Source organism: Scardinius erythrophthalmus, assembly GCF_964197995.2.
Source record: "Scardinius erythrophthalmus genome assembly, chromosome: 2".
NCBI lineage: Eukaryota > Metazoa > Chordata > Actinopteri > Cypriniformes > Leuciscidae > Scardinius > Scardinius erythrophthalmus.
In genome coordinates, this window is record NC_138222.1 from 62,971,084 (window position 1) to 63,043,172 (window position 72,089).

Here is a 72,089-nt window from a genome sequence, read left to right on the forward strand (position 1 = left end):
AGTTTATCAAGGATGTTCTGTAGCTGAGTCATTAATTTCCTCATTTCAACAATGAGTTTCCCAGCCGTTGATGTCATCTCACTTTCGTCTATTTGTTCATGTACAGCTGTTTCTGCAAGTTTGTTCATGTCATTGAGCACACTGCTATTTTTACAAACTGAGAACATGTCAAGCACAAGACTAGACCTGCCAAAAACTGCTGTTACTGATGCAATCAAATGTATAGTCTCAGACATCTGCCTAGTCCATTCAGCAATGTCTTCTATCTGTATGGCATCTTGCTCTTTCAGTATTTTCTCAGTATGCTTCTGAATGTCTGTCATCTTTTCAGCCATTGGGGTGATTTTATCCTGAAATTCATCCAGTTCTGCTTTAACATCTTGTGTTAATTGTGTCATCTGCTGCTTTTTCTCAGAGCTGCAGGTTAAACTAAAATATCCAGCACTCGCTAGATTTGTTGCTCCTATGACAGTAACAATCCCAGCGATAGCGAGAGCAAGAAAATTACCTAGAGTAAACAGAGCCAGTAATCCTACAACCATGGCAGCACCAGCAGCTATTCCACACCATCCTGCATCTCTGGATCCTTGAGTAGCACGTCTGTAACCCTTTTCAAATGTCTCAGTAATACTCTGCAGTCTCTCTGTGCACTGCTGGAGTTGAGGATAATCTCTCTCATAGAGTTCGATAAAATCATCTTTGAGACGAATAACTCCAGCTCTAGAGAAAAGAAATATCAAGAGTTTATAAGTATAGTACAATTTCGAATACAGATGTTTTTCTTAATGGTCACCACTTTAGTTAATATGCAGAAAATGTTATTGATAATTTATGGCGCTTTATTCTACATATATGAAATAATTTCAGTATATATTTTATTAATATTGCATCATCATATTTTTTTGGTTAAAACACCCAATTATGGCAATCTTCTGAATCATAACAATGTTTTCTCACATTATTTCAGGAGGTTCATCCAAGCTTTTGCGCCGGTGGTGATGAGTGGACGATGCCATTACTGCTGCAATCAAAAACACAAGTGAATACATTATCTCTTTGCATCAGATTGTTTCAAAACGTAACTATAGAAAGAGTTTCCCTTTCAGTTGGTCACATGCCCTTTCAGTTGGACGCCATCCTTCTTATGATGTAACAAGTACATCAGGATTTATGGGAAGTGTTCCCGGTTCCGGCGGACCTTATCTATGCAGCTAAATGTAGAATTGAAAATAATCCAAGATATTTGAAACGAACAAAGATATTTGCTTGACTACATAAATAAATGGGACTTGACCTGTATAAATGATAATACTGTGTCAGTTTCGTTGTCTTTTTTTTTTTTGCATTTTTAAAATTCCTAATAGGGATTCCTTATTGTCAGTGCCGTACTATGGGGTTTCAGTAACAATCTCCACTACCCCCACCCCACACACCGATTCATACAAAATATAATCATGCACTGTATGCACTACTGTGTAACACCAATGACGAGAGAGTTGATCTTCAACCAACAGCGCACACGCACACCACTGTGCATTATAACAGCTATAGGCATAATTTGCTGGTGGGACATGGCCACACCACTTTTTGAAACATCTTGTGGCACGGATGTACCTAATACAAATAAAAATAAAATAAATAAATATCCGGTTAACTAGCAGGGCATTAATTTAGTTTGTTAAATAAGAGGTGTTCTAGCGCTGAAATGTCATTAACATGGGAGGGGGGAAGTTGCTATACAATGCTAAATCATACCAAATTGATTATTTAAAAAGTTCAAATTAGAAATATCATATAATCAGTAATTTCATAACGGTAATTTTGTTATTGAATTATCATTTATGAAATTTTTACCAGTCACACAATTGTCTAATTGCATCCTTTTTTTTCCAGTGAAATCCACCACATGACGTAAAGCCCCCTTGTTTTTCTTCTCTTCTCCAGCTTTCCTCAGATCCTCCAGCTTCTTCATCCATTCATCTTTTCCCTCCTCCTTCAGTCTGGGAATCAGGAAATCCAGATGTTGAAGAATGAAAGCGCTGTCTGCTTTTAATGCGATCTTAGACAAACACATGATGATGGTATAAGCTTCATGCAGCAGAAGGGACTTTTCATTTTTAATCTTTTCAAGATCTCTGTTAAATTTTTCTTCTATTTTTGTGTTATTCTCAGATTCGTTAATTTTTCTGTCATGGTCCTTTTTAATATGTTCAAATATTTTTTTGTCAAAGCTAGTTTTAGGCTTTTCACCAGTGCGTTGATATTCCTTTTTGAGCTCATCAAATGTCACAATGACTGCCTTTGGCTTTGTTACATATTTTTTGTTCTCTCTGACATGTACGCTGTGATGACACTTCCCAGTACACACGGTGCAGTGATTGTTTTTCATGACTGAACACAATGAAGGTTTTTCATCCATCCAGCAGCTCTGATGACAGTTTTCCTCACAATCTGAGCAGCAGGTAGCGTTTCTCTTCCACCACCATTCATTTACAGTGGAGACTTTTTCTTTGACAGCTGTTTTGACTGTAAACTGAAAGTTTTCGCATTTTTGAATCTTGTCTCTGTTCTCTATGATAGCTTCTTGAATTTCAGTAAGTTCTTTCATTTTTGACTCTTCCTCAGAGATTTGCTTTCTCAGATTAGAGACACAGGCCTCAAGTCGTCGTCGCTCTTTTAGAACATCTAATGTCATCTCAACACTTTTTCTGTTCTGTTTCTGTTCCAGGAGTTTGAAGAAGTCGTTCATGCTTTCCTCCCCCATTTCCCATGATAATCTGAGTATTTCCTCATATTTTTTGTCTCTTTTTTCTTTCTGCTGGTTATTGAATAAGAAGTGAACAGTTAGTTTTTTCACATCTCTTCTGCAGGGAATCTGTGCTTTCTTAATGAGTTTGAGAGCATCTGTTGGAGGTCGTCCATCTGAATGTGTGAGTAGAAACACTATATTGTTCTCTATATCTCTACCAAACAGAGACAGAACTGAGTGAAATATGTACAGCTCTTTGTCAGAGATTCGATTATTCAGTGCCTTCATCACAAAACACACTGCATCAATATAATGAATCCCATCCTCATCTGAAAATAATCTAAACAGATCCTCAGCAATCTCTCTGTCTTTCTCGTATCCTTCAGTGTGTCCGTATCCTGGAGTGTCAATGATGGTCAGAGATGTTGGGTTTTCTTCAACAAACACCTCATAGACAGTGATCTCGCGTGTCTGGGATTGTGACTGATCTTGATGTTTTTCTTCTTCTGTGATTTCATACCACTCTTCATCCTCAAACTTCACTCCCAGTAAGTAGTTGATCATGGTGTTGATCATGGTGGTTTTCCCAGTGCCGGTTTCTCCCACCATCAGTATGACTTTGTTCTGCTTGTTTCTGTCTTTTTGTCCATATGTCCATCGTCTGACCTTTCTATTAGTCCCATGAATATATTTTCTTTCAGTTTTTAGTTGGTAAAACGCTGGAGGACCTGGGTTCATCAGTGTGGCATCATGACGTAATCTGAAAATAGAGAGAATTAACATGGCATCAACATGTGATGGTCTCAGTCTGTTATTTATTAGTCTAAATTGCCTGTGGACAGACTGATGATCTGCAGTGACAAGATTGTGATAGTTTATGACTGGCAGTGGTAATTTAGTCCTAAATACATTTGTTTGAATTATTATTTTAAGCAAAGATATAATTCTTGTTTATTTCTCTGTGATGAGGCGGTTGAGTTGCCCTTCAAAAAGGAGCTTCGATGCTGCGCTGTGACGTTGACTCCATGGGAACACTTCTGCATGAACCAGTGTCTGAAGCATGCGTCTAAACACACCAATTAAATTGGCCAAACACATGGACGTGGTGATGTAGTGTGGCACATTACAGAGAATATATATAGATGCCTGAAATGCATGTCATCAGCTTCCTTGTCTTCAGATGTGTGTTCAGCGTGTGTGTTGTGTGTGTGAAATCATTAGAAAGGAATCAGTCTGTGAAAAATGTCAGGAAATAAGTAGGAAATGTGTGAATCTGTGCCCCCGCTTCATTACAGTGGACCATTAGCACAAATAAGTAATGTGTATGGAAGAGGAGCATGCAAGGTTTGTCCTCGAGGGGCTGATTGTGCTCATTGCCCAGTCAGGCTAGTAAGCATCTGAGACTCAGGTTAAACCTCAAGAACCTCTTCCAAACAGAGAACCACTTTTCTAGGCGTACTTGACCAAGATGCAGGCACAGCTGTCTCCTGCACAGGCAGATTTGATGATAACCACTATGAGAGATATCGAGCTAGGCCAGGAGCTTTTAAAAATTCTGAGACTTTTAGGTCTCATGGCAGCAGCGGCCAACATTATACCATTGACCCTACTGCACAAGAGACTGTTTCATCTCTGGATCAAGAGCAGGGGTTTTCATCCTCTGAATCGTCCTTCCAGGGTCATAAGAGTCACGCATCGTGGGCTACATGTACTTCAGCTCTGGAAGAGGCCAATGAACGCATCTCTAATGGGGTGGTGTGCAGTTCTCGAAGGCTGACTAGCTTGTGATTCCAAGGTGAGGATGAGGGCAGTGTTTCTAGCTCTCTCTGAAACACTTCCCCTCACAGCTGAGATGCTATCTTGTGTTGGTCCTCACAGACAACACTATGGTAGTTTCTTACATCAATCACCAGGGTGGACTATGTTCACACCCCTTTTTCAGGCAGGCACAGCCAATCCATATTCTGGAGTTCTTGCGAGGGTTTGCCAGGAATGAGCCCTCCTCATTCTGGCCGGCCCGAGATGTATTGTCCCTCCTGGATGGCCTCCCCTGGGGGATCCCAATCCAGAGAAATCTTCTGAATGCAACTTTGTATATCGTTGTCTTAATGACATACATTTTTGTCATTCCTACCTCTTTGATAGACTTATTGGTCCAGTGCTGGAGTTCCTTCAAGAGTGTCTCTCAGCAGGGCTGGCTCCTGCTACCTTAAAGGTTAATGTGGCTGATATTTCTACTACCAACATACCCTAAACAGAGCTTCTGTTGGGAGGCACCCACTGGTGTCTCGGTTCTTGCATAGTGGAAGATGGTTGAGGCCTATCTGCCGGTTGTGAGTTCCCTCCTGTGACCTATCATTGGTCCTAGAAGCTTGAACAGAAGCCCTATGTGTGCCCTCAGTCTCAGAAAAAAAATGCTGACTCTCAAAGTGACTTTAGCATTGGTTTCACCCAGGTCCTGTGAGTAGCCTCATCTTGCTTAGACTTTGCTCCAGGTGATGTCAGAGTTATTTTGCACCGAAACATGATGTATGTATGTATGTACAGTGGAAGGCTGGTCTTCTCTGCACACATTTATCAGGTTCTACAGTTTGGACGTGGATTGGGTTGTCCCAAAGCTCAGTCTGTGCTCAACAATTGCTTAACAATTGTCTGTGCTTTTACATAGCCTTGTTGGGCAGGCTTCAGACACTGGCTCACACAGAAGCATTCCCACAGCATCAACACCATGATGCAGCATCTCGTTCCCCTCTTGAGGGACCGGGTTACATACATAACCTGAGACTATTTCTCTTGTGGTTTTCTCCTGCCTTCAAAGACTGACCAGTCAACACCAATATAGTGACAAATATATATATATATTTTTTTAGTGAGTAAATGAATAAGAACATTCTTACGTCATAGTGAGAGGTTCATCCATGCTGTTTCGCCGGTGGGGGTGCATTAATGATGACATTGTTGCTGTGAGAAAACACAAGTGAATAAATTATCTGTTTGTATGTTTATAGCATAATACAACTTTTTTTTTTTTTTTTTAACAATTAAAGCCCTGGCATTAGAGATTAGTATCAGTCTTGTCTGCCAGGTCTACAACAACTTCAAAACTGAAAAACTCTGTTGTGAAGTAATTTGTTTGCCGTTATTTTCTATTCTGAATTGTTCTTTTGTGTTTTGAGCAATTTTTATTATTATTATTATTATTATATTTATTATTATAGGGTTCAGTTCGGCTGGTTAGCACGATGAGCCCCTGCTGTGAAATACCTCAACACCATTCTGTGTCATAACTAGAGTTGCACTCGACTAAAGATTTTTCTAGTCGACTAGTAGTCGTTAATTTAAAGTCCCCCTGTGGTGAAATTCCAGCTTTTAATATTGTTTATATGTCTATGTGGTGTGTTTTTAATATGCTTTAAGACAAACCATGTTGAAATTCATGAGTCAGCATCATTGCTGAGTATATGCTGAGTAAACTGCAGTGAACCAAAGACAGTCTCAAAAACACGCTTTGAAATCGCTGGTGTTTCTGACGTCACAAACGACCTTGTAACCAATCAGATCAACATGTGATCATCAACCAGTGGATCTCTGAGCTGAGTGAGTGAGTGGAGGCGGGGCTCATTTGCATATTCACAGAACCGCATGGACTGAATGAGGCAAGAGTTTAACATTTACTTTCAAGCTATTTTAAGCTAATTTATAATGTGCCTTTAATAGCTTATATATAATACTGTCATGAAGAAACAGGAGGAAACTGTCTAAACATTTGAATAACATATTGATAATGTTTTCTGCTGTGAGTGGACTTGTAAAGTTACTACTTTGATAAGCGATAAGTGATAAGCCATATTTGAGGTTTATGGATGATAGGCGAATGTTTGGATTTCTTGCCGATAAAGATCTGTCCGTTACAGCCTGCGTGATTTAACCAACTAATAACATTTTGGTTGACCAAGCCTCTTCTAGTCAACTGGTATTGACATAAAACAAAAAAGATCAGTTTTTTATTGAATGATGGTAAAAAAAAAAGTGTATTAAATTACAAAAAAGTTTTTAGTGTAATCTTAATTGTAGTTTTTCTATTTTGCGACCTGCAGTTGTACTTTGCTGCTAATAGAGATATTCACGTTTTTTTTTCCGCAGTAAAGCACATTTCACAAACATTGCAGTCCTATACCTTTACTAGCGACATAACAGCAATTATAGAAAATGTATTCACAAGAACAACAAGCTAATAATCCACAAGAAACTAATTAACATAAGCTGAAACTGGCTGTCATAAAACACTGGGTGTTTCTCAATATGCGTTCTTCAGCGATCTTGCGTCCTTGTGTTCTTGTTTTACGTCATCATTAACCGTCGAAGTTCAGACCCAATTCTCAAGAACGTAAGTACAGAGGACGCATGAAAGAACCCGGATGTGTTCTTGATACCGAGGATGCATCGAATGCAGACTTGAGCTAGTACTCGCCTGGTGTCCCAGAAGTCATTGCGGCCGGTTCCGAGTTCGTTCTTCCAAGGAAGCTTGGCAAGACCGGTCTCCACGAGAACACAAGTCCGTTCTCTGCGTTCTTGGAATTGAGAAACAGCCTATGAACTGCGTGCACTGACGTCACGGCCCTTACACGATAGGCTGAGGCGCATCACATGATCAAAGTTAGCCGTTACGCTTTCTCCAATGGTAAGACATACAGTACAGAGCCTCTCATCTCCCTAATATAAGACCATCTCTGGCGAGGCTTCGTGAAACACTGAAACAGTTGTGCCGTATTGTGTTGAGGCTTTGAAACAATCCGACACACGTCTAGTGAAATTAAGTGAGAAATTAAGCTTTTCGAAAATTTGAATCATTTGAACCAGTTGCTTTGCAAAATGATTCACTGCTTTGAAGCCCTTAAAATGGCACAGGCTGGCGACCCCTGCTGGTCAGAACAGTGTAAATGCAGCGACAACTCAGTCCAGACATGCATACAATTTTCTGTTATGCTGCTATTTTTATCATTTCTATAATAAATACGATTGTACAGCACATTGGTCAGTGCTCTGCTGCTTTAACTGTGCTTTATAAATAAACAAACAGGAAACAAACCCATGACTTTCTTAAACTGAAAGGAAACTGATTTCCTTTAACTATTTAGAAATGCACTTCAGGGCTGGATCTCAGTTGGGTCTAACAGTAACACACACTGTCATGTTTTCAAAGCTATTATGAATTAACAGTATTTGTTTAATTATAAATTAAGCTGTTTCATAATGTAATTTGTTCTCGTTCATTTAATCCCGCTGCTCATAATGGTTTTTACATTTTTTTTGGATGTATAATGAGCATTATATTAATTATTAATAAAAATATTAACATGCACTTATTTTTTTAGTGTTTATTTGCAACGTCTTTTATTTTCACAGATGTGTTATCAAATTGTAATAAAGTTTGTTAATGTTGAATTCAGATGTTCATGCATTTGCAGCCACTGCATCTGTGTGGTTCAGGCAGCGTTGTGTGACTTACATGTTACAACAACGGTTTACTTGTACAATTTTGAGCCTAAATACTAATAGAAGTACTGAACATTTTAATTTTATAAATAAAATGGCTGACTCACTGCATGTTCATAAGCAGCACTTCACAGGTGAGAAGTGAAAGAGTGGTCCTTTTTTCTGGTCCTACATTTCTTTCTTTCTTTCGTTATTGTTTTAAACATAAATTGCACATAAAGGTCAGAAACTGCTATTACTCTTGAACTTCCCCTTCGCTTCTGAAATGTAGACCACGCCCCCTGTATGCGTGTCACTTACACTTACTTACACTTACACTCCATTTGAGAGCAGACTGTACATTAGCACACACACACACACACACACACACACACACACACACACACACACACACACACACACACACACACACACACACACACACACATATTCTCACCGCTAACACTAGACCAACCTTCAGTCCTGATGGAAGCTCTTGTGTGTTCTGCGTCCTAATAAACTTCCATGATGAAACTGGAGAAGCTCGATACACCAGCTCGAACTCCACGGGTCGACACAGAGAAACTCTGTGCTTTACAGTGACATGATGAAGACTAAATTACATTTAACACACACAGAAATAATCTATCCAGTTTAGTTTTAAAGCATTTACGTAACACAAATAAAATATAAACAAGGCCTATAAAACATAAGGCCGTTTAAAGTGAGCTAAAATGACGTTAGAAAAACAGCAGCACATTTTCAGCGCTCCTCCATTATTTCTCTCTCTCTCTCTCTCTCTCTCTCTCTCTCTCTCTCTCTCTCTCTCAGAGAGATGTATGTTAATATGCAGTTAAAGATACACATGTGTAACACTAATACCTAAAACTGATACGGATTTACTGGGTCCGGCTAATTTTAGGCCAATAAGTCTTATTAATGTGGACTCACAAAATGGCAAGTTACCAAACCTAAAAACAAAAGTAATGATAAAACAAACATATTAATTATTCATGAAATTATTCATATTCATTAAACACTATTAGAAAAGTTGAGTAGGTTTTACTTAATTTTATATCGTTGATATTTATGCTTTAATTTCTACAAGCTTGAATTGAGTACAAATATAGGATTTACTTTGATGTTTTGAATTCTTGCCTGAACTTTTTCATGTAGAATTTTTTTTTTTTTTCTGTAGCATTTACTTCACCACAGAATCATGTTTATTAGCAGCTGATAATATGAGAAGGCTAATTCATCTGATGTGGATAAATTCTTCAGAAAACACCCTGATCACGGCTATATCCTTAGATGCTGAAAAGGCTACAAATATAACTAAACCAGAAATTTGACGGACAAAAAGCCCAATCCACCCTGTCGAATTTGGGGTTTGGTCATATTTTTAGGTCCTGGGTTAGTTTATTATATAGAAATCTTAGAGCGGCAGTGACTAATGACACGTTTTCCTCATTTTTTACAGTATTAAGAGGAACTCATCAACATTAACCCTAACCCTAGACCCAAACATTATGGGACGACCTTGGATTACCCGATGTGAGGTGTATAATATCTCTTTTGGCCAAACTGGATAAGCATTGGGACGAGATTCTGAGTCGGACTGGATCAAAGACAGAAACTGGCCTCACCATTTCATCCCATTAGCATTATTTCTCAATGCCAGTCAAATCCAGTGACAATACATCCAAGACATGTTTGGAGCAAAATTCATAAAGTGTGCAGGACATCACATTATAGACAGTCATATGCATCATTGTGGAATTACCCTGAAATATGTACAGGTAAAGCAGGGTGTTTTGGAAACAATGGCAGATTAAAGGGGGAACTGTAATTGGGGATCTGGAAGAGAATGGACTATTTATGTCAAATGGTAAAAAGTATGTTTTATGTTTATGTTTATGTCACTCCGAATTGGTGAAAAAATATAATATTGGGGGTCAAGGAAACTTTTGGAAGTATCTGCAGATTAGACACTGTGTCAAGAACAAACTGAATGCAAGTGATAACCCTGTTTATGCCCATCTTCAGTTGCTATGTTAAGCTCAGACTGCTTATGTGTTACAGATCAATGCTCAGTGTGACTGCAGATACATGTAATAACCTGGGCCCGGTTTTTCAAAAGGTTTAATCCAGATAAAATTGATCCGGATTTAGTAATCCTTTTTTTTTTTGCGATCCGTGATCACGTAATCCATCTTACTTTTGAGCCAGTTTTTCAAAGCAACATCGGATTGGATCAATCTGAGCCGGATAGGAACTTTTCAGGATCACCAAATCTTGTTTACTAGAGCCTTAAATGGAACCAAATAAACAAATAACCATTTTTGCAAAATCGTACATATTTTACGAATTGCCCAATTCATAGGAATTCATACGAATGACCTACTCCTGACCCCGCCCCTAAACCTACCCATCACGTGGGTTTAGACAAATCGCACAAATTCGTACAAGTGAGGTCGTACGAATTCGTACGAATTAGCCAATTGGTCGTGAGATAGTGTTGGAATAACCACATCAGTGTCCAGAAACGGAGCAGTGCATTCTGGTGTATGACTGCAGTCAATGTTACCTTCGTCAAGATGGCAGTGTTTTCACTCTCACAATCATCTGAGGCTACGAATCTTTTCCCGAAACAATCAGAGAAAAGATTTAAGAGGCTTCAGTTCTCATCCCTACTCAATAGTTTTAGGCCTTTTTGCAAATGTTTCAAGTTTTAGAGAGCGTTTACTCTTGTTTTTGTAATTGTTTTTATTTAAAAAAATAGTTTTTAATTTATTATTATTATTTTATAATCTAGTTTAAATCTAGTTTATCTTAGACTATGGGTTTGTATTGATGTTTTATTGTAATCAGTAAATTCAGTGTCCTTCAGTGAACCTGCAATGATGCTGAAAATGTTAATAAAGTCTGTAAGTCTGTTCATTTTGAGCCTGCTTTAAAACATTAACTGTCTATCTGTAATGTCATTTTTCGTGTGCGGAAAAAAGCGCCAATTAAACTAAACTAAACTAGTAAATATACATCTTGAAACATCATTTCAATGTGTATTTTGTTCTGCCAGCTGTTTGATCTGTTCTTCCTCTTTTGAGGCGGGACTCGAAGAAGAAGAAGAAGAAGAAGACTGAAGAAGAAGAAGGGCGATCATTCTCTGTTTAATTGTTTATTCACAGAACACAACAAGTTGATATTTACAGATTTAAAGAAGATACCATTCTGTAAAAAAGGACTACCCAGAAGCCATACCGGCTTATAAATAGGGCCCTTCAAGACACATAATCAGCACTAATAACAACAAATAATAATCCACCCACCCAATACCCTTCCACACCAACAACAACACCATTCACCACAAAATATCCTCCCACCAGCCAGCATACATCACACACCTCATCCATCCCTCAAACAAAGCCAATAATAGGGGTATTCAACATCACAAAAAAGAAAGTCAGATAAGTTGAAAAAAAATATGAAACCTTCAGCCTTATGGTGTCTATCAAGCATAATGTTGTAACAATTTGTGTTTAAAATGCTTTTTAAACATATCAAGAGAAGGTAGTTCCTTTATAGAATTGTCAATCTCATTCCAGATCCCAGGACCCTTACAAGCTATACTAAAACTATACACTTCATCTCTCGTAATAGAGTTCTCCTTCTAGTGTTATGGTCATGAATAGACGAGGTTACTGGAATGAGATGGCAAAGTTTTGGGTGCAATTTATGAACTACGTTATACATAATACAAGCATTTTGAAAACTATTGCACTCAGCGAGCTTCAAAAGCTTATACCTATAAAAAAGCTGTAGAATCTGTAGAATCTGCAATTTTTCAAGATGGCTTGGATATGTGTTACACCATATAATATTACAATAATTTAGATGTGATTCAAAAAGTGACCGGTACAATGTTAGAAGAGCATCAAAAGGAAGATCATATCTTAATTTATAGAACAAACCAACATATTTTGACAATTCCTTTGTTAAAAACTCTATATGTTGTTTAAAGTTTAAGGACTCATCTAAATAAATTCCTAAGAATTTGATGTTCTCTACTCTTTCAATTACTTTATTATGTATTTTGATTTGTATACTTTCAATGTTTGTCCGACTTCTATTTGAACGAATTATAATAAATTTGGTATTAGATACATTTACAGATAATTTGTTGTATTTAAACCAACTATCTACTTTAACTAATTCCTCATTAACAAGCTTTTGTAAAATATCAAGATTTTTATGGGACAAAAAAAAGATTAGTGTCATCTGCAAAAACAATCTGATGAAAAATATTTGATGAGCTTTAATGTCATTTACATACAAAATAAAAAGTAGTGGACCTAATATAGAGCCCTGGGGGACTCCACAAACAATATCTGTGCATTCGGAATAACTACTGTTTATTTGGACAAATTGCTCCCTGTCAGTTACAGTAGGTAGCTTTTGAACCAGCTGAGTGCATTCCCTCTGACACCATAGTGTTGAAATTTCCCAATTAAAATTTCTAAATCAATGGTGTCGAAGGCTTTTGATAAATCTAAAAATACACCAATACACTGTAAAAAAATTGGAGTAAGATTTACTTGAAAAAAGCTTGCTCATTTTTTTCACTCAGAAAATGCTAGTAAATTTACAAAGTTTGCCAAGTAAAAACCTAAACATATTCATCAGTAGCTTTAATTAGAAATCTTTAAGTTAAATTTACTTGAAATATGGAATTAAGTAAACTTTACTTAACCTAGTTAAGTGAAAGTAACAAAGATTATAAGTCATTTTAACTTGGCTAGTAAATTGGCTAGTTGATTAATATCGATTTAATTGAAATTTCCTTTGCATTACATTTCACTCAAACAATAATATTGAATTATACCAATCATTTATAGTATGTGCTTTACTTAGATTATCTAAGTAATTTATACTACATCATGTCAGATGTTAAGTCTCATGTGAATGCAAATACAGTACCTCAATACTTTGTAGACAATACACAAAGACGGTAACATTTGATGGATCATTTTTGTGTTTGAATGTGTCATTTTGAGCAGAAAATTTACTCGAAATGTCACAAAATGGCAAGTTACAGTACTAATCCTGACAACAAAAGCAATGATAAAACAGTGTAAATACAGCTGGAAAACAGTGAAAAATGAACCTCATTAATTATTCATGGTCCAGTGCATGATGGGAACCCCAGTATCAGAAAAGTTGAGTAATTTTTACTTAATTTTATTGAGTTAATATTTACGTTTCCATTTCTACTCGCTTGAATTAAGTACTGATATGGAATTTACTTAGTTTTTTAAATTCTTGCCTGGACTAACTTTTTCATGTAAATTACATTGTTTTTTTTTTCAGTAGTATTTACTTCACCAAAAAATCATTTTTTACAGTGTACCAGTCTCACCATTATCTATAGCGTCATTGATTTTCTCAATGAGATCCAGAATTGCCAAACAAGTAGAGCTCTTTTTCCTAAAGCCATATTGAGATGGGATGAGTATATTCATTTTATCCAGGTAACCACTAAGTCTATTGTACACAACCCTTTTAAGCACCTTGGAAAAAGTAGGCAAAATGGATATAGGTCGATAATTTTGTAAGTTATTCTTATCACCAGATTTATAAATTGGTATAACTTTTGCAATTTTTGTCATTTTTGGTACTACACCATGAGATAAAGATAGGTTTATACAATAGACAAGTGGATCTAGAATTTCAATTGCAATAGATTTAACAATTTTGCTACATATATCATCCACACCAGCAGTATAAGAGCTTTTCATATTCATAAAAATTGTCAAAACTTCCATTTTGTCGGTAGGTGTTAAAAAAACCCGAATTCAAATAATTCCCTTTTAAATATTGTTGGTATGAAGCTCCCCCTGGATAATTTATGGATTTCGAAAGAGTTTCGCCTATAGAGATGAAATAGTTGTTAAAACATTTGGCAAGATCGTCATCATTGACATAGTGATTATCATTATGTTTGACATTAGTTTCTGGAAGGACAGTTGCTTTTTGATCCCGGCTGAGCAAAGTATTTAGTACTCTCCAGCATCGCTTTTGATCACCTCGAGAAGCCTTAATTAAATCAGTGTAGTAATTCAGCTTCCTTATTCGTATTAACTTTGTGAGTCTATTTCTAAATGTAGAATATTTTTCTTTATTGTCATTAGTTGGATTTTTAATGTAGCATTTGTAAAGCTTATTTTTTTCTTTTAATTGATTTTAGGATTCCCTTTGTAAGCCAAGTATTTTGATTGCTTGTATCTCCTTTAACAATTTTTTTTTCCGGTATAGTGATATTAATACTGTTGGTTAATTCATTGATAAAAGCACTATAGGCTCCTTCCAGAGTATTCCAGCTAAATACATAATCCCATGTTTTATGCCTAATATTACCAAGCAATTTATCTAAATATTTTCCTGTTAATACTTTTATGCTTTTTTTAAGAGGTAATGTCTTCTTTTGTTGTTGCCTGGTCAACAACAAAAAGTACAATTGGAAAATGATCTGTGAAGTCTGACATAATTACACCTGAGTCAAAATGTACATTGATATTTGTAATAATATTATCAGTGGTGGACTTAGTTGTTTCTGTTACTCTCGATATATGAGCTTATAGTTGGAAAACATTTTTGAAGAATACAAACAATTTAAGAAATAATTTTTCGCACCGTCATCTTTAGCTAAGTTGATGTTAAAATCGCCAAGAATAAAACAATGTTTATTCATGTAATTGATGCTACTTAATATTTCATCCAGTTTGGTCAAGAAACAATTTAAGTCAGAGTCAGGAGGTCGATAGACAGACGATTCCAACAATTATACTTTTCATATTTTCATTATGTATTTCAATAAATAAGAAATCTGATAACCCATCATCCAAAAGTAGGTCATCCCGAACAGTTACACTCTGCTGTATGTTGGCATATAAGCACACGCCCCCACCCGGTCTGCTTGTTCTATTTTTATTATACAGCACATACCTGTCCATGTTGAGTGTGCTCAGATATGACCGCTCATTTATCCAGGTTTCACTACATCCGATAATATTAAACTTATGATCTAGCTAAGAGAGATAGTAAGTCATTATGATGCTTTATTAGGCTTCTCGTGTTAAGATGTAATAAAGAAAAAGGAAGTTTATCAAACTCTACTAAATTTTCAGGCAAGACATTCAAGGCATTGAAAGTTTGCTTTTGTTCATTTTGATTAATTTTAAAAGATTTAAACCTTATTTGCCTTTTATTTATGTTACGAAAATGGTTTAAAACTAAATAGAATATATCAGTTCCGTATGTTAAGTATAATTTAGTTTCTATCGTCGTGCTTTAACACTCAAGAGTTTCTCCGTTTCAACTCGTGGACTTCAAGCTCGAGCTTCGTCGGTTTCATTTTTCATAAGGACGCAAAATACAGAAGAGCTTCGATCAAGACTGCAACCAGGTTAGTCTAGTGTAATGAGTTACTTGTGTACAGTTTGCAATAACTGTGTATTTGAGATTGAATTTGCGAGGTTTAAGTAATGACGCACCAAAAATGAAATCAAAACCATGTAGGCTACTCTTGATAATACTTTTTTTGTAATAGAAATAAGCGTTAGCTCGTGATCAGGCAATATGATTAGACTCTAAATATAATTTCTAGTCAAAATGAGCCCTTTAGAGAAACTTGACTAAAGGCACTGTTTTTTTTTTTTTTTTTTTTTTTTTTTTTTTTGCGTGTGCCTAGCTGTTTTGTGTTATAATACTTTCTAAAGACAGACACAAACGATGCCATTTTTATCATGAAACTCAAACAATGTTGTTTTGATGTGATTTAATATGGCGCGTGACAGATCGCTGTAGCAGATATTCCTGTTTATTGCTGATTACCGCAGAAGTCCTCGCTGCAGCCTGTAGCACGATGACGTAGTTGGATGGTCCAATACGTACTTGATGGGGAAGTTCGGATCATTTTGCTGACTCTCTTGTTCGATCTCGTTCATCAAAATGAATGAATCTTTTTACGAGTCATTTCGTTCATTTAAGGGGCTTTAATTGTTATACTTTTAACTGGCAAATTCCCCGAACACATCCACTATACGCAATCTTGATCATATTCTGAATTAAGAAATCATTATAAATGTACAAAAAATAATTTACAGGGAACATAAATAATTACGGTACTTTACCTTCCAAGTCTTTTGTTCATTTGTCACGTTCATGAACATAATTCGCATGCGCTGGTCTTAAGTGAGATGAATGTGATACTTTCCTAGTTTCTAGGCTACATGTAAAAGTTAATTTTACAACATTTTAAATCACATGATTTTAAACCTAAATGTGATGGATTTAATGCGTGTATACAGAACATTTTAAAATGAAGCCATTTTATTTTATTCAGGTCATATTTGCTGTTGAGTGAAAGCAAAAATGAGTCAAGTAATTGTCTCTGTAATTTTAATCATAGAGGTATAGGCCTGTAGGATATCAGATGTTAAATACCCAAAGTTCGTCAGAGTTGTAGAAACTTGATGGCGTGTCTGATTAAAACACGGGACAGATACCAGTCCTTTGCTCTCTTTTATTTTCAGTTCAAGATGATTAAGTCTTGGGTAATTCACATGGCATAAAGATCATGGATTGCAGATTCACATGATGTAAATAGACAGATGCCAACAGATGGACAGGATGGATTGGATGTACAAGATGGTTTTAAGTCACTACAAACAAAACAATAAAGGAAATCAAACTCATATAATTCATCAAACATAACATGTATATACTCAAACCAAACAATGGAAATAAATAAATTCAAACAATACAATTGGCAAAAACAACTTACTTAACACATCTTTAGGAAAGGACTCAAAGGACATGGTTGGGTCTCCATTCAAACACCCACACCTCACCAATGCAAAAAAGAAACAAAGGAAGGAAGTGAGGCCTACTTATAGACCTTAGCCAGGGGGTGTATGGGTAATGTAGTGTACTATATTTAGTAGTGTAATCTACTTGGGATTGTGGGATATGTAGTACATATGTATATGGGAAAAAAAAGAAAAACAAAACTAAAGAAAAGGGCCAAATTCACAACAAGGCCTACAATACAATACGGTCTGTAAACAACTTAAAATACCAGTAGGCTACACATTCAAGGGAAAATGCAAAAATAATAACAGCATCAAGAAACTAAATCTTGTCAGAAAAAAAGTGCTTAATGATATTTTGCCTGGTAAGAGTTCCTTCTTTAATACTAATTTTTCCACAGTGCTCTGTACATAAGGGTCCCTTAAAATACGAAATCGTCCCGTATTTACAAGTAAGATGATGCGTCCCGACTTCTATCAAATCAGGGACGGGAGTCCCGTATTTTTCATTAGGCCCACACATAGTTGAATAAAAACATAAGGATTTTACAGTATGGATAATACTAATAGCAAATATAAAAATATCAATTTCACAATGAGTAGTAGAGAAGCTCATTGTATGATTGAATTTTAGCGTCTTTGTTTCTATAGCGACGGAGTTTTATGTACGTAGCCTACATCATGCCATGATGATGTAGGCTACATACATATAAATAAAAAAAATAACCCCACCCCCTGAATTTAAGTTTAATATACAAACTGACCACAGCAGTCAGATCACGCAGTTGTCACTCAAGTCATTCATCATTTATATTTAACTTAAATTCAGGGTTTTTTTTTTTTTTTTTTTTGTACAGACCAAAACGCACCACCGCGCATGCGCATCCAGTACGTAATGGATCATCCAACTACGTCATCGTGCTACAGGCTGCAGCGAGGGGTGTCTCGATTACAGAGCTCTGCACCGATCAGACATTACTAAGTTTTACTAACCTGAGAATTTTTAACATGTGCTGAGGGGGTTTTAGATCATTGACAGGGGGAGCTCTATTTATATATACATACACACTATTAATAAATGAGCAAAACGTGGCCACTAAATATTTAATATTCAATTATTTTAATGATCACAATAAAGTTTTAATTTTATTAAATTGAACAAGTGCAACATTCAAAAGAAAGAAAGAAAGAAAGAAAGAAAGAAAGAAAGAAAGAAAGAAAGAAAGAAAGAAAGAAAGAAAAATAAACAAATGAACATGAGTCGATTGCTCATCAACTCTTTGGAATAGAAACACAATACTTATCATTAGAAAGCCCAGACTTTGAAAACTGTTTGGTTTTCGGTGATTCTTAATATTACAATCTGTTATTGGCCCAGATATTACTGACCCGTTTCAGTTGAGATCCAGGGGGGTGTTGAATCCAGATCTAACCCCTAATTTCCACCAACTGCGGAACGGCTGTGGATCCGCTCCGGAACGGCGGCGGAGTCAATAAGTTTCCATTAAAGTCAATGTGTGTATTTTCACTAAATGCGGAACGGCTGCGTTCCGACTCCGGCGATCCGCAGCCCTCCGGAGCAGATACACAGAGCTTCTATTTTTGCCGGATGCCGGAGAGCTCCGCAGCAATTCAGCACTTATATCGCGCGATCATACGTGAATTCGCGAGATCTCGTGGGTCCTCGTGCTTTCAGCTGTCAGTCATGGCCGCAGCCGTTCCGCAACAAATCCGGACCTGGTGGGTATTGAAGGACGACGGCGCACGGAGCCGACACGCAGCGGAGCCGATCCGCAGCCGCTCCGCAGTTGGTGGAAATCCGGGGTAAGGGGTGGAGATGGGTAGGTTTAGGGGTTTGTTTAGGGATCAGGGGGTGGCTAAAGTGTTGAGGCTAAAGTGTGTCTTTATATGGCCATGTGGAATTATGGGAGTTGTCCTTACCAGCAGGGACCTTCTGTCAAAATGATTAATGACTTTGACCTTTTGACAGGTTGAACTTCCTGTGACCTTTATGATTGATGGGTTGAACTTCCCGAACGAGGTCATGGGATTAACCTTTGCCCTATCGATCATGTAGTTTTGACAGTTAGTTTTGCCCTATGACCTATCTAGTCCTAAATCATAGTTTTGAAGGATAGTTTTTGACCTATTTAAATAGAACAGATGTTTTGACGGCCGGTGTCATGTTCTAGTTATGTGTGTGTGTGGTTATATGGTGTGTCACAGACGCCCCCCTCGCATTCCAGAGCGGGCACTGACAGCTGTCTGGTCACTGTGCTGAAACAACGTCACTCTGTTCTTTTTAAAACTGTATAATATAAAAGAATTATCTTACATAAAACATTCTATCCTTTATATAAATTATATAATCTAAAACAATCAAACTAAAGTTGAAAAATATTCTGTTCTTTTAAAAGTATATAAATGAAATATTTATAAAATAAATATCTTGCTAAACGTATATAATGAAATGCTTATAAAAATTTAAAAATCATCTTACATTTGAAGAAGAGTTGAAGAAGTGGCTCCTAACACATCATTGTCCATACAAATGGGTCACAAAAATAATTAAACTAAAGTTGAAAAAAATATTCGGTTCTTTTTAAAAGTATATAATGAAATACTTATAAAATCTACCGAACCAAGTATTTCAGTTTTAGATAAACAAAACTGTCTCAAAATGTATGTGCGCCTCTAATGTATGTGTGTCAAAAAGTAAAGGAGCCGCGTGTGTGTCTGTGTGTGTGTGTGTGTGTGTGTGTGTGTGTGTGTGTATGTGTGCCCTTGTTTATATTACATTGTGGGGACCAAATGTCCCCATAAGAATAGTAAAACCTGAGATCACCTACATTGTGGGGACCAGCCAGCGGTCCCCGCTTTTCAAAAGGCTTATAAATCACACAGGATGAGTTGTTTTGAGAAAGTAAAAATGCAGAATGTTTCCTGTGATGGGTAGGTTTAGGGACAGGGGCAGTGTAAGGGGATAGAATGTACAGTTTGTACGGTATAAAAACCATTACGTCTATGGAGAGTCCCCACAAAGATAGTGAACCAGACATGTGTGTGTGTGTGTGTGTGTGTGTGTGTGTGTGTGTGTGTGTGTGTGTGTCTGTTAGGGTTGTGCCGATAGATGATAGTATCAAATCTTGATCAAATCTTCTCTTGAAGAGTGACCTGTATCTAGACTAAGTAAAGCTGCCATGGAATCTGTACATATAACATTTCTCAATGTCTTAACCTCTTCAATCCACCTAAGGGCTGTTATTAACCCAGTCATTTCAATAGAATATAGGCTACAGATAAAAAATTATTTAGTCTATACCCCTCTCTTTTGTTAAATTCTGGGATATATATCCCAATACCACAGTGCCCATTTTTTGGATCTTTTGATCCATCAGTATATATTTGAACGTATCCATTGAATGATGTTTTTAAATATCCCTGGCAATATGTTGCAAAACTTTTTTCATTTGTATATTCATTCTTTTCTTTCAGTAATTCACTGTTAACCTCAGGTGATGGAAGAAACCATGGGGGAACCGCACTTAAAACCAGTGAAGGACTAAATTTAAATTCTTTAACTCTATATTGTTCTGCTATACTGTTAATGTTCCAGCCAAACCCTTTTGATTCTGTGTGATACTCCCAGCAATCATTAAGAACAGAAATTGCTGGATTATTGATACTTCCCATCGGCCTAACCCAATATGTTAGAGACAACTTAATATATCTTAGACTAAGTGGATATTCTTCAGATTCTACTAATAACGCACTCGTGGGGGTTGTTTTAATAGCTCCTAGAGCAATTCTTATAGCTTTGAATTGAATCCTCTCAAGTTTCCTTAAAGCAGTTTTACATGCTGAGCTATGAACTACACATCCATAGTCTATGGAAGATCTTATTAAGGCTGTATAAATGTACATCAAAGACTTTTTATCTGCTCCCCAATACTGTCCAGTGATCATCCTCATTAGATTTAGAACTTTCTTACATTTTGTTTCAACTGGGCACTGTTGTGGTCGCGCCGGCGTCGCTTATATGAGCGCCTACATTTGAAATAACGAAATTGTAATTGAAATCGGCATTGTTAGCATATGATTTTTTTTAAAAACTTAGAAAAAATATTTTTATATAAAATTATTAGTAGAAAATTTTATGCATCTTTATTCACCTCAAAGCATATCCCCCCCCATTTTACTGCTAATCTTCATATTGAACAAGCGCTGCTGCGCGCATGCGCGCCATATAGGAGCGCAATAATTCTAATATACATTTTGCTTGGAAAATTAATATGCGATATTTTATAACACTAGAAATATCTTCTAATTATAATAATTTATCTTTAGGATGTTGGATAAGTTGCAGTGAACTTCTAGCGAACAGAAGTATGTCAGTGAACAGAATAGCCTAATTCAGGGAAGATTTTTTTAAAGAAACTAAATATATAAAGATACAAAATATAGTTTTGGGTATAGGATCTATGCTACTTAATAAAGATGATGTATACTTATTTAGAATGCTGAGAATTACAACTTTTAATGCAATCATTTTTTTTGGAGAAAGCAAGAATCGTCTCGGTTACGTATGGTAACCCTCGTTCCCTGAGTCCAGGGAACGGAGACGCCTCGTCGGGGGAGTTCCCCTGACGAATTGGGATCACGCTAGGGAGACCAATTGCCTTCGAGTGAATTAAAACGAGCCAATGAACATTGGCATGCAACATTTGCATTCCGCAGCCCGCCTACTAGTGCGGGTATAAAGGCGGAAGCAAGCGCATACACAAATGCTTTTCGCTGAGGAGCCAGACGGTGTCCAGTCCTCCGCGAAGGTACAGCAGCATGGCGACGGGACGAGGCGTCTCCGTTCCCTGGACTCAGGGAACGAGGGTTACCATACGTAACCGAGACGTTCCCTTTCGTCAGCAGGGAACTCCGACGCCTCGTCGGGGGAGTTCCCCTGACGAATTGGGATCCCTACCAAAACGCCATGGTGCTGGCCCCTTCCAGCGCCCAGCTAAGCTACAGCCCTGCAGCAGTTTCAGAAATTTTGCGGGAGCTAGCTAGGGAATCACACTGCTGTTCCGCAAGACCCAATCAGTGGATATTGGATAACACTGGGAAAGCGTGCCCAACCCCAAGGAAATAATGGGGGGGGGGAACGCTGCGGAAGCTGAGGCAGCCTAGAGGAAGGCCGTCAAATACACACATGTACTAACCACGTAGGGTAGTGAAACATATGGCAGTCCATGAAGGTAGTCCCAGTCCGGAGGAGTGAGGAGCGTACTCAACAGGGACGACAGAGTGAGTCTGTCAAGGGGAAGACACGGCTGAACTGCACGTGGCAATCACGGGTCGCCGCAGGGACCACTGGAAAAAGCACCCAGTCTACTAGCAACTCCTTACTGAAGGTAGCAGACCTGGTGCCGGGCGGTCCGCAACGCCTGGCACCGGAGGGGGTGATGGAGGAACTCACGAGGTTAGCCGTTTGTTGGGTAACCAAACAGAGCAAAAAGACGCACGTATCCGCTCACGGAATGGCGTCGCAAGCCGACACACCTATTCCCTCTAAATACTAGCCGTAGCAAGTACTCGGGAGGAAACAGGTTCCACACGTAGGCTATAAAACCTAGCGAACGTGTTCAGTGTCGCCCAGCCCGCAGCTCTACAAATGTCTGTTAGCGAGGCGCCTTGTGCCAGAGCCCAGGAAGTGGCAACACTCCTAGTGGAGTGAGCCCGCAACCTGGGTGGGCAGGGCTCACCCTGGGACTCATAAGCCCTGGTGATAGCATCCACTAGCCTGTGGGCTAACCTCTGCTTGGAGACAGCCTTCCCCTTCTGCTGGCCTCCATAACAAACAAGGAGCTGGTCTGAGGTCCTGAAGCTTTGCGTTCTGTCTATATAAACCCGGAGGGCCCGGACGGGACAGAGAAAAGCTAGGGCTGGGTCTGCCTCCTCCTGGGGCAGCGCTTGCAGGTTCACTACCTGGTCCGCGAAGGGAGTGGTAGGAACCTTGGGCACATATCCGAGCCGGGGTCTCAATATAACATGAGAAAGGCCAGGCCCGAACTCTAGGCACGATTCGTCGACCGAAAAAGCCTGCAGATCCCCTACCCTCTTGAAGGAAGCCAATGCTAACAGGAGCGCTGTCTTAATGGACAGGATATTAAGCTCAACTGTCGTCAAAGGCTCAAAAGGAGGACTTTGGAGCGCTCTAAGCACTAAAGTTAAGTCCCAAGAGGGTACAGGGTGCAAATCGCGAGGTGGATTTAGCCTCCTAGCACCCTTGAGGAATCTGATGACCAGGTCGTGCTTCCCCACAGACTTACCGTCAACTACATCGTGATGTGCGGCTATTGCGGCAACATACACTTTTGAGAGTGGAGGGAGACAGCCTTCGCTCCAACCCCCACTTGTAGGAAAGAGAGCACGACTCTGACCGGGCAAGTTCGTGGGTTCTCCCCGTGGGAAGAACACCAGCCGACGAACAGGTTCCACTTCAGAGCGTAGAGGCGCCTTGTAGAGGGGGCTCTAGCTGAAGAGATGGTATCTACCACTGCCTGTGGCAGGCCATCTAGAACCTCCGCGTCCCATCCATTTCCAAAGGTCTGGACGCGGGTGCACTAGGGTGCCCCTTCTCTGAGAAAGTAGGTCCCTCATCAGAGGAATCGGCCAAGGAGGGGCTGTCGCGAGGAGCATGAGTTCTGGGAACCAAGTCCGGGTTGGCCAATACGGGGCCACCAAAAGGACCTGCTCCTCGTCCTCCCTGACCTTGCACAGGGTCTGTGCAAGAAGGCTCACTGGGGGAAACGCATATTTGCGTAAGTCCCGGGGCCAGCTGTGTGCCAGGGCATCCGTGCCGAGAGTTCCTTCGGTCAGGGAGCAATCCCACTGGCAATGGGTCGTGTCCGGAGAGGCAAACAGGTCTACCTGTGCGGCTCCGAAGATTCGCCAAATTAGCTGGACCACCTGGGGATGGAGTCGCCATTCTCCCGGAAGGGGAGGCTGACGTGAAAGCTCGTCGGCCACACAATTGAACTCCCCTGGGACATGAACGGCACGAAGCGACCTCAGATGCTTCTGACTCCATAGGAGGAGGTGGGAGGCGAGTCGCGACATACGACGGGAGCGCAGACCACCTTGTCGGTTGATGTACGCAATGGTCGCAGTGCTGTCCGTACGGACCAGTACGTGCTTGTGTTTGAGAAGCCCCTTGAGGCGACACAAGGCTAAGCGTACTGCTTGCAACTCTAGGCAGTTGATGTGCCAATGCAGCTGGGGCCCCGTCCACAGACCCGAGACTGCATGCCCTTTGTACGTGGCCCCCCAACCCTTGGCAGAAGCATCTGTGAACACCACAGCATGCCTGGAAACCTGGACTAGGGGCACTCCGGCCCGTAGAAACACAGGATCCGACCAAGGGGTGAAGGTTTGGCGACAGTGCGGGGTGACTTTGACCCGGAACGTGCCGCTCTGCCACGCCCACCTCGGGACTCGATCGCGAAGCCAGTGCTGTAGCGGTCTCATATGCAACAGACCGAGCGGCGTTACTGCGGCTGCCATATGCCCCAGAAGCCTCTGAAACTGTTTCAGTGGAACCGCTGACCTGCCTCGAAAAGACTTGAGGCAGTTGAGCACCGACTGGACGCGTTCCTCCGTGAGGCGCGCAGTCTGGGCGACCGAGTCCAGTTCCATACCGAGATAAGAGATCCTCTGCACGGGGCAGAGTTTGCTCTTCTCCCAGTTGACCTGAAGCCCCAACTGGCTGAGGTGCCGGAGCACCATGTCCCTGTGATCGCACAACACATCTCGCGAGTGTGCCAGAATGAGCCAGTCGTCAAGATAGTTGAGAATGCGAACGCCTTGTTCTCTCAAGGGAACAATGGCCGCCTCCGCGACTTTCGTGAAGACACGGGGCGACAGGGCCAGCCCAAAGGGTAGGACCTTGTACTGATATGACCGACCCTCGAAAGCAAACCGAAGAAAGGTCTGTGTCGAGGAAGAATCGAGACATGAAAGTACGCGTCCTTCAGGTCGATCGCTGCAAACCAATCCCGGGGACGAATGCATTCGAAAATGCCTTTCTGCGTGAGCATTTTGAACGGGAGCTTGTGCAGGGCCCGATTCAATACTCGCAGATCCAGGACGGGCCATAACCCACCGCCTTTCTTGGGTACAATGAAGTAAGGGCTGTAAAACCCTGACCTCATATCGGCTGGAGGGACCGGCTCGATCGCGTCCTTCGCCTGCAGGGCGTCGATCTCTTTCCGCAAGATAGGAGCATCCACTGGACGCACACGGGTGAAGTGGATGCCCTTGAACTTGGGAGGCCGGTGTGCAAACTGAATTGCATAGCCGAGCCGGATGGTGTGGATGAGCCAGTGCGACGGCCTCGGGAGCGCTAGCCAGGCTCTGAGAAACTGCCGCAACGAGCCCACCCGCACCGCCGGCGTACCCGCGGAGGGGCAGCGAGGCGGAAGACAGGGACATGGCTCCGGTGGCATTGTAGCGGCCGAGAGCGGGGCCTGGGTGTGTGCTTGGACAACACCTACCTGCTTCCACCCGGGGACAAACGGCAGAGAAGACCCTAGAGTGTTCTGCTGCGGGCTGTCGCCTGGCGAGAGAAGGGGAGGAGACGAGGAGCGAGGCCCAAGGGCGGCTGCTGGTCTCCGTACCTTCCCGCCCAGCGGCAGACAGGAGTGACGTGACCGGGGTGGCGCCACTGCTATCTGAGAGCTGGGGAGAGGGGAACGAGAGCGGCGCAGCTCGGGGGCGGCGCGCACTGCCATTCTGACCCTCTCGGACGGAGGAGACTGGTCTTATTTCACTGCCAGTCTCGACCGTGAGGGGAAACGAGGAGCGAGGCCCGGGGGCATCGAGTCCTGGTTTCCGCCTCACCCAGCGAGAGACGAGAGTGACGAGGCCGAAGCCCTCACTGCCATCTGAGCGCTGGGGCCCGTGAGCGACTTAGAGGAAGTGGACTGCTGAAACTGGGTACCGCTGGTAACAGAAACAAAATTCTCCACCCGGCCCTCCCCCGGGGGAAGGAGTGGTGATGACACGCACTCCCGAAGAGCAGAACGTCACATACTCTGGTCGCTTCTCTCAGAGTTATTTCCCTACCTTTTGCTAGGGGGAAACAACTCTGAGCGGGCTGGTTTTGAGGCGCTCCTGGACCACTAGTGTGGACATCGTCTGACCGAGGGCCAGCGTTGTGACTAATCACGGTCAGTCACTAAGCGCAGCTCCACCCCGAGTCAGAACTACCCACGTGCAGTGAAAGTGCAGGGGTAGTGAGAGAGGAAAAACTTCTGCAGATTTAGGCATGTTTGGCTTGCCATATTGGCACCAAAAAGCTTCCGTACTGCCAAAATTTTTCACACACATCCAGGCACTTAAGAATAGCCCAGGAAAGTGTGGCTGTCAAGTCTGAACCTTCAGCATGAGAACACACCATTATAGTAGGAACTCAGCATCATTTTTAGAGTATAACAGCCCTCTCTCCGATGTAGCAATCAACATCTGTCCTCCCTGGAGCCCCGAATGAAATGCTCGGCCCCTCATGAGAAGGACCAGAACCCCATCCGAAAGCCTCGACGGCACACGGCACGCTGAGCGGCTGAAGTCTTTACGAGAAAGACGAGACGAACAACGTGCCGACGTGGACATGCACTCATGAGAGAACATGAACCACCCACGAACGCAGTCTCAACACACTGATTAGGCATGTGAAACAGTGATCGTGGCCGTCAACCAGGCATGCAAGACAGTGAACGTGGCCATCGCCTCGATGACACACGGCACACTGAGCGCTCAAGCCTGCAGGCAAGGCGAACAACGTGCCGACGTGGTCATGCTCTCATAAGAAAGCATAAACCACCCACGAACACAGTCTCAGCATGTTTGCGATGCGCTAGAGGAGTAGGAAGCTCGTGAGGGTCTTTCACCTGGCGAGACGTTCCACACTGTAACCCTCAGACCACCAAATGCTCATTAACCAAAGTAGTCCTCTTTTTAGAACGGAACTAAATTGGGGAACAAGCAATTGGGACTCAACCTCGTAGAGGTACACGAGTCTCGGCCGCGCATCTAGAGCGCCGAATGACGCGCGCTGAGTTGCCGTGACAACCCGCGCTGTCAGCCGGCGCTCGACGGCACACGGCACGCTGAACGGCTCGATCCTTTAAAAAGGGGAGACGAACAACGTGCCGACGTGGTCATGCACTCATGAGAGAACATGAACCACCCACGAACGCAGCTTCAACACACTGATTAGGCATGTGAAACAGCGGTCGTGGCCGTCAATGAGGACAGGAAACGATCGCATCCAGAAACACACGAGTGAAACGTCATCCTGAAAAGGACGCGATCTTCACTCGTGTTGCTCTTTCAGGAAGAAAGTACTCTCTTTATTGTGCTGAAGCACACAGGGATCCAACGCGGCAACACAGCGGGGAAACTGCAAGCCCGCTGTGCGCACTCAACCGTTTACCAGCTGTGAAAACAGCTTTTGAATTAACAGTGTAGACAGGACAGACAGGACTGTTGAATTAACAGTGTAGACAGCCGGCAGACAGGAATCGCGTGGTCGCTGAAGCGCCATCTCACCAACACAGAGAGATCCCCTCCTGAAACAGCAGACTCGTAGAGCATAAGAAAGATACAGTCTTAAGCTCATTCACTCAGAGAGGACAAAACCGGTCGGCTCCGAAGCAAAAAGCATTTGTGTATGCGCTTGCTTCCGCCTTTATACCCGCACTAGTAGGCGGGCTGCGGAATGCAAATGTTGCATGCCAATGTTCATTGGCTCGTTTTAATTCACTCGAAGGCAATTGGTCTCCCTAGCGTGATCCCAATTCGTCAGGGGAACTCCCCCGACGAGGCGTCGGAGTTCCCTGCTGACGAAAGGGAACCCCAGTTTTAAATGAGTAGATTTAGTTTAGAAGTACATTATGGAGAAGATAACATTAAATTAAGAGCAAATGTATACATTTTGAAAAGATATGTGCAACTCTAAAATCAAAGAATATTCCATAAAATAAAGGAATATATATTAGCCTACATTAACTACATTTTTATATAACCCTCCCTCCCTTTTATTTCTAGTTATTTGTTATTTTATTTATTGACTTATTTAATATTGAATATTTGATATTCAAATAATATTACTTGAATAACTTTTATGAATTATGTCTCATTATAAGAGTTTGATATAAATATGTGAATGTTACATTTTTATTACTATTTATTTATTTATTTATTTATTTATTGTTTTTGTCTTTCCCCCCTTAAATCATATGTAAAAGTGTCTAACTATGTACTTTTTGGTTATTGTTCTAATCATGTGTGTGTTTTAGGCTGTGTGTTGGTGGGTATTATCACAAAAGAAAAAAATGTAGAAGGAAAAATAAGGAATATTTATTGGGGGAAAATATGATGTCTTTAAAGGAACTGTCAATTTGTATAATTGTGTTAAATGTGTTTGAATTGAAAGACATAATAAAGTACATTATATATACTAAAATATTTGTTATTTGGACATTAGATGTGCCTTATTTAGAATTTGAAACCTACAAGTGTATTTTAATGATAGCAATAACTGTAAAGGGACTATTGTAATGGGGTAAATCAAATGTAGGCTAATATACTGTCAATTACTAAGCTCAGATTAATACTCTGCTTTTGTAATTATTTCTTTTTAATTTTGTGATTTTAACTTCTGCTTTACAAAGCTTTTTTGGTCTGTTGAGACTAAAGTGTATAGTCTCATATACCTAACGATTTGTTGATAATTTTTTGTGTCTTTGTGCAAAATGGACATACTATTTTAAATACTATATATCAAATAATTAAAAAAAAAAAGTTTAAATAAGAGAATACAATTCAGTTCCATTCAGTGTAAAGGTAAAACACATCTTAAAGGGTTAGATCACCCAAAAATGAAAACAAACACAATCATTTTCAGCCAAACACAATCATAATGCTTACTAGGACTAGGACTGCTCTTCCGAGCTTTATAATGGGAGTAAATGGTACCTTAGATTTTGAAAGCCCAAAAAAAGCGGATCCATCATCATAAAAGTAATCCACACGGCTTCAATAAAATGAATGTAATGCTACGTGACATTGTTTACAAGCAGTTTTATTTCTGCGGATCACACTGATTGAGCGATTACAACAGATACTTCTCAGTAAGTTGTTCTGAATCTTTCAACATACTTTCTGATGTTCATTCATGTTTATCCTGTAAATGATAGTGAGGAGAACGAGATGCTAGCATTATCTCACGCTTGATTCACTGATCTCTGTGTTTAATCCCTCAGTGTTACATTATTAACAGACTTAAATTTGACTTTACCACCACTGTGAATCTACAGCAAGAGTTCCAACAACACTCCGTTATAATCAGGGTTGGGGAGTAACGGAATACATGTAACGGCGTTATGTAATCAGGATACAAAAATCCAGTAACTGTAATCCGTTACAGTTACGTCAAAAAACGTAGTAATCAGATTATAGTTACATTTTGAAAAAAGGGGGAATACTTTCAGGATAACAATGGTTTCATTTAAAACTAAATAAATAAGTATTTTGGCATAATAACACTAAGCGCTGCTTGATTACAGTAGTTCCTGGTTCCGTTGCTAGTAATTAGGGACTATTAGGACTTTAAGCAACAGCTGCGAATGGAACGGCTACGGCGACCGGAAGTATGCTGTCACACCGCCGTAGCCAAGAACTTAAAAATCACTAAGCAACCGTAAACAGGACAGCGCAACGCGGCATTAATTCATTTATTGAGATACAAAAAAATTAGCTTAAGTTTAAAACATTTTAACACATATTATATAAAAGACTAATGGTACAATCATAAACTGATGCAATTACAATGTCATATGCCATAAAACAAAACATTTATTTACCTAATCTCTCACGTTGTAGCGACTCCGGCAAATCAGCTGTTCTCCCGTAGTAGACCGTTACAGTAGAACGTCGCAAAGTAGCAGTTAAATTCGCGCATGCGCAATACAACGCCAGAATGCCGTTGCCGTTCCACCAGAGGCTGTTGCTTAAAGTCCCTAATGACTCACGTGTGCTACGCGCTGGTGCATGCGCAAATAACAGCTTTCTACAATGTCCTCAGACGCAGATTGAATCACTGCTGCTAGTAGAAATTGCTGCCTGCGGGTAAAATCGCTTTTCGTTCATGGAAATTCCGCTGCTTTTTTGTAGAAATTAGGAGAGTATCTTTTTTAGTACCCAAAATGTCCTTTCTTAATCTTTTCTCGCGTGACGGGATGTTTGCTGTCTAGGTAACGTAGGGGAACTCCCACTGCCAACGCCCCAAGTTCAGTCAGGCAAATTAAGAAAGATCACGGTCATTAGTCAACATGTAGGCCTATTTTAAAATAAACTAATATGTAGATTGTGTAAAAATTTTAAATGTTGTGTTTTTATGTTTTAGTTAAAAATTAGTTAAAAATAAAACAAAATAATCTGTAATACCATACATTAGCCACTAGATGTCTGTATAGCCCTTTACATAAATATATATTCAGGCCTGTGTGTATATTTAGCAAATATTGTACACTGGACCAAATTCTTAATAAATAATTTATTTTTTATTTTATTTTATTTATAATATTTCTTCTTGCTTGATTTTTTTATTTATATATGTGACCTTGAAGTAATCCAAAAGTAATCAGTTACATTACTTTCATATTATAGTACTTGGATTACGTTACTGAATACTTTTTTTATGAAGTAATTTGTAACTGTAACGGAATACATTTTTAAAGTAACCCTCCCAAGCCTGGTTATAATGATGCATTTTTAAGCATCATGCACAAAAAAATAAACAGCATCCTTTAGAGTCACACACAAACATAAAAAAATCAGCATATCAATCTCAAAAAAAAAAAAAACAGGCTACAGAAAAGTCATAGCAAAAACACAAGCAAATAAAGTACTGTAGAGCATTTTGCTAAAACTTTGTTTTACAATTGCTGAGTGTAAAGCGTATAATGTGCTTGTAGTTTTGCAGACTTGGTCTGAAGATTCGGTACATGTGTGAATGGTTTCGCTGAGTGAGCCTCAAGCTCCACTTTTACTGTGCAAGCAATTAAAAAAAACTGTAATGTTTCATGCTCAGAAATTCAGTAACAAGTTACCACAGATTTAAGATTCACAAGGAATATTTTGTTTTATTATATGTTGAGCTGAACACTAAAGGGGCTCATTCAACAATATTCAATATGTGAATTTCACAGATTCTTTATTAAGAGGACGTATTTTCCCCCCCAAAGATGCCTCACTATCGCAAACTCTCTGATGCCAGTGCTGCCAGTGGATCATCAATTAATAGCATTGGACTACCTCCTTCATTCAGTAAGTTAATTTCATGATGAATTTGAGCAACATCAGTTTTGTGTTAGCAGCTTTAAACATCAAATCACCCTCAGAAAATGACAATTTATTTTTTTTAAGTGTAAACATGTGTTGTACTAAATTTATTTGAAAACAATCATGTTTAAAGGTAAATGAATATTACATTTAGTCCTGTGTATGTGTATTTAATATCAATTGAGCCATTAATTTAATGAGCTAAAATTCAGTGCTAACATTCCTTAATGCATCGTGATTCTCTCTTCTGAGCTTAAATATTTTCTTCAAAATTATTTAAAGTGATTACAAAAAATGACAGCGCTACACACATATTTGAAGTTCATAGAGTCAATTCAGCAAAGTCAACCTTGAGAAAAAAAATACATACCTTAAAATCCCTGGCAATTTGGGCTGGGTATCGTTCAAAAATCAAACATATCGTAAAAAAAATAATTTTAATTATCGTTAAAAATCTTAAAATAAAGATTAAAAATAAAAATATTTAGGGACATTTTGTTTCTAATTCTAAACTTTGATTTTAGGACTTTTAGAAAAACATGGACACACTGTAATGGAAGAATATGGACAAGGGGTCTCGGGAAAAGTGTTTCTGACCAACAAAGAGGGAGAGTCCTATGCTGTCAAAGAGATCAACTGCAGAGATGTAAGTACAATCATTAATATGCCATAATAATTAGTTTATTAAAATGTAATTTTTCAATGTGTGTATGTAAGCTTTATTTTTAAATTTAAGTGATTCTTTTGCTAAAAATATAACGAAAATAAAAAATATTCCTCTCAGAAAAAGAGTCTTCTCACAGTCAGGAAGGAAATCGAGATCTTGAAGTCTCTGAATCATGGATATATTGTTTCCTATGTGGATTCATTTGAAGGTGTGTTTGTTTTAATTTTCTTAGAGATGGATGGTAATGTTCCTTTAATCTTTTACCGTTTGATAAAACTTTATAATAGCTGCATGCTAGATCAGTAGGACGTTTTTCTATTGTCTTTGACTCATTTGCACTCGGATTTGTCTCAGATTTCGTCATTGGCCTCGACCGAGTCCAGCAATGTATGTTTTTTCTCCTTTAAAACAAAACCAGTGATGGAGCGCGCTTGTTCAGAAAACGGGTAACGTTATTGGTTTAATTCACAATCCAGCTCCGCCCTATTCCCAGCTTTGCGTGTGCGCGCTGCACGGAGGCATAAATCATATTTATTTAGCTAACGGCAGGCATGTTCCAACCCGAATGTAAAAGTCACGCCCGTTTCACACATACTCCGTGTGCAGTGAGTGTGCGGTGCGTGTTGTGGTGCAGGAGTAGCACGCTATAGTGCTTTCACATATGCTGCGTTTGCAGTGCATAACTGATCCTGTACCACAAACACATACTTACTATTTTTATTTCAAATCCAGAAGTTATGTAGCAACTTTTATAAAAAAAATAAAAAAAAAAGTTTTGTCAGCATTGCTTCTCTTTGTACACATAAGTTACACTATTTAATGGACGTATGCACGTTTAAACACAATTTAAACAACATATATAGGGTTATTATTCTGCATTACTTCTACTTATATTAAGTTGCTCAAGCAAGTGGTCAAATATTTAACCATGTATACTTATATTAAAATTACATTTTAAATTAAAACTTTAAATTGACAAAAACAGCCGACTCTCATGCGTTTTCTTTTGCATTTAAATTTTAATACAATAAATCTTGCATGTCACAAAGAAATTGTTTTTCCACCTCCACGAATGAGACAAGTGTTGTTCATTATGTCCCTTGTTGAGGTAAATTGTACACTGTAAAAAAGCCAACTTACTGAAAGTTCTCCAAATAAACATAAAACAGTCAAATGAACTGAGATATTTTTATTGGAAGTGTTCATGCATCATACTAAGTTGATTCAACAAATTCGTTACTTAAATGATGAAAACGTACAATGTTTTGTTGTTCAAACTAAATCGTTTTAGTTTTCATTGAAGTCCGCGTTTTTTGTTAGCGCGTGCGCAGTTTGAGCCCTGAACGCATGCGCAGTTTGAGACTTCAGCTACTCGGCGGTTAGGACTCTGTCTGCAGCTGGTGAGAAGCATCAGGCGGGTGAAAAGTCGGTAGCGGTCGGAGTGCTGCCTTCAATTCAGCGTTTCTGCAGAATCACTGGTATGTATTAATCATTTTTATAATCGACTGTATGTTATTTGTCATGTATGTATTGTGCTCTTCCAAAACTGATAGCCTGATGTAATTCACCAGTAGGCCTACTGCCGATTTCGCACACTTTTGGGTGCTTTTGCCAATGCTGATGTTATCCTGCCTATTCAATCCAGCGTTTCTAAAGAGTCACAGGTATGTATTAACGACACACTGACGGGAATATTGCTCTTTGTGTTGTTTACTGTATCGCTTGTTTATACAAGGGGTTTGTTACCGCCGGCGCTCTCTGGAAGACTACATTACTAATAATCACTGCCTAGATTAGAACTACAGCAAACTACGGCAGCTCAAATAGCTCAAAATACACAGCACGTTTAGTTGGCATAATGTAATGGCATAATGTAATGTATTTTAAAAATAATATTTTTTTATTGTGAATACAATTTTTATTTTAAATTAATTCATTAATGATTTAAGTAATAATTGATGTGCTATATTAAACATTTTTGAAGTAGAAATCCGTTTTGAAAGTTTTAAACACTGTTAATTACAATTACTAGGTTAGCTGAAAGAAATATTGTTAAAAAAAGGTACAAACTAAGACTTGACTTGGCCTTTAGGGACTTGAACATGTCTGGTATTTATCATTTTTATAATCAACTGTATGTTTTGTCATATCAAATGAGATGTTTGCTCATTATGTATTTACACTAGTTGAGGAGTTCAGAGAGAGATGGCCTGCCACCTGCACTTTTTCTAAAGGATGAGGTAAACCATTTAATAGCAACTGTCAATATTCATTATTATTTTAATTATTATTTCTAAAGATTATTATTAATTATTATTTCTTCAGAACATTTTAGGAATACTTATAGTAGTAAAACTTTGTGGTGATTGCAACTGACTCGTTTTTTACAGATCTCCATGGAGTTTTCGTGTATCTGTAACGTCGACCATGAGAATCTACTTTGAATGAACACATATAGAGAGGAAAATAGTAAGTAAATAACTTTATAATATCAGTTATCAATATCATAAACTTAATTATGACATCAGTCTGTTTTTCATGCAGTTGTCAATTGGGAAACTGTGCATGTTTTGTTGATAAATTTGATGATTTTACATCTTTTTTGATTCCACTGTATGTAAAAGAGCAATCTGTACATTCTTTAAAAAAATCTTTGTTATGGACCATATCATATGGATTTGGAATTACACAAGGAAGAGTAAAAGATGACAGAATTATCATTTTTTGGGTGTGCTGTATACATTTAACTCCCAAAGCAGTAGAGATCCCTATGTTAAATTATTAAGAGTTGAGGTCATAGTGCATCTGCAGATTAAAAAAAAAAAATGTATTTTTTTTCCTTTCTTTTTAGGTGAGTGACATTACCACACGTCAGAAAACAACAGATCTTGAGGGATTGCCACTTTTCCAGCATGAAAACTCTACAAGTTTACCCAGGATGCGTCTGGTAAATTACCATTTTCATTTTCATTTCTTGGTCATTTTTTAATCTATTTATGTTTTACATGTATTCAGGTTATTTACACAACAACATAAATAATAATAATGTTGTTGTTGTTATTATTTTTAAATTTACACTTCAATTAATACCCCTATCTCATGAATTATTCTCCCAGGATACTGATCCTTTAGACCACGGCACCAGAGATGTAGAGATCGGAATCCTTACTGTGGCCGAAGATGCCGCTGTTACATCACTACCAACTCTGACCAACTAATACTGGAAGAGGTCATTGTTCTTGAGGACATTACAGATCTACCAGCAGTATACGCTTGTTCGGACTCATGAATGCACTGAATATGGATTAAAGAACTGAAGTATACTTTCAAAGTAATTCAGAAGATTTTCATGGATCTTGGAGGTACATTCTCTGCAAGACAAAGCCATTTTGCAAATGTCATGGGAAAATTTGTGTGACATTCCTCCACTGGACACTGGTACTTTTATAGTTAATGACTAAAAAAACAAAAAAACAATCCTGCTCTGTCAATGTATTGATTAATGTTAAGTATTAATTGGTTTTAACCTTAGCTTTAAAGGGATAGTTCATCCAAAGATGAAAATTCTGTCATCATGTACTCACCCTCATGTTGTTCGATCGAAACATGAATGAGTTTATTTCTTCTGCTGAACACAAAAGATGATATTGTGAAGAATGTTACTACCAAATATTTGATAGTAGCCATTGACTGCCGCAGTATTTTAAGGCTACCATCAACTGTTTAGTTACCAGCATTCTTCAGAATATCTTCTTTTTAATTTCAATTTCAATTTAAGGGTAAATCAGTGATGACTGACTTTTCATTTTTGGGTGAACTCAACCTTCAGGCTAATGTTCTTTAACATGCATTGGTAAGTACCATGCATTGAGTTAACAAATTCAAGACTTGCTACGATAATGGCATTGTTGTGCATCAGACACAAACTGTTTAAATAAAAAAATAAAAAAGTTATCTGACTCGTGTTATGGTCTTTCTCTTATTTAATTAAACTATTTAAATAATATATAAATAAATAAATATAGGCCTATAAGATAATAGGTCCATTTGTGTTCAGCCAACTAAAAATACTTTGTTCTGTTATTCATTAGCTAAACATGACTATTTATGTTGAAGCAACTTATGATTTTAATGTAATCTTTTGAGTTGCGTGGACTTCAGTCCCTGTTTGTGGAGTTTACTCAAAAAAGAGCTTGCGATAAGTTGCCTTATTTTTTTAAGTTGACCCAACTTTTTTTTTTTACAGTGTAGTTTTCCTTGACTTACCCCGGTCTTAAAGTAAAAAAGATGACTGTGAAAAATAGTAGAATTAAATTAAATACATTTAAGGATGAAATTACAATATTTTATTTAATTAATCGCATTTATGGTGAAATTACTACATTTTCAGGTCAATCTGTGTTCATTTTGACCACGAAACATGCGCTGTCACTTTAATTCAGCGCATGCTGTATACGCATCGCTCCTGGAACAGATCGACGGACCGCAACCGCGTGCAGTGTGAAAGCTCTGACCTGTTAACATGGGTACGGAAAAAAATACGCACCGCATACGCTTTTTTTTTTTTTTTTTTTTTTTTTTTCAGAAAGAAAAACAACAACAAGAAAAAATATATGATCATAATCTGACATAAATGCTACTATAAAATATTAGTGGATAATTCAGCAGTTAAATTTAGTCTAGAAAAAACACGAGTGCACAATAATTGTATAAAATCTGAACATTTTGTAAAAAAAAAAAAAAAAACATTTAGCCTAGTGGGGAATAAAATTAGAAACAATAAGTGTAACACTAAATCTGGTAAAACTTTGCACATTGTTCTTTGTATTGTTGTAAAATACATTCATGAAAAACAAGATAAAAATAAAAAATATCAATTATTTTATACATAGCCTAGGCTACTATATATATATTTTTTTTAAAATACATTTTTTTAAATGTATGGCACAGCTGTTTAATGAGGTAGCAACATGTGATAGATAGGACAGAACAAGAACGGCTATTAATAATATTTCATTGCACTGTATTATGATATGAAAGGCTCCAATACAGTGCGGCACACAGCGCTAATGCGCATCCCAAGCGCAGAATGATGCGCTTGAAGCAACATGAGTCACAGCGCGCAGCGTGTCGAGTCCGCATTGAAAAGTTTAAAGCACAAAGACAATACATATTGATGCGTAGTGTATTATACAGTATCTATGCAATAGTTTATTCAGCATTTTCTTTTAACAGTTTTAAATTTCAGTTACTGTGCGCGCGTGAAGAACTAATAGTGCTCTGACTTTACTCCAGTGTTGTGATCTAGCTAACAGACACCCGGTAGAAAGTAACATGATTAAGGTACAGCAATAAAGTCCAGCAAGATAAAGTTGTTTTATGCGAATCCATAGACCTTTATCTACAGATCAAGTATAATAATAGTAACATTGAATCATCTTGGAGAGAGTTTAATCGTGTTAACTGTCTAACCGAACGCTACGCGCTGTTTGAATGCTGAATGAAGAATGATTGACAGTCGAAGCGGAGGGAAACGTTTACGTGATCTTGAATTTAACGACTTAATTTCTATCTCACATTATACTAGCCTATATAATGGCTTCAGAACACTTACAATATTGTGCACGAAAACTTATGGTGCTTTATAATGTTTGTGTGCCTTTTGTGGGGCTTAATAATAACACAGAATAGTAGGCTATACGCACAATATCGGATTTGTATCGGCCTTGTCTGACCGATACCCGATCCGCAAAAATGACAGTATCGGAGCCGATACTGAGTATTGGATCGGTGTGTGCTCCTGCACCGCATATACACTGCAACACACACTGCATACACACTGCACACGGAGTATGTGTGAAGTGGGCGTTAGCCTTAATTTGCATTTGAGTCCTTTTATGAGGTTAGAAAGTAGGGCTGAAAGATGAATTGTAATTTCAGTGTCATTGCGATATGAACGTTATTTAGCAATGGGCACCAAAACGTGTTATTAAACGGGTCTGCAGCCTCTGCTCTCTGTCGCACACATCAGCACGGGCGTCAGACAGGGGGTAATAGTGGAACTGAGTAACAGGGGCCCTTGGCGAAGGGGGGGCCCCACACAGATATATTGATATATATTGGTGTTGTGAGGGGCCCGCCTCTTGGTTCTGTGACCGGGGCCCAACATTTGGTGCTACGCCCCAACACAGCAGTCGAGGTGTAGTGAAGAAGCGAGTTGACAAGAGGTAACGTTAGTTACATTTAGTTACATTTAGTTATATTCAAATTAGTGCTGTCAACGTATGCATGCTATTAATTTTTGTCCAATTTAACACGTTAAAACATTTAACGCAATTAACGCAGCATCCGTATTTTCTGCCATCCTTTGACTAGCGTTACATCACCCTCTTATTCATTTAAATGCTTTTAAACCATTAAAGCGCGGCAAGACAAAAGAGAACGGAGAATGCGCCCTCCTGTTTATGTGACACACACACGATGCACAGACAGCGCCAGAATCGAGTTCTCTTTCTCGCTTGAACGAACAATAACAATCCCAAAATGTCCGTTTTGTCGAGTATCCTCTTCAGAGCAGTCTTAAATGTGTAACCGTGGCGCTACCCAAAGGTCACACTTGATCCCGACTATGCCACTGGGGTTCCCTTTCGAGAGGTCTCTCGTATTGCGTAAGTAGCTTACACCAGAGGACGAAAGAGACGTGATTATACTCTGCCCTGTCAGGGCTCTCAGAGTCTATTTGGAGCGTTCTGCCCTGTTCAGGCAGTCAGAACAGCGCTTCGTATGTTTTGGCAGCTGCACCAAAGGGCTCGCGGTCACAAAGCAAACATTATTGCGCTGGATAGTGGACGTTATCTCTCTAACAATCTAACACGCACACACACACACACACACACACACACACACACACACACACACACACACACACACACACACACACACACACACACACACACACACATATACCTCTGCCGTAATCCAAGAGTGGAATAGACTGTGTGATACAGCTCGTTGCTCTAGGGCAGGGGTCGGCAAGTAGCCTAACTTTGGCCGCAAAATTTAGATCTCGTTTCCAGAATCTCACATTCAAATGTCTCTAACGGAAAGAAGGAGATTAAGTAGCCTATAATAATTATAAATGCTATACAAAAATTGTGTTCGTGTCAATATAAATATTAGGCTATTTTAACATTACTGTCAGCAGAGAAAAAAAATGCCGCAGAAAAGCTTTATGAAATATAAATAACATATATTAAATAGGACAAAGCCTATCACTCAAATTTCTAAGCAACATAAACGAAAATCATATTGCCCTACTGACAAATGAAGTAGGCTATTTTCTGCCGAACTATTTCAAACATTTAGGACTTCAAAAATAATCCAGCGGGCCAGTTTTGGCCCGCGGGCCGCCAGTTGTCGTTCCCTGCTCTAGGCCAGTGGTTCTCAACCTTTTTTGGGCCAGCGCCCCCTATTCAATATCCAGGTCCCTGAATGCCCCCCACCCCCAAACTAATGAGTAGAAGCTGCTTACATTAACCTTACTTTCGAAAAATAAATGAATACAATCATGATTTTTCATGAACAATTAGGTTAGAATTGTAGGCCTAAAATATCTTGATATCAGCTTGGTTTCATCAATGGTATAATTCATACAATCACAATTAATTTGGTTTGTCATGACTAATTTGTTCATAATCAGTAAAAAAAAAAAAAAAAAAAAAAAATCTTCTAACAAGAATAAACACATATGAACAATAAAATTATTATTGTATTATTAATTATTTTTATATCTTGAAACTAACCAAGCAGCGTTTTGCGCTCAGATGTGATAGCTGAATGAATACATTACCAAAATGGGATTGCAGAATATATTTAAATTATCCATCAAATTGTCATTTTCTCCTTACTGTCTTGCGAGTTAACAATAATGCCTGACCAGTAAATTTCTTGAACAAAGAAAACATTTTGGCATTAGGGATTGGAATTAGTTAATGCCTAAAAAAATTAAAGTTTTTCCTTATAAATATAATTTAGTTTAATTAATTTTAAAATTGTGAATAGGAACATGATTTATTGAAGATATATGAAAAAAATATAAGTGTTTCTTGAGTCAATAATTTTTAATGGCTTCATTCAGCGTGTGCGTGAATGCAACTTAATATAAGTAGAAGTGCGTGATTTAGCGCTGGATTCTCGGCACCACCGGATTGTTGTCTGCGCCAAACACATTTTTGAGCATGTGAATGCTGATTCTTGTCAGCGCTGGATTCTAGTCAGTGCTTGAGCACTGGTCTATGACTGGAAAAATAATAGTCGTTGCAAAAGTAATGATACATAGCTCAGGCTATAACTGCTTCCTTAACCTCACAAAGGAATTAGTTATAAATCTGATTTTTTATAGGGTGGGATTCACTAACTATATGTTGTTTTAATGTACACACGGGAAATGTTTATTACCAATCTTAACAAATCTGTGACATGCAGAAAACAATAAATAAATACTTTTCATTCATTCATTGCATCTTTTTATCTTTCCAAACCCTTTCATAGACACAAAAGATCTTACATGTTTTCTCACTCAAGAACCAGCAACATAGTCTTATCTGTTTTTGATTGATGATAACGACGAAGATGACAATGACCAGGATAATGATGTTAAAAGTTCATTGTCCACACTATAGAAATCAATGTCCATGAAAGCTCAGGTCCAAGAACACAACTCCAAATCTTCCCAGTGCCAACCTTAGTTTTGATATAAAATCACATATGTGGTATAATTCAGTTTCAGGATCCACAACAGTAAGGATGTAATCCAGTTTCAGGATCCGCAGCAATAAGCCACATGGCCTCTCAACTCACTTCATAGCGTTTCAGACAAGAGTCCAAACAGGCATGTGCGGCAGAAAGACAAATCCCACAGAATGTGAAGTCCTTCTACAAAAAATAATCACATTAAGAAAATAACTTTTCAAACATCAACCAGTCAACATAAGAAAATAAACAATGCTTACTTCCGATTGAGCATCAAACTCTCAGTTTCCCAATCAGGACTATTGCTTGTTTGGCTTCGTAAGGCATGCTTACTCCTCCATTACAAATCTACTAATTCTACCCTCTACACCCATTTTATACCTCAGAGTATTACTCCTTGTCGCCCCCTCAAGGTGTGTAGTATAATTACAATACCCCCCCAAAAAACATGTTAACAGGTTTGACTGTTACAAGGCTACATGTCGCATTAAACTGGAAGATTTTAGAATGTTAGCCATTCTAAACTTTTGAATAAGTTGCGCAGATATTAACATAAATAAATACATAATTTCTGTATTACATACATAGTGTCCAATGCCATCTCTCTCATGTTCGTCCATCCTCGGGATGCTGCTGTTCTTCTTCACGCAATTTCCCCCCCCCCCCAAACTACTTCAGCGGACCTTTAAGTAACCGGGGTTAAGTAACCTTAAACAATGAAATTAGCTGCAGGGCAGGATTTCTGCTTAACTGGTTTGCGCCCAGTGGGATTTAAAAAAAAAATATATATATATATAGAAAGATTAAAAATACGGGAGAAATACGGGAAAATATTTAAACGGGATGATAGCAGGATAGCAAGGTAAAATACGGGAGAATCCCGGGAAAAACGGGAGGGTTGACACTGGTATGGTCAGGAGTAGAGTGGCTGTGAACGAATGTTTTTTTTTTTTTATTCTTTGTGCACACACAATATGACATCACACTCTGCGCATGTTTTACAACATAATTTAAATACATAGTCCTAACACTTTTTAAATTGCCCACTTAAAGTTTTTATTTACACAAATAAATTACTATAAATGCTTAAAATGAATAAAAGTAAATGAACAAAAATTTGCGTTATAAATTTAAACTTGTGAACGCCCCCCATTAACACCTGAACGCCCCCCTTTCAAAAATCTTGCTTTCAACGTAAATAAACTAAACATCTTTGTACAAACTATTACAGCAAATGCCACACTCACACCCATAGACAGTATATGAACTGGACACAGCGACCCCATTGGATTCAACGGAGAAAAGTGAAGAAAATTAGAAGCTCTCACTTCCTGATGGTCGAGCGACTGCGCAGACTCACACTGAGCTTGATGACGTAGATGTGACGTGAGCAACCCGTCTGTCTTCTAGTAGCTGTGCCAAGAGAAATCTGAATCATTCCCTTCCAGAACTTGTAGAGACGGAGAGTGTGAGTAGGAGCTGTCCATGAGCAGGAGAAACTTTTGCTAGTTTTTCTGATGAATTGTTTTGTCATTTTGCCTCCACGTCCCCCCGATTGCCCGTGAGCTTCTCCTCCCGTCCATACGGTAATCTCTCTACTGTGCGACAGAGAGTCGCATGCAGGGGCGATTCTAGGATTTTCATTTTAGGGGGGCTCAGCCCCCAATGAGGGTATGATTTTAAAAAAAAAGTTAGTTTATGGTCTAATGCTCATTATTAACAATTTTCATTCATTGATCCAGTAACATGCATATGGCAGGGTTATATAATCACTGAGGTACTGAATGTGAGGTATTTAGGGGTGTTCGGGGGCATGCTCCCCCGAGAAAATTTTGATTTCTATGATCTACATATGTGCATTTTAAGATGTTTTGAAGGCCCAACAAATTGGATAACAATAGCTTTAAAACCATGTGCGGCAGCTGTTTTTTTCTCACCTCATCAGCATCACACTCTTTTTCTCTTTGTTTTTATCTTGCTCTGTCTTTTCCCCTCCTAAAGCTGAGCTTTGACTGATACAGGCTTTTCATTTTTGTCTGTCAGTGAAGAAAGTAAACATAGGGTCAACTGATAGGTTGATTTATGAATCATTTTCTCAGACAAAGCTACCAGGAAAGCTAGGTAACTAAGTTTATTAAATTCATTCACAATATGTACACATTAATTATTGATCTAGGCCTAATATATGGCCGTAGACAGGGCTTTATAATCAAATAGGTCATAAATTTGAAGTTGTTATGGGGTTAAACATTTTTATTTCTCTGATATTTGCATTTCAAGACGTTTGAAGGCCAAAAAAGGATAAGAAATAGATTTAAAACCCGCTCTCTCCTTTTCTTCATTACTCTGTCTTTTTCTCTCAGTCTCCTGATCTTGCCCTGTCTCTTCCCCTCCTAAAGCTGAACTTTTTTAATTTACTGAAGGCTACAAATTGTATTATATTAATTCTCAACATGTACACATGCATTATTAATCTTGTGCCTATGAAAACGGCTTTGTTAATGTTTCTTGTCCCCTCACAATGACATAATTACACGTTATTAGACAAAAGTTTATTAGTTTTCTAATTATTTTTGTCATTCGTTTAACATTCATGACCTAAAAAACTGTCAAATATAAAATGTTTAGTTTAGCTACTTATTCTTAACTCACACTTGACCGTAAACTGAAGCGTCAGTCGTGCTGCTAAAATTCGCGCTCGGATGAGAAACCGAAACGTCATGTGTTGCTCCCAATGCTCTAGTAATTACATTATGTAAACGGCAATGCATTTATGACAAAGAACTGCACCGATGCAGATGTAATATCATAGCAATCTATCAATAAATGCACTCACGACACACCTTGTACTCTCTGATGTTCGCTCTGCTCGGCGCCCCTGCAGATTGAAAAATGCTCTAAATCCAAGCAGACTCAGATAAGGGGAGGAGCAGAAACTTGACGCAGCTTTCCGCCGTTTCAAATGAGTTTTTTAAAAGGGGACTGAAGCGATCAAAAATGTATTAATCAAATATGTTTTAGGGGGGCTGGGCAGAAGTTTAGGGGGGCTGAAGCCCCCCTAAAAAGGGCCTAGTGACGCCCCTGGTCGCATGGTTATGACGCAATCGTTAGCCTACTTTTACAAAAACTTCTATGGGGCCATAACATAAGCTACAAGGTAATGTAGCCTTTTGTACATTTTCGTGTTTCTTTAGAAATAAATAATGGACAAATGGAGTCTTTAAACGCCTCAGATGTAAAGTTATTCGCTGTCAAAGTGACGCCAAAATGAATGGGAGTCAATGGAATGCTAACAGCAGGTGATGGTCTGCTAATCAATGGCGGCGCCCGGGTAAGCTTCAATATTTTATGAAACCCTGCCCCCCTGCTCACACCTCGCTATGGCGCTTTTGAAAAGGTCAAAACGTCAGGAAGTAACGCCGTCTACTAACCATTGCACTTTTTATAGAGCAAAATAAATACACGTCCCACCCCGTACACAATCCTTATTCACTCGGTCACAAATGAGTTAAATAAAGTCTTAAATAAAAGTAAAGAGTTGTGAAAGAATGAGGCGCGTGAGATCCGTGTCATGTGTAGCAGTGGCTGGTCTTAAAGGGACAACAGCCAATAAAGCTTTCTGTCAGTACAGTTAATGAAGAACAAAGGGAACAGAGAAAATTACTCACTGCTCTTGACTAAATAACTTTTATTAATATTATTTATTAATATAACTTTTATTATTATTAACTTTTATTAATATTAATTTGTATATAAATTAAATAACTATTTAATTTATAGTTTATGCAGTGCAGACTGCATATAACGTTGATAACTTTATTCAATTTCTGTTTATTTCCAAACTTTTAGACAGGAAGGGCACGGGTAAATATGACATTTATTATGGGTTGATGTGAGGATTGTTTTAATTTCACTTAAATACATTTTTTATATATTTTTGAAGCCTAATTAATGTAAAAAAAAAAAAATAATTATGGAGGGAGGGGGGGGGGGTATTTCCTTGAGACATCAGTAGCTGTATTAATATCAGTGATACTGGTCTTCATTTATAAAAAGATGCCATTAAACAAGTAAAAGTAAAATATACTGTCTTTATGTTGTTTCTACATTAATTTGATTAACTGTCAAACGTCTCTGGTTACTTACGTTACCTATGTTCTCTGAATAGGGAACGAGACGCTTCAGATAGCGCAGTGGGATATCCTAAAGATGTGCCGATTGCCTGAAGCCCTATAGAATCACGCCAATTCATTGGCTGACGGCGCTCACGCACCATCTTCTCCTCAGATTTCTCTGGCGAAAGAAAAACTGTCGGCAGCGCGATGAGCTTGGCAGCGAACGCAGCGTCTCGTTCCCTATTCAGAGAACATAGGTTACGTAAGTAACCAGAGACGTTCTCTTTCATAGGTTCACTCAACGCTGCGGATAGTGCAGTGGGAACGAAATACCAAACTCGCCAAGCTAAAGCGCTGCCATAACTGGTACAAGACCAAATAATAACCATGATCGGTTCAAGCAGATAGAACCTGGGAACCTGGAGTCATGTCAAGATCTAAATTATAGAATTTCACAAATGTGTGCGGAGAGGACCAACCTGCCGCCACACAAATGTCTTCCAAGAGGACCCCTCTAAAAATAGCTTGAGAGGAAGCCACACATCTGGTGGAATGTGCTCTGATGCTAAGAGGTGAAGGCAAACCACACACCTCGTAAGCCAGCGAAATAGCGTCCGAAACCCAGTGGGAAATCCTCTGTTTTGATGCGGCCAGCACCAAAACATACCAAGAGCTGGTTTGATTTCCTCCAACTGCCTGAGCGATCTACATACAACTTCAAAGAATGGACCGGGCAGAGCAAGTTAAGTTTCCTTTCTTCCTCAGAGGCAAAAGGAGGAGGGTGGAAAGCGTTAAGGTTAACAACCTGAGAACGGAACGCTGTGGAAAGAACCTTAGGTACATACCCTAACCTCGGCCTCAAGGCAACCTTAACCAGGCCAGGAGCAAAGTCCAAGCATGACTTGCTAATAGAGAGAGCCTGCAAATCCCCTATCCGCTTTAATGAAGATAAAGCCAACAAAAGAGCAACCTTAAGAGACAGAATCCGCTCAGGGGCTGACTCCAAGGGCTCGAAGGGTGCCTCTGTCAAACCCTCCAGGATGACTGACAGGTCCCACGAGGGAACTCTAGGGGAGCGAGCCGGTTTCAGCCGCCTAACCCCACGCAAGGCCGAAACTATCCTCAGTTTACCCAGGGAAATCTCATCCGATTCTCTGTGAGCGGCAATAGTAGACGTATACTCTGAGAGTGGTAGCAGCCGCTCCGGAAGCAAACTTTTCCTGCAGGAATTCCAGCACTGAGCCTACTGGGCAGCTAACTGGGTTCCTATCATGTGCAAAGCACCATGCCTCGAACACCCTCCACTTAGAGGAATACAGCTTCCTCGTAGAAGGGGCTCTAGCACTCGCGGTGGTCTCCTGAACATCGATTGGGAGATCAAAGCTTAACCCTCTGGGGTCTAAGGTGTTTTTGGGGTCCTTGAGATGTTCTGACATGCCCTGACATTTGTGCTTTTTTCAGTTGCTTATCAAATCAAATCAAATCAAGTATATTTGTATAGCGCTTTTTACAATACAGATTGTATCAAAGCAGCTTCACAGTATTAAAATAAAATAATACAACAAAGTTTGTTTCTAGTGCTTATAAACATATTAATGGCAAAAAAAAATTACACACTATTTAGCACAAACAGGGCTACCATAATATGTGAGCAACAAGAATGTACATGTCTGCATTTTTGAGAGAATAATGTTTATGCGTGGTTATTGAAAAAACTAAAAACTAAAGTTTCTGAAATAAGGCCATAAAACACATTCTAAATATGTGCCAATTAGGGCTGTCACGATGTTAGATTTTTCACACCACGGTTATTGTGGCCAAAAGAATTCACGATATCGATATATCGCGATATCTATAGAATCTATGGGGGGGGGGGTAGTTATCAGTCAAATTAATTTTTACTTTGTTTATATAGTTTTTCTTTTTTACCCAACAAACATAAGGATACTGATAAACACGGCACATGCATTTTTACTTCTTGCGTACTCAATCTATGGCAAATTTTTGTGAAGGAAGACAAGCATGTGAAGTTTATCTGGTTTCAAACTGAAGCCAAACATTGTCTAAAGGTTTCCTGAAGAACTGAAAAGCTCTTAAACCTGTTGTTGCACTGGCGCCAATAAAGTCATGCATAGCAGATTTTAATAAAAAAATCAAGTGCAAATAGGCTACAAATACAAAAATAAGATGAGTAAAGAAAACGGGGTTCTTAATTTTAATAATCACCCTTTATTAAATATATGAACACAGAAACCCCCTGTTAACAGTTAATGTCACATTTCCCATTCCATGATGACTAGTAAAATAATAGCCGCGTCGCGTCTATGCAACTCGAAGTATCGCACACGGACACGCACTTTCTCAGTTTATGGCCAGCAATATTCTTATGTTTAAGGACATTATGGAATTAAGATAATGTCTGTACTATGTTATGATTATACTGTACAATTAAATACAATAGTTGCTGAGTCTGTGATCTGAACACTTTTTTCTGTGCTCTGTGTCGCGGCAGGATTTTGAACAAGGTCCTGAGCCGTTGCTGGGCGCCGCGGACAGACGCCGAATAGAACCGCGCTGTGCTTCTCGTCCGGTGTGTGTACACTCATACAGAATGTGTTCGAATTTTAAAGACGTGGTGCTGCGCTTCTCGTCCGGTGTGCGACCACCTCTAAGGTGCTGTTTTCTTTGAAGCCGAAGAACTCTGTTGTTAATACTGGCGAGCTTACTTTTTTCGGGTGTGACCCATAAAAACCGCACCTATACCGACCCCTTTCTGAAGGAAGAGGGGGGTTCCGCCAGATCGACAGGGTGCGAAAGCAATTGCGTGACACCTTCAATAGGCGAAGGGCTGGCCCCGTGGGCCGAACCCCTGAGAGCTTCATCCACCACAGAATAGGTCTCATGTGGAGCAGCCCTAGAGGTAGCACAGGGGAGGCCGTGGCCATGAGGCCCAGAAGTCTGCGGCAGGTGCTCACGGAAACATGATGGCCCAGTGCAAAGCGGGTCAGACATGTCACCAGACTGGGTCCATACGTACCCCCAAGAAAACTGTGCTCTGAGCTGGAATAAGAACTCTCTTCTCCATATTTAACCTCAAACCGAGAGACTGAATATGATGGAGGACAATGTCCCTGTGGTGAGTCAGCAACTCTCTGGAGTGGGCTAAAAGGAGCCAATCGTCCAGGTAGTTGAGTATATGGATGCCCTGGAGCCGCAGTGGGGCCAGAGCAGCATCCATACACTTTGTGAACGTCCTTGGCGCTAGAGCGAGGCCAAAGGGGAGGACCCTGTACTGGTACGCCTTTTCTCCAAAGGCGAACCTGAGAGATTTCCTGTGTCGCCGTACGACCTGGATGTGGAAATAAGCATGAGGTCTACTGTCATGACCCAGTAACCCAGCCGGATTTGAGTAATGATAGCCTTCAGCATCAACATCTTGAATTTCCCTTTGTAAAGAGAGAAATTCAACCGGCGAAGATCTAGTATCGGCCGCAGGCCGCCTCCCTTCTTCGGGACCAGGAAGTAACAGCTGTAGAAGCCCTGTTCGAACAAAGCCGTTTTCATAGGCACAAGATTAATAATGAATGTGTACATGTTGAGAATTAATATAATACAATTTGTAGCCTTCAGTAAATTAAAAAAGTTCAGCTTTAGGAGGGGAAAAGACAGGACAAGATCAGGAGACTGAGAGAAAAAGACAGAGTGATGTAGTTGAGGAGAGAGCAGGTTTTAAATCTATTTATTATCCTTTTTTGGCCTTCAAACGTCTTAAAATGCACATATCAGAGAAATAAAAATGTTTAACCCCATAACAACTTCAAATTTATGACCTATTTGATTATAAAGCCCTGTCTACGGCCATGTATTAGACCTAGATCAATAATGAATGTGTACATATTGTGAATGAATTTAATAAACTTAGTTACCTAGCTTTCCTGGTAGCTTTGTCTGAGAAAATGATTCATAAATCAACCTATCAGTTGACCCTATGTTTACTTTCTTCACTGACAGACAAAAATGAAAAGCCTATATCAGTCAAAGCTCAGCTTTAGGGGGGAAAAAGACAGAGCAAGATTAAAACAAAGAGAAAAAGAGTGTGATGCTGATGAGGTGAAAAAAAAACAGCTGCCGCACATGGTTTTAAAGCTATTGTTATCCAATTTTTTTGGCCTTCAAAACATCTTAAAATGCACATATGTAGATCAGAGAAAATCCCCCTAAATACATCACATTCAGGACCTCAGTGATTATAAAACCCTGCCATATGCATGTTACTGGATGTATGAATGAATGAAACTAGTTAATAATGAGCATTAGACCATAAACTAACTTTTTTTTTTTTTTTTTTTTTAATCATACCCTCATTGGGGGCTGAGCCCCCCTAAAATGAAAATCCTAGAATCGCCCCTGAAGACGTGTCTCCTTCCTCCTGTGCCGGACTGGGTGAAGAGAGTAAAAGAGGACCTGCACTTCGAAACACACTGGGTGGCGAAGGTGACAGGGTTGGAGGAGGAGAGCCGGTTGGAGGAGGGCAGAAACGCTTGCTCGGTCTGTCCCAACCTCGTAGATCTGGTGAGGTTGGGGATGAACGGGTCACTCTTCTAGTAGGGAACTCAGCCCTATGAGCAGAACATTCTCGGGTTTGAGAAGGGGTAGGGTTGGAGTCTCTTGGCTCTCTAACCCTCCTAGGCATAAACTGCCTGAACGCAGCTGACTGAGACTTAGTGGCTCGGAACTTCTCAAGCACCGTGTTGACTGCCTCCTGACTGACTGACCGCTGGAATAGCAGAATAACCCTGCTCCACAAAACCAACGAGGTTGGTGAAGTCAGCGGCTGCCGCATTAGTTAGTCGTGCGGAGAAAGGCTGCTTCCAGGATCTGGAGATGTCATGATGCAGATCACTGAAATAGGACAGCTTTCTTCGCTCTGGCCTAGAATTAGGGCCACTTAGGAACCTCTCCTCGAGTTTGGATGATTGAGACTCGCGGGGCTCATCAGGCCAGTCTATAGAGAGCTTCTCCGTAGTGCGTCAATATGCTCTGTGTAGGCCGGAGTAGGCCGCGTGTCCTGGCCGCTAGGCGGGATAACGTCATCAGTCAAAGCAGGCCCGAAATCCTCGGAGTCAGAAGCTGCAGTGTAAATAACGTCATCCAGACCGAAAGAAATCGAATCGCGGGCTCCCGGGCTGGGGCATAAATAATCATGCGCGAATTCCACTGCGTCACGTGCGTGCTCAGGAGAGGGAGGGAGAGAAAGGGCGAGGCCGTCTGCTCGTACTCAAAATCCTCAAGCTCAACATCCGAGCCCCAGGTCACGGATCCGTGAGAGGCCTCAGCAGTCTCGGGAGCGCGACGGGGGGAAACGAATGACTCCATCTCAAACACAGCGAGTCTAGAGCGGAGAGTTTTGAGAATGAGATTGTCACAAAATGTACATTTTGACAACCCTAATACAGCCTCACGCGCATGCGAAAAACCCATACATTTAACACACTGTGAGGGTCGTCATTCGAAATAAAACGAACGCATGGCGGAGAGCAGCATCGATAATCCATGACACTTCACTGTAAGGAGAACAGAGTTCCACTTATACCAGTCGCTGAAGTGTTGAGACGAAAGCTGTAGTTGAATTAGAAAATTTGGGCTCAGAAAAAAACGAACGAAGGGCAAGAAGTGACTGCTTTGTTAAGGCAGAGAAATCTGAGGAGAAGATGTTGCGCGTGTGTTTGTCATGCTACGACGTTAGAGCGTCGGGGCGGAGCCAGCTTTGCGCGAGCGCCATCAGCCAATGAATTGGCGTGATTCTATAGGGCTTCAGGCAATCGGCACATCCAGAGGATATCCCACTGCGCTATCTGCAGCATTGAGTGAACCTATGAAAGAGAACTATCACATTATAACATAAATTAAAAACGTATAAAAACATTTCTTTTTTTTATTGCGATTAATTGCAATTAATCACAGATTTTTTTTTTAATGTTTTTTAATCGATTGACAGCACTAATTCAAATATTCTATTCTAAACCTGTAGTGAATATAAAAACAACCAGGCAGCTAATATGCACACTTTAATATGCACATATGATTTTTGATCATTACAAATAATAATGCCAAATGATTATAGTTAACTAAACAAAAACATCTGTATAGATGTCTGAAAATGAAGCTCTTTTAATACACTGAGTGACTGGATGTTGATTTATTTAGATAAAGATGCCGAACGCTTTTATATTGTGATGGAGTTTTGTGAAGGAGGTGATCTTTCAAAATTGATGAAAAAACAGAAACCTTTTGAAGAAAAACAGGTGAGTTTCTTATGCAGACATAATGTATATTCTATTCTCTGTCCTTTAAACAACCCTCACATAAAACCTTCCAAACTTTTTGATTTAAAAACATGATTTAGTATGATATGACACACGCACGCACGCACGCACACACACACACACACACACACACACACTCCTAGAGCTCAACCACTGTGCATAATACAACTGTTCACAAACAAAAGATTGTATTTCTTTAGCTGTCTAAATGTGGACATTGCACAGATATCTATTGTTTTAATATAATTTATAAATATTATAATCTAACACCAATCACAGAAAACTTTTCTGTTTTTACAATTAAAATGAAACAATATTTACTTTATTAAAACACACACTCACTCACTCACACACATTGGGATTTCTCCATGTGCACAGATCCTTGACTGGCTGGTTCAGATTTGTCTGGCTCTGCAGTATCTCTATGAGAAGAACATTATTCATAGAGATATTAAACCTCAGGTATGCACTGATAAAGCTCAATTAATCATATCTCATATCAAGTCAAATATGTAAGACTTATGAGATTTCTGTTGTCATTGTAGAATGTCTTTCTGACTGAAGATGGTTACATCAATCTAGGAGATTTTGGATGCTCAAAGGCATTGGACAGGTAAACTAATAACACAAATATGGTCTAGTGATGGATAAAAATGAAGATTCTTGGACAAAACCAAGGTTTATAGGTTTGAGTTTACATTGTTTTCCCTCTGCAGAGCTGATGATTATGCTAAATCAGTTGTGGGTGCCAATCTCTACATCAGCCCAGAAGTTTATCTGGGGAAAATTAATTACAAGAGGTATGCTTTTGGACATTTTAATGTATAACATATTATTCTGTTCAGCATTATTAAAATGCTTGTTAAAATGTTAAAAAGTTACAATTCCGTTAAGATCTTTAAATGATGCTTGATTATTTTAATTGTCTAAAAAAAAAAAAACACTTTAATTTATCAATTGAGTACAGTACACTTCTTAATTTTCATTGTCATGCATCATCTGTTTTAGTGATATATGGTCATTGGGATGGTTGCTCCATGATCTCTGCATGCTTGATGTGTGGGTGAGTATTTTTCTTTTCAAAATGTCCTGTATTAAATCATACAGATGCAAATTACAAAACTATAACTTGATGGGTCTGTTTCAATTACCTTTATAATCTTCAAACACAGAGCACAGTGCTTTTTCATGGTAACTGAATAAAACGATTCCTTGATTTTCAAATATATTGAAATTAAATATTAATATAAAAATTAAATATTAAGTAAATATTTAAAACCCTCAACATTGATAGGAGTGGATGATATTACCAAAATTGTATATCACAATATGAATGATATTATGTGGTGACCTAGTTATTTTTGCTAAAAAATAAGAATCCCAGCCATCAAACTCACGAGGAGCCGACATGGACTTTCTAACTGGGGCCCAGACAGTTTTGTTCTCAGTTTTCATGTAGGCCCCACATGGGTTATCCAGATGAAATGAACACTGCTCAGTGAGTTTTCCACGTACAGACACTATTGTCAAAACGATCCCCATTCACACAGATCCGTGAAAATGACCAAAAAACCTGTGTTCTGCTGCCAGGCCATTAGATGGCGATGAAACACTGAACATGTAATGTGCATGTGCATGATGTCATCATCTAGAGAGATTCACGTTTTTGTTGTTTACACGGAGACCGTTTTCAAAAACTTGCACTTTGAAACCCGTTTTCTAAAGTTTGCGTTTTCCCATAAAAAGCCCATAAATGAAAACAGCCTGAAGATCTCTCAAGATCTCATCGGAGGAGGATTAAACAACTCCACAAACATCATTACCAGCTTCACTTATTACTTACCAGATTCACTTTATTTGTGATTCACTTTACAGAAGTTTGTATTGAGAATAAACAGAGGTTTATGTTGATGTTTTATTGAAAATAATAGTAGGTTTGATTCCTCCATTATGGTGATCAGTGTTTGCTACAATTAGGCAGTTTGACTCTTTAACTTTAGTATTTGTCTGGCTGCTGTATCTGTTTATGACGAGAACAGCGAGACAAAATGTGATCAAATAATGTTGACTTTTTTATTGACTACAGTTGTACTCACAAAGCAGCCTTGTTTACTGATCTCAGGAGAATTAATGATTATATAGTATTATTATAGTAACACTGTGAATCTCAACAATGGTGGCATGCTTCATGACACAATGCATTCTGGGAGAATAATATAAAACTCAAAACACCCATAGCTCCCAGAATGCATTGTGCCATTAAGCATGTCATCATTGTTGAGACTCGTACGCTGAATCTTGATGTCTGTGTGTGAGAAAAACTTGCAGGAATTCAAATGTGTAAATTGTGTTTTAAAACTCATTCAGCTGTTCTGATTAAACTGTGCTGGACTCTTGCTGTTGAACACCAACACAACAATAATTTCTTTCAACAATTATTTCAGTTTTTTCTTCAACCTCTGCTGACACTAACCAGATACATTTTTTTTTTTTTTTTTTTTCACAGGCAAATCACATGCAGCGTCACATACTACATGCTGTCAGCATGGCAGGAACCCCCCCTCCCATCTCAGAGAGATACTCAGAGGAACTGAGGGAGTTGATCAGACAAATGCTCAGCTGTGACCGTAAAGACAGACCTTCAGCTGATGAGATTCTAGCACAACCATTCCTGAAAGAAGCAGTAAACAGAAATAAGAGAACTCCAGAAGCACTTGAGCAAAGGTTCATGAAGTCCATCAATGCCTTTAATGAGGCCTACGACAAACACTATAAAGACTTTGAGGGTTTAGTTAGTGAGTGGGGGAAAATAACAGATTCGATGGAGTCTGCACATTACAGAGCCACAGCGGGGCAGGGCCGGCCCGAGGCATAAGCGAACTAAGCGGCTGCTTGGGGCCCCCTTGCCACCAGGGGGCCCCCAAGCGATTTTTTTTTTTTTTTTTTTTTTTACATATTAATTAACTTAAACAAGTGACATAAATAAATTAATGTATTAATAATTCAAGACAAGAAAATTCTGATTTCATGATCAATATACCTGCCTACAACTGCTGCTGTGTCTGCCAGTGTTTGAGTCATGCGCATAACCTCGCGTGCATAGACAATTCGTGCGCAAAGTCACGGTAGGCTAATAAGCCATGTCACAAAAATTTGATTTGATCAATGATTTGTCCTTTAAGTTTAATGATATTCAGAACAGAACAAGAATAAAAAAATAACTATAAACAAGCCAAAACGAAATAATTTAAAGCGAAAGTGAAAGCGGCGTTGGTCTCATGTACCTCTCTCATTAGAATCAAAATGTTTCAACATTCGCGATGGATTTGGATGGCAAACTATTCTTTATTATAAGCTTCTTTGTACTTCACCCACGTTCCAATATCAAGGGAAAAAATCATTCTCTTCACATGCGCAAAAATGTGCTTGAAATCCAAAATCGAGGGAAAAAATCATTCTCTTCACATGCGCAAAAATGTGCTTGAAATCCAATATCGAGGGAAAAAATCATTCTCTTCACATGCGCAAAAATGTGCTTGGAAACATAACAGTGGAGCGGTGCTTAGGCTACGCAGCGATGAAATGGTACGAATTGTAGGCTACTGACTATTTAAACAGAGCAGTGTAATTTTACTATTGACTATTTTATTATTATATTTTATTACGGCTATAACGAACAGGCTGCGATGTCATTGCAATGCTGCTGAATATGTTTTGTGTGTGTGTGTGTGTGTGTGTGTGTGTGTGTGAGGCGCGGGCGCGATCGAACAGTGGAAACATAAAAACATACTCCGTCATGTTCATACAAGACATCATTCAAACTGCAAAGTGTTGCAAAACGTTGGAGGATATTTTGCAAATTATTTTTTTTTATATGTTTTGTGACAATTTGTTTTCAGAAGTTTCAAAGAAGTAGTAAAAGAGTAAAGAAAAAGTTAAAACATTTTAAGTATATCTATTTTTTATTAAGTATTTATTTTGTATTAATACATAACCTCATTGTATTAATTTATAATGTAACATTATAGAGTGACATTGGGTCAATAACTGTCAAGCACAGCTAGGTGACTCCGCGTGGTGGGAGGGGGCCCCCAAATCAAATTCTGCTTAGGGCCCCCAAAAGGCTCGGGCCGGCACTGCAGCGGGGAGTTTGTCAGGTTCAGTGATCGGGGCAGCTGGTGGAATCACTATATTGGTTGGGGCAATTTTGGCACCGTTCACTCTTGGAGCATCTCTGATTGTAGCTGGTGTTGGTGTTGGTGTTGGAGTTGCAGGTGGTGTAACAGGTGCTGCCTCCAGCATTACTGATACAGTACAACAAAAATCATTCAGAGAGAGCCTTGAACAAATTCAGCAGAAGTATGAATCTGTAAGCGAACCAATTTTCACACCACTGAATACACTGAGAAAGAGACAAATTACAAAGTTCAAGGTTTTTTTCGGCAACCCGGCTGTTGACAATGTACGAACAGCATGCAATGTAGACAAAAGAAATGTTTTTTGTGGCACAGAACTCACGAATTTAGTTCTGTTGGCAAATGTTAGCAGAATTGTTACTCACACTACAAGAGTTGGACGAGTTGGAACAGAAGGTGTGTTCGGTGGACTATCAGTCATAGCTGACGTCGCCTTAATAGTGATGGATTCTGTAGAAATTCACCAGATGAGAAAGAGAAAAGTAGATGATCCAGAAAAGGTCTATGCCATTGTCCTCAAATTCATCGCTCACATGAGGAAAACGCACAATCATCTTTGCAATGTCCAGAAGGAAATAGAAAAAACAAGAGAGGAATTTAAAAAATATAAATTGGCAAGAGACAGAGAAATAGACAATGATTTAAGTAATTTAAAGATATAGGTATGATTCCAGTTAGAGATTCGTGCAAATCTTATTGATTTATCCATGAGCATGAGTGAAAAAAAAAAAAAAAAATAATAATAATAATAATAATAATAAATATATATATATATATATGTGTATATGTATATGTATACATATATATATATATATATATATATATATATATATATATATATATATATGTTAATGTAAGGACCATCCATTGGCCCAACGACGGAATCCAACGGCCTGGCGAAGGTTTAATGCGTGTATGTCTTTTCAGCGCTCCAGTGAAGTTAATTTATTGGAATTTAGTTTCAATGTTACTTTAGCTCTCCGCTTATTCTGACTCCAATTTCAAATGATAATCAAATTTAGATCGTATTTCTGATTAGAAAATAATCATAAATATTGATTATGAAGTAATTTAGATCTTTGATTATTCTGATTATCCCATACTTTCAATTATTCGTTCATTACGGACCTAGTGTCGCTTTGAGACGTCACGTCACGAATGTGCGCTCACGATCACAAACTAGCCAGTCCTGAAATAGTCAGAGGGTGCAGTGCAAGTATTTAGCAGCCGCTCACTGCAGACCTATAGGTGTCATTTTTTTATAATATTTGCAGCATACAACATGCTAAGTCAGGAGATAGTCAGAAATCAGAAGGTCTTCCTAAGATGTGCCCCATGCTTCATTCATAGTGCCTTCAGTTTGATCTATCCTGGACAAAGATTTGCGGAAACACCAGACTACACATTAATCTACTAAAATGAATGATTTCTAAAACTTCAGAATAAATCAAGATGTAACATTTATTTGTCAGGTAAAAATGTATCATGCCAATTACAGAAGTAAATGATTAAAAGCCAATTCATAAAATACATGACATCATTTACTCAAAGATGACTCTAAAAGTAAGCAATGTTTTCCTGACAGAGACACACAGTGGTGTGTGAGTGCTCTCCAACAGGAAAAACTGACATGCATTACTATATGGGGGATGCCTGGTAAAGAGTCCCAAAGTCAGATTTAGATTAGATACTTTTATTCATCCCGAAGGAAATTTAAGGCATCCAGTAGCTTAGACAGAACACATCCACATACATACAAAGATAAAATAAATAATAATAAAACATTTATATATACAAATATATTAAAAAAAGACTGCTCTGTCACCTCGCCTTAAGTACCAGACCAGAACAAAAGGGGTTATACAAATGTTGTTTAGAGTTGTTTGGGCCAATCCGTGTACCCCAGGGGGGTATCACCTGGTTTCTTGAGATATCGTAAAGAGATCTCACCCAGAGAGGAGAAACAGGATTCTCCTAAGTACTCAATCTTTCTCATTAAACCAATGACTGCAATGAAATTAAGACCATTTTACCAATCGCACTGAGACATTTAAAATGATACCAAACATGGAAAGGAAAAACAACATATTCACAAGATACACCATATGTGTTATATAGAAATTCTTGATGAACTTTCAGTGCCTTGAGGAGGGAGAGGGGGGATGAGTTGCTTTGCTATCTGCTGTCCAGGGTGCATTTTATGGCTTTATTGCAGGGTGCGTTTTGTTTAACAGGAAAATCAGTTCTTACAGACGGCCCCTGGCCCCTTGGGACAGATTTAGATCAGGCCTAAGGGGACATGTTTTGGACATTTTCCTGTTTCCACATTTTCAGTGTTATTCGCTGAGTGTTCATAGGGTTGATCACTGTAGTTTGCAGTGTTAGTCGATTGGTGCAGGAATCCTGTCGTCACCTGAAATAATAGCATTAAGACAGGTTGAACATTAAAGTGAAAGCATGGCCGAATGCGTGGATGCTGCAGCAGCTGGACTGGGTGTCACATGACCCTCTTGGCCGGGTTTGCTTCCACCTGCACTTGGCTGCGTTGGTATTCAGTCTGTAGAATGATCTTGTTGTATCAAGTCTGTTTGCGTTGGTCATGTCAGAGTTCGAATAGAGGACCCAAAAGCAGAGGTTATGCAGTACAGTTTATTATTCAATAATCTCAAACAAGGAGACTGCCGTCAACAGACGCAGATCTGTGAATAACAAAAACGAAGATCCTTGACGGACAGATGATAGGAACCGGGGTCCCGTGCCAGGAGATAAACGAGCAACAACAGTCCTCCGTCCTCGTGCCCGGTGCAAATAACTTGCAGACGGCTGGTGAGTGATGGTCCACAGACAGAAGGTGAACTGGGTAGAGAACAAAGGTGAATCTTCAACTCTTACTCACGTATCAACAGGACAGGACAGGACAAGACAGGACAGGGTATATTCTCAAGAGAATGATGAGATCGTAACGAAGAGACAAAGCGAAAGCTCAACGTTCAACAATAATCCGACAAAGAGACAGAGCAAACAGTGACTAGAAGTAGCCGAGAGAATCAGAGAGAGAAAAGGATCAGGTGAGAGATAATCAGTGTAGGTGTTGATTCTAATGGGAAACATCTGCGAGAGAGGTAAGGAGGAGAAACATGAATGGGAATGATTAGAGTGTGTGCGCAGCGCGAGCGCTGAGATAATAGGAATCAGCTGTATGTGTGTGCACGTGTGTGAATGAAGGTAAACAAACGGAAGGAAGAGACCGGTCTATGACAGTACCCCCCCTTCAACGAGCGCCCCCTGGCGCTCCCAAAGGTGAAGTCTGGCGAGAGCGATGGAAGTCCTCGATGAGCGAGCGGTCCAGGACGTCCCGAGATGGAATCCAGCTTCTCTCCTCAGGACCGTATCCCTCCCAATCGACCAGATACTGGAAACCGCGACCTCGAGGGCGAACATCAAGAAGCCTGCGGACGGTATAAATAGGAGAACCCTCAACAAGGGTAGGAGGCGGAGGGACGAGGCGGAGGGACAGGGCGGGCGGGCATCCGAATAACGGACTTTATGCAAGATACATGAAACACGGGATCGATACGTCGAAGACGAGGAGGAAGTTTGAGTTTGACAGTAACGGGATTGAGAACCTTAATAATGGAAAAAGGTCCTATGTACCGAGGTGAGAGTTTTCGGGAGCTGGACTGCAGAGGAAGATTAATGGTGGATAACCAGACTCGCTGGCCGCAAATATATCTTGGGGCTTTAATGCGACGACGGTTGGCTGCTCGGCGAGAGCGAGCCTTGGTCCGACAAAGAGCAGTTCTTACCCTCCTCCAGGTACGATGGCATCTCTGAATGAATGCCTCAACCGACGGAACGGAAACCCCGAGCTCCTGAGAGGGGAAAAGTGGGGGTTGATAGCCGAGGCAACAATTAAAAGGAGAAAGCCCCGTGGCAGAAGACTGTAACGAATTATGCGCATACTCTGCCCACGGCAACTGTTCGCACCAGGATGAAGGAGCCTGGAATGCTAGACTACGGAGCATACGACCTAAAATCTGATTAGCCCGTTCGGCCTGCCCGTTAGTTTGGGGGTGATAACCTGACGACAAACTGACGGTGGCACCAATCTGCCGGCAGAACTCCCTCCAAAATTGAGAGATAAATTGCGGACCTCTATCAGAAACAACATCTGTAGGGAGGCCATGGAGTTTGAAGACATGATTTACTACCGCCTGAGCAGTCTCCTTAGCGGAGGGTAATTTGGGAAGCGGAACGAAGTGAGCGGCTTTAGAAAATCGATCTACCACTGTGAGGATAACGGTGTTCCCCATTGAAGGAGGGAGGCCCGTAACGAAGTCTAAGGCGATATGCGACCAAGGACGTGACGGAGTCGGAAGGGGTCGAAGTAAACCGGCAGGAGGTGAATTGCCAGATTTAGTCTGGGCGCAGACAGGACATGCGGATACGTAACGGCGGATATCACGTTCTCTAGTAGGCCACCAAAATCTTTGACGAATGACGGCGAGCGTACCCCTGACATCAGGATGAACTGACAATTTAGACGAATGCCCCCAACGGAGAACTGCCGGACGGATGGGTTCGGGGACGAATAGTAATTGCTTCGGACACTGCCGTGGAGTGGTAGCGCGGTTAAGAGCCTGTTTGACTATCCGTTCAACCCCCCAAACGGTAGCCCCAGCCACACACTCCCGGGGGAGAATGCTCTCCTTGGCTGAAGCATCCTCTGAGGAGCCGAACAGGCGAGATAAAGCATCAGGCTTAATGTTCTTAGAACCAGGTCTATAGGAAATCGTGAAATTGAATCGACAGAAAAAAAGCGTCCAACGAGCCTGACGAGCGTTGAGCCTTTTAGCGGATCAAATATACTCCAGATTCCTGTGGTCTGTCCAGACAATGAATGGCTGTGATGAGCCCTCTAACCAATGGCGCCACTGACCTAACGCCAGTCCAATGGCCAATAACTCGCGGTTACCCACGTCATAATTGCGCTCCGCGGAAGAGAGACGATGCAAATAGAATGCACACGGGTGAACCTTATCGTCCGAAGGAGAGCGCTGTGAAAGTACCACCCCCACCCCCACATCCGACGTGTCGACCTCGACGATGAATTGTCTCTTGATATCAGGATTGATAAGAATAGGAGCGGAGGTAAATAATGTCTTCAGACGGTCGAACGCAGACTGGGTCGCCTCGGTCTAAGTAAAACGGGACTTGACCGAGGTGAGCGCAGTAAGTGGAGCAGCCACTTGACTAAAATTTCGAATAAACCGTCTATAAAAATTTGCAAAACCTAAGAAGCGCTGAAGAGCGATTCGGGAATCAGGTACTGGCCAATCAATGACGGCTTGAACTTTGGACGGGTCCATACTTATTCCACCAGCGGAAACGACAGAACCCAGAAACGTAACGGACTGAGAATGGAATGTGCATTTCTCAGCCTTTACAAAGAGGCGGTTCTCTAAGAGACGTTGCAGGACACGACGAACATGCTGGACGTGCACTTGGAGGGAGGGTGAGAAAATAAGTATGTCGTCAAGGTAAACAAACACGAAGACGTTAAGCATATCTCTCAGGACATCGTTAATGAGAGCCTGAAAGACAGCAGGAGCGTTGACCAATCCGAAAGGAAGAACCCGGTATTCAAAGTGACCGAGGGGCGTGTTAAACGCGGTCTTCCATTCATCTCCCTCTTTGATTCGAACTAAATGGTACGCATTGCGTAGATCTAATTTTGTGAAAAACCTCGCCCCCTGCAAGATCTCGAAGGCTGAGGACATGAGAGGCAAAGGATAGCGGTTCTTAATAGTGATGTCATTCAGCCCCCGATAATCTATGCAGGGACGTAAGGAGCCTTCTTTCTTTTTCACAAAAAAAAAATCCAGCACCAGCGGGAGAGGAGGAAGAAACGATAGTACCAGCCGCAATAGACTCTGAGAGATACTTCTCTAAGGCCTCGCGTTCGGGCGCAGACAAAGAATACAACCAACCGCGAGGAGGAGTGGTACCAGGAAGAAGATCGATAGCGCAATCGTAAGGTCGATGGGGAGGGAGAGAAGTGGCCCGGGAGCGACTGAAAACCGCTCACAGATCGAGGTACTCCCCCGGCACTCCAGACAAATCCCCAGCCTCCTCCTGAAACACAGAAACAGAAGAAACAGGAGGAATAGCAGACACTAAACAATCAACATGACACGAAAGACTCCAAGACAAGATAGAACCATTTGTCCAATTAATATGGGGATTGTGTTTAGCTAACCAGGGGTGGCCTAAAACAATAGGTGTAAAAGGAGATGAAAAAATATAAAAAAAAATTGTCTCTTGATGATTCCCTGAGATGGTGAGACTCACCGGTCGGGTGGTGCAACGAACCTTAGAAATGACACTACCATCCAGAGCGAGCACAGAGGTGGAATCTTCAAGGTCAGTTAGAGGAATGTCATGTTCACGTGCCCATTTCTCATCAATGAAACTAGCTTCTGAACCAGAGTCAATGAGAGCCAAACCCGAAGCAGAAATGGTGGACTAGCGGAGAGTCACCGGGAGGGTAGTGCGCGTCTTGGACGAGGGGAGAAGAGAAGTTGCGCTCGCCAGAACTCCCCTGGTTACTGGCGAGCTCTGGCTTTTACAGAGCAGGTGGACACAAAGTGGCCATCAGAGCCACAGTAGAGACAGAGATGGTTTACTATCCGTCGCTGACGTTCAGCCGTCGAGATCCGAATACCACCCAGCTGCATAGGCTCCGCTTCATGATCGCTCCGAACAGGAACAGAAGGTGTGGGCGGAGTTACTGGTCGCTCGGTTCTCAGACCGCGAGCGTGACGACGCAACTCAAAGCGCTTGTCCAGACGGATTGCCAGCTCCACTAGCTGATCAAACTGCTCAGGAGTCTCACGGGCATAAATCTCGTCCTTAAAATTGGAATTGAGGCCCTCAAGGAAGTGAGCAATGAGAGCAGGTTCATTCCAGCCTGATGAGGTAGCTAGAGTACGGAACTCGATAGCAAAATCAGCCACCGAACGTCTTCCCTGTTGAAGCACAGCGAGCTGGCGAAAAGCCTCTTGACCATGTACTGAACGGTCAAACACCTTGACCATCTCCTCTTTGAACAGCTGGAAACGATTAGTCAGGTCGGAATTCGTCTCCCAGATGGCGGTACCCCACTCACGTGCCCTGCCAGTTAGTAGTGAGATTACGTAGGCGATGCGTGCTCGATCCTGTGCATAGGTGGCTGGCTGCAAGGAGAACACAACCTCGCATTGAGTGAGAAAAGCACGGCATTGTGTGGGCTCACCGGAATAGCTGGGAGGGTTGTTAATCCTGGGTTCAGCAGAACTCCCGCGAGTAGCGGAAGCCTCAAGCTGATAGCGGTGAAGACGTGCGGTTAAGTCAGCAACCTGCACAGTCAGGCTCTCCATGGAGCGACGAGTTTCAGAAATCTCTGCATCGTGCCTGCCCAGCACGACTCCCTGCACCTCAATAGCCGCACGAAACGGTCCTTCCCCCGCTGGGTCCATCGTGGTCGGATTATTCTGTCAGAGTTCGAATAGAGGACCCAAAAGCAGAGGTAATGCAGTACAGTTTATTATTCAATAATCTCAAACAAGGAGACTGCCGTCAACAGACGCAGATCTGTGAATAACAAAAACGAAGATCCTTGACGGACAGATGATAGGAACCGGGGTCCCGTGCCAGGAGATAAACGAGCAACAACAGTCCTCCGTCCTCGTGCCCGGTGCAAATAACTTGCAGACAGCTGGTGAGTGATGGTCCACAGACAGAAGGTGAACTGGGCAGAGAACAAAGGTGAATCTTCAACTCTTACTCACGTATCAACAGGACAGGACAGGACAAGACAGGACAGGGTATATTCTCAAGAGAATGATGAGATCGTAACGAAGAGACAAAGCGAAAGCTCAACGTTCAACAATAATCCGACAAAGAGACAGAGCAAACAGTGACTAGAAGTAGCCGAGAGAATCAGAGAGAGAAAAGGATCAGGTGAGAGATAATCAGTGTAGGTGTTGATTCTAATGGGAAACATCTGCGAGAGAGGTAAGGAGGAGAAACATGAATGGGAATGATTAGAGTGTGTGCGCAGCGCGAGCGCTGAGATAATAGGAATCAGCTGTATGTGTGTGCACGTGTGTGAATGAAGGTAAACAAACAGAAGGAAGAGACCGGTCTATGACAGGTCAGCATGATCAGAAAGTGTCATTGGAAAGTGTCATTATAACGCTTTGCGGAAACATCTTTGTCCTCCCTAGGATGTTTTAACTGACCCTTTGAGAAGTCCTCGGTCACCTTCAAGCAGAAGGTTTCATTTGCCGGGCAGATCAGTAGTCCATAGTTGAAGGAATCATTTACTGATGACGCTCCATTGCGTGTGAGACACCTGAACAACTTCTGAATGACCATGCAATAATTGAACACTGATGTATTTGTGGTTATTGTAAGATGAGGAAAAAGTTATTGGATAAACACAAGAACACAAGATAACAAAACATGATGTACTCAAAAATGTGAAACTCAAAAGTCAAAGGTGCGAGTGGCAAATCTAAAAAATATTGTGTAGGTCAAACAAAAAAAATCAACGCAACAGTTTGCATCAATATATTTGCGTTATGACAACTTCTAATAACATTACGTTCAGCCAACAAACTATATTGAGTTAGACAAATTACCTTTTACTCTTTAGACAGAGGTATTTTTAAGTAGCATAAACTCTATTTTTTAAGTTGAGTACTTGAAAAAATGAAGTTGTTCCAACTATTTTTTTACATAAATTTGAAAATAAATTCAGTGTTATGTTGCTTTAATTGTTTAGATTTTTTTTCTTCATGTTTTAGTTGCTTGTAAGAAATTAATTCATTCAACAACAATTTTGTTAGTTAACTGTTTTTTTTATTTTATTTTGAACTGCAGTTTCAAAAATTGAGTTTCAAAATGTTGCACTTTGCACAATTTACAAAAAAATGTGTGCTCCACACAAATTATAAACAAACTGGCCCTACAGATTTGCCTTTAAAACATTTGTATGCATACTCAGTTATGCCATCACAATGAATAAATTCCTACACAGCAAAGTTATTGGCATTTACATATTTTTCCACAGTGTCAAACAATCTGTAAAGCTATTTCTTCACAGTAAACCCCATTTTTAAAACATCTAAGATTGCTACTGTCACAAACAAGCATATATACATGCTACTGACATTCATATATTAACCTGTTTTTCAAGCAGTATGAAATATAACACAAAGATCAGCCTACAGTAGACTTCAAATTACAAAAAACAAAAACAAAAACAAAATTTCCTCTGGAACAAGTAGAGATTTCAGAAAATACTGTTCTTCAGACGCATTACTTTTGCACTGGGTTTCAGTCCATCAAGTTCAAGAAACAGCTTCTGAAACACTTCACAGGTATATTTAAGTTCCTTTGGGTAACTCAGATTCAGAGCATATATTATGCCCATCAGCAGAGCACAGCACCTTGAGATATCCATTCCATTCAGGATTTTGATGCCCTCAACCACAATGGTTGCAGTCTTGTGGTCAAATCCTGAAGTAGGTTGATCACCGATGATGGCAATTGTCATCACTTGCCTTTCAATGTCTTCCTCAAACTCTTGTGTGTTCTTGTAAAGCAAGAGAAAATATAGATAGCATGTATCTATATGTAATCTTACTTTATTCAGTTAATCACTGGAAACTTTGTTCTATTTTAACTTTAACTCTATTTTAACTTTTTTTTTATTTGATTTTAATAACCATGCACCTAGTTACTCAAATGGCCAAAATAGGTTGCATCAATAAGTAACAATCAAAAATATTTCATCATAAAAATAATAGTAAGTTTCAAATGGTTGAAATATTGAAATAATATTGAAATATATACATTTGAAATAATTCAAATGGTTAAGTCAAAAGCAACAGCCATACAAGTCTTTTTCCATACATCTCTTTATTAAACTAAATAGCCCATTGTTATGATATCACTGACCTGGCTAGATCCAGTGTGTGGCCAGTGTAATATACCTAAATTTGAACTGAGCAGTGCAGGAGCACGTTGTTGCCCTGTGTGTTTACACTGTGCCAAGTGAAGATTTAATTTTATTTTCAAGATGTTGTAATACTCACAGCAAATTCCTTGAAAAGGTCCTCTTCTTTCTCTCCAAGATAGACAACAAGGCAGCGGATAGCTATTCTCTCCTTACTTCAATTGTATTGTGCTATTTAATAAAAATGAAAAAAGAATAAAGAGAAAGTGCCAACAGTAAATAAATATACTTTAATCTGAACAGGTGAATGACAACAAATTGACATTTTAAACACAAATCTAAATTATAGCGTGATGGTCTAAATAATTTACAATACCTCAAGAAGCATGTCCCTGATTTTCTGATTCTTTCTCCTTTAGCTCCTCCCTTTGATAAGGCCAGGTCCATCAGTTTTGGGGTACACTTGTCAAGTTTGACCATAAAGGTGGCTTCAAGACTTACAGTGGTTTTCTCTTGAATTCTTCATTTATCTGTATAAAACAGGAATGGTAGAACATTTCATATGTAACATCAAATTACATTTAATATGTTCTTATATATTAAATAATACTGTGTTCAGCCCTGTTCTCAGTACTTTTTCAATGCAACACCAATTAATACTATGTTTACAATGTCTGTGTTATTTACAAATTAAAAATTAAATGGTGAACTTAATGTCAACGGTGATGAATTTTCTGCAGCCTATTTAAATAACTTCAAGATGATTTTCTGGTAAAGTTCTGAAACTGTAACAATAGCTGTCTGAAGATGGGGAAAACAATCAAAACTCTAGTCAAAAGAACTCTACTCTAGGAAATACCTTTAATTTCCACATCACTGTGTTGATCTGTGTTGGCTGAACTTACAAACCTTTTTATTATGTCTTCCTTGAAGTCCATCAATGAGTAAGGAGTATGTTCTCGGCTTCTGTGGGAAGCAAATGAACCATAAATATTAGTGCTGAAATGCATAACAACAGTGACCAAAATCCAGAATATCTCTTTCTGCAGGTTGTACTAACACAAAAACACACTGTATAAAAAAGCAATTAAAAAAAAAAAATGCCTAGAGATCAAAAGTCTGTTAATGTTGGTCAAACAGCAAACTGCCTACAATAAAACTTGAATGCTATCTGTGTGAATGACGACAGATTTTTAAAAATGTGTCTATTTAAATGCTATTTACAGCACAAATGAAATTCCCTCTCTGGTTGAGCATATTTTTCAATGAAACCGTTTTTACATTCTTATCCACTGCCATCCTGGTCAAATTACACTGCTAATATCAACTGTATTACCAGGTGTAGCTAAACCTCTAGTTAAATGGAGAGAATTTATTTGTAAATGAAATAAAACTCAGATTACTCACCTTGAAATGTCCTTTGTGTCATACTGGTCAGCCTAAAACATGTCTGAACTTGCTCCTTGCTCGTTCAGTGGGGGAGGAGCTTTGCAATCCTGAACTCAAATGGTGTGGAAAAATTAAGTTATCAAGCCAATTTCATTGGGTTGCTACAACATAAATACTGTTTTAAACTAATCAACACATATATTTATGTTTAAATTACATACATTATTAAGTTGATGTAATTATCAACATTATTCTGTCATGACAACTCATTAAAATAATGCTGGCAACTTAAAAGGTTTAATCAAATTAACAATTTAGAATTTTTAATTTACAACAATGTATTAAATTATGTAGTGGTAACAGATCCCTTGAATTATTTTTTAGAGTGAGAATCATATATTTAATGAACAGGTGTAATTTAATCACCAAATTCTTCACTACCTCAGTGATCTGGTAGTGGAATTTAGATTTGGTCTGGATGACTCAAGGAAGGGTAGCAGAAAGTCACCATAACTAGAATATTTACTAGCGGTATGCATAATTAGAGTATATCACATAATTAAACATGGAAATACACAATTTCATACTTATAAAATTGTCTACATTAGTTGTTATAAGTGCAAATCATCAATGAAACTCAATGTTTTAATAGATTCAATTAGAGAATGAAATGTATAGAAACAGAGATTTAAATTCTCTGGTTTAACTCTTGTAATCATCCTCTGTGCATTTGATGTACAGGCTAGGTCACACTCAATAGTGCAGGTCTGACTGGGAATTGTTTAGTTGACAGATAGAAATGCCTGCATTTTAGATGTAGCTGTTTAGATATTCTCATTAGTCATTTGTTGGAAACTAGGGGGACCTCCTGGTTTGCGACAACGCTAACGACTAGACATAATAAATATTCTGATTCTGCAGCGAGAACCCCCCCCCCCCCCCCCTCCCCCCTCTGCAGGAACACTCGAGACCCATTTTCTACTATGGTTTTGTACGTTTCTTCATTCGGATCTATTTGCGATCCATTCCATTCTTAACGAAACAACGCAGTTTATATGCTTCGTCCTTGTTTCATTATTCATTAAGATAATAATTAATAAATGCGCGCATAATTATCAGTGAACTTGATAAATGTTGCAGATATGTTTTGCTATGCATGCACAAACAAATGCCTTTCAACTTATGTGTGCAAAATTCAGAATAAAATGAATGTGCAGCAATTTGTACAAATAGAGAGTGTCTAGCTACTATACTTGTTGTAGCCATTAAATAAGCTCATTTAGTTTAATATTTGTTAAAATATTATAATGTTATTTTTTAATTTATGTTGATTATGAAAAGTGAACATCTTCACTACAGAGATGGCGATCGTCAACTTCATCTTTACAGCTGTTGTTGCTGTTAATAAACTAAAAATAATAGGCCTATAATTTTATTAAAGAATAAATTCAATGAAATTGTAATTAAAAAAGCTGTTTAAGTTTTTTTTTTTTTTTTTTTTTTACGCATTAAATTCAGGTATGAGTCGCTGTCCTCAGTGCCCAGAAAAGCGCTGAAACGGAGATGAAGGGGAACCCGTTTTTATTTATTTTTTGGCTTATTTTAACTGGCCCATCCAGTTTTCTGGAGGCCCACCTACAATCAAAATCCTGGCGCCGCTAGTGCTTCAGCGGTCTGATATCAAGAAATAACAGACCGCATTCCACATTGGAATTCAACCAAGCCATGTAAAACTTTCAAACGGTAGAGCCTGTTCCTTTATAACATAGCCAAAGGTCGGTGTATTTTTGCTTTATACATTTTAGGCTTATTCTCAAATTCAGATTGTGTTAGTGGGGCGGGATTATTATTTAATTTTAATCGGACAATTTGACCGGAAAGATTTAATTTAGTCGGACATTTCTTTTTTTTTTTTCGGTCAATGTACGGTAATTACCGGACAACGGAAACCCTGATTTACATACAGGAAGTTGACAAGTCTGTAATGTTGAAAAGAAATTATTAAAATAATTTCCCTTGTCCTGTGTGTATGAAGGTAAATGAAGTATTGCATGATGTGAATAATTTTGGCCTGGATAGTCTTATGATCTATGCCAGGTAGAGATGTTCTACGATTGTCGTAGTGATGGTGTGTATTGTGTATGTTTGTGTATAGGAGATGGGTGGTGTTTATCCTACCATAATCTGTGTTGCAAAATTTAGTTCCAGTGCTACACCGGGGAGGCCACATACAGGAGCTGCTTCTGTTGTGTTATGAGGTGTGAGCGGCCCCTTGAAGTTTCTCCACCCCCATCTCCTACATGTAAAGCTGTGTGTCCTGCTTAAGGCAGGCGAGACCAGACCCTTGCAGAGTCTGGTTCTGAAGAAAGTCATTTGTCAGCCTGTAAGGAAATAGAGCTAGAGAGGACAACACAGTTTCATCTTGAGCCTTTATACAAATTGCATTAGGATAGATGGTCGATCTCAATATTTATTTGATGGCCTTAGCCAGACAATTGTTACTGATGGCTTTGATCTGTTAGGATTTTATGCCATTATAAGATAATTTGTTTTTATTTACAAAGACATGTATCATTATCCTGATCATGTGTTTGCAAAGAAAAGGTCAATTAAACAGTAATAATGGTCAGATCTCACTGCTATTGCAGTTAAACTCACACAGTCTGCTGTGTTGTGAGCATTAGGACCCTCAGGTCTGCTAGGGAAATCTCTTTGCATGATGCTGTTTATTTACACTAGCCAGATCTGTGTTCAGAGTGATTAGATCACCAGGTGTGGTGCTGTGAATTTATGGTGTTATTCAAACTCTTGACCATTTGGATCTCTGTGGTCCATAAAGACTGTATATTTTCTGCCTGATGTTTACATTTCACACAACTGTTCTTACATGTCCAGTAAAATATCTTCCCTGATCAGATTCCATGTGAGCTGAAGCTCCCAGAGAGGAGTTTGTTAACACTTGCACCACTTCGTTTGTGGTTTTGTTGCAAGAGAAAATTAAAATTTGTACCTCCCATTGTTGCTGGGTTAAAGTTCTGTTAGATCAAAATAAAATCATCCTGTGGATTTGGATGGATATTTAAGACATGGTAATCAGGTTGATCATTTTAGTTGGTATATACTGAGCATTGTAATTTCTCTCATTAAAGATTCTTGCACAAATAGAAGGTAAAGAAGTTCTTTCTAATTCATTCTTCCTTTCAGTTCCCTTTCTTCCCAATACTTTCTCTAACCATCTATTATCTCATTCCTCCCAACACTAGTGTTCCTTCTTCTTGTTCCCTACATACACGTACCAATCTTTCTACATTCTGATTCTTTTCATTCTCCTTCAATATCCTTTCCTCTTCTAACCCAATGCTGAATCATCACGAGATTAAAGCCATTATTGGCCATTACAATATAATAGATATTACAATCTGGTCATAATATAAATTATATTTTATAAAATTGTATAAATCAAACCAATTTTATTTACTGGTCTCGGGGGTTTCTACTGAGTAATTTGTCCAAACTGACTTGTTATCTTCTCACTGATCTTTTAGAAGGCGTTTGGCCCTGCAGCTCCAGCTGTGCTGGCATTAGCATTGTGTACCCAGCAACAACCCAAACTGGAAACCAGTTACAGCTGCTTTGATGCTGTGAACATTCAATGGACTGCAGGCATTGAGAAACATGGGTCAAATCATTGCTCAATTTAAAGATTTTTGTGACTACAATTTAGAATTGGACACAATTATCTTGTTTTAGGCTGAGATGTTATCAGTTGCATTCTTTTAAGAATCTTATTTGAATATGAAATAAAGGTTGGACAAACAGGTCTCATGGAGGGCACCAAGATTGTTTTATGGTTTGTTACTTTTGTCAGTCTCTTTTGAGACCTTGAAAACATACAAGAATGCTGTGATTGCAAAGTCTGATATAAGCTATGCTTTATAAGACTGAGCCTTAAATGGTGTTGTTTAAACCATATGGGACATCAGTCATGAACTTTTTGACACTATTGAAAGATTTTCAAAGAACAATGATTACTTTGATGTAATTCATATTGGTCTTTGTCTAAATTATCTCATGAGACAAGGACAAGCTGCATGTCCTCTGACACTATCAGGCCTGGTTACAAGCCTCTTAGTAACACAATAATTGCATTATATGCATCAGTTTTAAAATTTAGCGTATTTTTCCAAATTTCAGCCTATGACTTCTGCATAGCAGCTGTTCTCTAGAACTGAAATAATTTTCCCAGATAATTTCTTTTGAAATATTCTAATTTAATTACACTGTTTTGTCCAACTTTACACTTCACACACAAATGATTCAAGTGAGACAGTTTTTCACAAGTTAGCGTGACCATTTTCTTATTTCCATTATTGCAATGTTGTTGCAGCAAAGCAAATAATTAAATGTAACGACATTATTTACCTCAGAATTTAAGTTTTTAGTTTTCAACCCTCTGTTGAGTACCAGAATAAAATTTGGATGATGTTATTCCAATTTAGGTTTCATCGCTTGTTGCATAGACAAACAAGGAGGTATTTAAAGTTAAAGCAAGGGATATCTTTTCTCATCTACACTGCCGCTATCATGTCCCTGATATGTGGTTTTATCTAATTCTCAAGCCCCACCGGATTTTGCGTTCTCCGGTCTAACTGGGTATGCCGACCCATTCTACAAATGTGTCTATATGAGGTGCGTCTGAATTTTCCCTCAACACTTCTAAAAGGCAAAAGAGAATTGACTTACCAAACGGCTGAAGAAAGAGAAGGAGATCAAACCTCTTACTTGTTGCAAGTCCCAATATTTCACTGAAAAGACACTCGCGACCTGGAGAATCACGGAGGGACTGTCACCACTTTGTAAGGACCACCCATTGGCCCAATGACGGAATAAAACGGCCTGGCGAAGGTTTAATGCGTGTATGTCTTTTCAGTGCTCCAGTGAAGTTCACTTAATTTATTGGAATTTAGTTGTAGTATTACTTTAGCTCTATGCTTAATCTGACTCCAATTTCAAATGATAGCCTAATCAAATTTAGATCGTATTTCTGATTAGAAAATAATCATAAATATTGATTATGAATTAATTTAGATCTTTGATTATTCTGATTATCCCATACTTTCAATTATTCGTTCATTACGGACCTAGTGTCGC

General features: G+C 39.5%; 2 protein-coding genes across 5 annotated transcripts in view; one reads left to right on the plus strand and one right to left on the minus strand.

Moving 5' to 3' along the window:
- Positions 1-4,445, minus strand: part of LOC308705667 (uncharacterized protein) — a gene marked incomplete at both ends in the record, with an annotated part of 4,479 nt that extends 34 nt beyond the window's left edge. The window contains 4 exons of the mRNA XM_081390793.1: positions 1-720; positions 958-1,021; positions 1,855-3,509; positions 4,360-4,445. The exon at positions 1-720 is cut by the window's left edge and continues 34 nt beyond it. Of these exons, the coding sequence (XP_081246919.1) occupies positions 1-720; positions 958-1,021; positions 1,855-3,509; positions 4,360-4,445 (2,525 nt within the window). The remainder of the gene's footprint in view (positions 721-957; positions 1,022-1,854; positions 3,510-4,359) is intronic.
- Positions 4,446-15,228: 10,783 nt separating this feature from the next.
- LOC308686973 (serine/threonine-protein kinase Nek1-like) lies at positions 15,229-56,260 on the plus strand. Of its 4 annotated transcripts, none has more exons than XM_081359115.1 (10): positions 15,229-15,686; positions 31,359-31,476; positions 32,016-32,137; positions 32,276-32,366; positions 51,232-51,329; positions 51,729-51,812; positions 51,896-51,963; positions 52,067-52,150; positions 52,359-52,413; positions 53,857-56,260. In XM_081359115.1, exons 2-10 carry the CDS (start codon positions 31,395-31,397, stop codon positions 54,223-54,225), a joined length of 1,053 nt encoding a protein of 350 aa, XP_081215241.1. In that variant the 5' UTR covers positions 15,229-15,686; positions 31,359-31,394; the 3' UTR covers positions 54,226-56,260. The 4 variants fall into 4 exon arrangements, 3 of the variants coding, with proteins under 3 accessions (XP_081215241.1, XP_081215242.1, XP_081215243.1); XM_081359116.1 differs by having other exon boundaries at positions 15,233-15,321; XM_081359117.1 differs by having other exon boundaries at positions 15,240-15,686; positions 31,395-31,476.
- Positions 56,261-72,089: the final 15,829 nt, after the last annotated feature.

Bases quoted from the DNA above. Each gene is read 5' to 3' on its own strand.
- LOC308686973 (XM_081359115.1), top strand. From the start codon at position 31,395: ATGCCTCACTATCGCAAACTCTCTGATGCCAGTGCTGCCAGTGGATCA. The intron at 51,964-52,066 runs GTAAACTAATAA...TTCCCTCTGCAG, and splicing joins TGCTCAAAGGCATTGGACAG to AGCTGATGATTATGCTAAAT. The intron at 52,151-52,358 runs GTATGCTTTTGG...CATCTGTTTTAG, and splicing joins GGGAAAATTAATTACAAGAG to TGATATATGGTCATTGGGAT.